This window comes from Zingiber officinale, chromosome 9A (genome assembly GCF_018446385.1).
Source record: "Zingiber officinale cultivar Zhangliang chromosome 9A, Zo_v1.1, whole genome shotgun sequence".
NCBI classification, from domain to species: domain Eukaryota; kingdom Viridiplantae; phylum Streptophyta; class Magnoliopsida; order Zingiberales; family Zingiberaceae; genus Zingiber; species Zingiber officinale.
Window position 1 is genome coordinate 94,615,811 of NC_056002.1, and position 72,089 is coordinate 94,687,899.

Genomic DNA, 72,089 nt, shown 5'->3' on the forward strand with positions numbered 1-72,089 from the left:
TCCGAATAATTCATAAATCGTTTGGTTCATTTTCATCCCTATCTATATATTTTTGATTTACATCCCTATCTATATGTTTTTGCTTTACGTGCTTGATTGACTTGCTCTAATCTCTACGTTCCTCTGACTCCGCTTACCGTTTTTTTCTTTCAATATTCAACCTTGGTGCACACATACAACAACCTTATCATAGCACAGAGGCTCTAGGGATCTTGCTGGTCCTCGTGTCTTTATTTTAAATTATTTTTCATATTTTAAATTATTTTTTAAAAATAATTTGTAGCATTAAATTTATAGCTCGATAGGCAGACCCAATCTGGCCCAAGCTCAAAGACTTTTATATTACTCAAATCGTGTTCGCAATCGATTTTAGCACAGTACTGTCCTGAATTATTATACAATGTAGTAATAATCAATTAGCATTGATATAATTAGAAGAAATAAATGAATATATAGGATTTAGTTCATAGTTACATAGTTTTAATGAATCAATTACTACATTAGAGTAATCAATTAAAAAGTTATAAATATGTTCAATACACTAGAGTAATCAATTAAAAAGTTATAAATATATTCAAAAAATCATAACTTTTAATATAGTATCTTAAATTAATATTTAAGAGTATGATATAATTAGAAGAACTAGATAAATACATAAAATATAATTTCATATCTTTTCAAATTTTCTAATTTAATCAGTAGATTTTAATTTTTAATTAATTGCTATAAGGTAAGAATTGATTTGATAAAGTTATGTGATCATAAATAGTAATTTAATGGATTGCTATGTTGTAGCATTTGTTTAATTTTTTTAAATAATTAAAATGTCCTTTGTGATAAAAAAATTACGATTCTTAATATAGTATATTAAATTAATATTTGAGGGTATAAATATTATAGAGGATATAATCAAGAGAATTATATGAATATATAAAGTTTAATTTCATATCATTTCGAACTTTCTAGATTCATCAATTGATTGATATATGTCAAAATCGTGGATAGATTTAAAGAGTTTGAATGCAAAATCCTATATATTCATTTAGTTTTACCGATTATCCTTACGTCATCAAATATTAATTGGATATATCATATAGAGCAATGAGTTTTTATCATAAAAATTTTTTTAATTATTTTTTATTTTTTTAATAAATTGCCAGCAAATAGACTAAAGTTACCCTTCATAGAACTTTATCGAATCGATTGGCGATTGGAGTATTTGCAAAGTTTACGCAATTAGGATAATATAAAAATTTACCAAGGTGGTTCGTTAATCTGCCGTTATTTTTTTTTTCCCATTAAGTGAAAAGATTTTCATTTTCATTTAAAAGAACCAACAATTTAACTCCTTGCCGCGCCAACTTGTGTCATTGCTTTTGGGCCGTCCAATTAACCTCGAGGCCGGCCCAGATTTACAGCCCTACTTAAAGCGACCTCCGAAGTACTTTTCGTTACTTTTGGATCGGGGGACCTTGGCCAACACTTCGACCGCGAGACAAGGTGCTTCTCGCTAGGGTTTCCAGTGCGGCTTCGTTCTAATCTTTCTCCTTCGATTAGGGTTCCTTCCTTTAGCTTGTTCGATCTGCATCCTCACGCGATGCTAACTCTTTCTCAGCTTTGCCTCCTGCTCGCCTGCGGATTTGCTTGGGATTTGGCTCGGGAGGATGAGGCCTGTGTTCTGTGGAAATCTCGACAACGATACTCGCCATACGGACCTTGACCGGCTCTTCTCTAAGTATGGAAAGGTAGATCGCATCGACATGAAGTCTGGTATGTTACTCTCCATTCCTTGCTATTTACATTTGTTTTCGTTTTCACTTGCTGGGGTGGCTTACTTGCCACCTTTGGAGGAATCGTAATGAGATAACTATTGAGAGTTATGGATGTTAACGCCTCCACGAAGACTGTTTTTAGTCAATGTTACGCCCATGTTTTTCTTTTTATATTCTCGTTCCTGATGTTCTCCTTTAGATCTTGTGAAAATTGTTGACTTACTAGTTTTTCTCCATATAGATATTTGTGGGCTAATCAAGGAGATGTGTGTGTTTATCTGGCTGAAATAACATTGAGTTGGATTTATAGGTTTTGGTAAATGATTGAGCCCAAGTTAGTGAGTTCGCAGTGGAGCTGGTTTAATCCCAAAGCATATTTTGTTTGTGCAATGTCACAGCGCTATATGAGTAAGAGATTTTAAACTGACATTCTAGTTTGGTATTACGTAGAGGATTATGGTTTCATGGAGATATATTGGTGAAGAACTCTATTAGCTTTAGTATAAGTAGCCGAGATCAGGGATTAATCTTAACAAAATTAAATATTCTTTTAATAATATAATTAAATTATATACATCAATATTATATTAGTATTTGAAGTGTATTTTTAAATGAGTAAGTTGTATTTATATCACATTTCTTATATTATATCTTAATACTCTATTTAATAACCAAGTTGCCATTGGTATCTTATGTGAAAAGCACAATGTGTTCACAATCTATGTTTTTGTTCATTATCTGTTCTCATGATGTCTCATTCTGAAGTAACACAATGCATCTTATTTTGTAAATAAGATTGTAGAACTTGACATTTCTCATGGTTAGGTATTTTTTTGTTACACAGAAACTAGGGTTGGGTCATGGGAAATTGTCCCTCTGTTTTTTCATTGGTAATGTTTTGTATGATGAGCTTCCCAAAATGTTGTTTTGGAGGAATTACTGTGTGCTGGACGCTTTTTAAATCCTAGATATGTAAGAGCATTCAAATATTGCTTTCATTGGAAATCTTGTTTTAAAATAAGTAATATTATGGGCCGTAAGATGAACAGTTAATACGTACAACTTTTAAGTTACACAATTACATCAGTTTGGTTTTAAAACCATTGGTGATTTAATCATGTCAGCATGACACTATAAATTAACTGGATCTCTTTAAGTTTGTAATTCTTTTTCCATAGCAAGTTATCTCAAAAAAATCCAGGCTTAAGATGTTTCATAAATTAACAAACAATTCTTAAGCATTATTGACTGGGAACATGATTTGCAATATTCATGTGTTCAATCATGATGAGAGTGAATTCTCTTGCAAGGATCAAGAATTGTAATAACTTGGTGAAGAATGCCTATTTTAAAAGTTTGCTTTTACGCAGGAACTACTAAGGAAGCAGAGCTTTTTCTAGGCTCTCCAGGTTCCATTTGAAAACCATCCATGTCAAAGGAAATCTTTCTCTCAGAACTCAGAACATCAACTCCATCAATAGGCAACTGACTTTCATCATATACATCAAACAAACACATGATAAGACTTGCATTGCCCAAAGTTGTTGCCCAAGCTTGATAGTTGAGGATCTGTACCATCATGCCATGCCATCAGATAATATCATCATTACCTGTCTACAGAATGTATCATCATCCCATGTTCTCAGATGTCATTATTTCATGCCAGCTGAACACTTGCTCTACTCACGGGGAAGCATGTTCAGTGATGACTTCTATCTGGGTTTGAATTGTATGACTTTATGTTTTATTTGGCAGTATAGAACTTTTTTTGTTTAGATTTATTATCTTCTTAAGGCCTACATATAATTTGCAGGTATAATTTTATGTTTCTATTTTGCACAAAATACTATCAAGAAGAAAAATTGGAAGTATCATACTATTCTTGGATCTTTCCTCATTGGATTTTATAATTTGTTGTGGCAGGATATGCATTTGTTTATTTTGATGATGAACGTGATGCAGAAGATGCCATACACAGAGTTGATGGTATACCTTTTGGTTATAGCCGACGCAGGCTGTCAGTTGAGTGGTCAAGGGTATGTAACTTTTCTTCTTATTTTACTATGGTAGAATTTGTTTTATGTACTGGTGGAAAATTTTATCTAACAAAACTGATCATGATTTTTTTGAGTGTTCAATCAGATCCTAGGTTTATGTCCTATATAAATATTTGTTGGATAATGAAAACGTGGAAGAAAAATTCAACTGTGTTTTTGTTTTAAAATTCTTAAATCCCACAAAGCAAATAAATGAAAGGTAATTTAACTTATGCAATATTTCTTTGGGTCTTTTATCACATACCTCGTCATCATACCTCTGCTATTGTTTACAAAAATCGCTAAGATTCAGCTGAGTTTCCATTTCTGCTTTGACTAAGACATACTTGAATAAATGCCATTATGAATCAATTTGTAGGGAGATGTTTCTGCTAAAATGTTTCTGATCCATAGGTGTAATATTAATCTAAAAAATGATCTTACTTAGTAAAAATTATTATATAATGTTTTTATGATGAGGATGCAACTTAAGAGTCCAAAGGGTTACAATGGTAACTACGAAGAATATATGCTGATAATATCACAAGGCAGTCTCTAAGGTAAACAAACAATAGATTTTTAGAGAGTGAAAATGTCTAGGATACAGATTGTAGAACCTTTTTTCAGAAAAATAAAATAAAAGCTACTCCAGCCAGTGTAAATCCGCCAGCAAAGGAAATTCTAAAATAATATTGCATCAATGACCTTGACTTTCTGCAATGATTTTAAAAATCAACAGTCCTCATCTGTCTGGTTGTTTGTCCTGCCTTGATAACGAAGACAAGGATCTTAAAGGTATCTCTTATTACCAGAAGATCTTAGGATCCCTCTGTCAAAAGTTTTGGATTAATCATCTCAACCCAACCCAATGACCCAAATTGGAGTCGTAGATATTGATTCAGAATGTGCAATTGATATAGTGATACTAACCGCATTAATTTGTAGATATTCAACTTCAGTTAACATTTTTGCATATTTTCTGCTATTCATGTTTCACTGGCATAATTTTTCAGCAAGGAGAACGGGGGCGTGATCGTGACAGTTCTAGACCAGCAGCAAATACAAAGCCTACTAGAACCTTGTTTGTTATCAATTTTGACCCAATTCGTACAAGAGTTAGAGATCTTGAAAGGCATTTTGAACCCTATGGGACAATTACTAATATTCGGATCAGAAGGAACTTTGCATTTATTCAGTTTAAGACCCAAGAGGAAGCAACCAAAGCCATTGATAACACCAACATGAGGTCAGTTGTTTCATCGTTGCTTGAAAATTTCTATTTTCTAAGTCTGTCATAATGTTTGTACTTGCATTTGCTTAGATAAGGTCTCGTTTGTATGCCACTTATTTTGAATGTGTTTCATGCCACTGCAGTTTATATGTTTGATCTTTGTAGTTCTAATTCCTTCTTTATAGTTGATAGTTTTATTTGTTTATTCTTAATGTTTCATAATTCATCTACAGCTGTTGTTGGTTGGTTGTGTACTAGACCATCTTATTAGTTGACTTATAATCTATGACACAATATTTATAGCATCAATATTGAGTCTTCGAACAATACAGCAACCTGGAACAAAAATTGATGAAGGGGTAACTATCTCAACATATATACGATGGATTATCAAAGCAAAGATTTCATTATCAATATTACACCAATTGAGAGACAAAATAATTCTAATAATATTTTACCAAATGACCCTATATCATCTAAAAGATGCTAAACTCTTAGCCAAATTAAAATTATATCTATTAAATTAACGAGTATTAATCCTTGACATCTTACTAGGATAACTATTAAAATTAATTTGCAAATTTCTTACAAATCTCAGAACAAGTATTTTTTTCAGTATGTTTATTTGCTCTGTTGCGGTTTCTAAACAAATCAGAATAGAAAATTTCAGTTCGATGTAATTCACTTAATACCCGTTTGCCTGAATTTTTCTATTGCAAAAATTGTTTTAAGCTAAAACCTACCTTTCCGACTGGCCATGCAGCAAGATATTGGACAGGATGGTGACAGTCGAGTACGCCTTCAGGGATGATGACGACGGTGCTGACCATGACCGTGATCCACGTGATAGCCCGAAAAGAGGTGGCGGTCACGGAAGGCATGATGATAGAGGCTATGGACGCTCAGACAGCCCTGCCTACCGAAGGGGTCGCCCAAGCCCAGACTACGGTCGAGCTAGGAGTCCTCTATACGACCGGTATGATGCCCCCTCGTATGGTAGGAGCAGGAGTCCCGAGTACAGTCGTAGTCGGAGGTGAGGACAGCAAAACTTTCTGGAATCAGGTGCTTGTGCGTCACATGCCCCTTCCAGTTTATGACTTCTTTTTAATTTTTAATTTTTTGCTTCTGTTACTTGCTCCTGATCTTTGGCGTCTGGTTTGCAGCCGTTCTCCTCAACGTCGGTAAAATAGACATGAAGCATTTTGCAACGCGGCGATCAAACGAATGTCAGGACGATATTTATCGATGGTATTTCAATTAACTAAGAACATCCTCAATATTAGTTGTAGTCGTAGTAGCAGCAGCAGCTTTTGGAAGACATGGACATGATCTTGTGGCTGGTTGATGGTATCTTCATTCCTCTGTAGACGGTCGTTTGCTTATCTTGGACTAAGTGTACTTCGTCTGTTAAAATATTTCGCTGAGCCCAATTAAAATACGGGTTTTTATCAAAATGCGTACGTAGAATATGGTAGTTACCAAAAAATGAATTGGAGTTCTATTTGTATCAAAGGGGTATCAAAAAACTATAATTTCTCTTTTACCTTTTCTGCCAGCCTCTTGTTTTTTATTCGTCATTTTTCAAGCATTTAAGTCATATGTTTAATTAAAAATGAATTTATAGTTTGGATGGATGTGGTTTTACCCTCTTTCTCCCTCCATCTCTCTTCCTATTCTTATAAACGTGAACATGAACCGTCTTTGCTTGTCATACAATTTTGTGCTGTTTGGTGGGATTGTGATAGAGTATTTAAGGTTTAAGGATATTGTCGTAAGGGTTTCAAGAGACGAATTCAAAGGATAATAATGATTAAAAATATCGGTGTTGCAAGATAAATTCTAGCCAAGTGATGTATGTATAAATAAGGTTGTTATGTAATTTTTTTTTTAAAGTTTGTAGCAAAGAACGATTAAAAAAATTATGTTTATGGTGTTATTGGATTTGTGGGAAATAAATATTGAACAACACATGTAATATGATATATTTCATTACTTAATTGATTTGCAAGGTGTTTCACTGTAATGTTATATTTTAGCTAGACTTTGCTCATGCGCATTAGGTTGATATAGTAGGTATCAGTATGTTGGACCTGATATGCGATCATATAAGGTCCACTTTCTTCCTTGATAAAAATTTTGGTTTGATACCATATTTACCATCTCGTCGCTCAACCCTTCGTAGTTATTTGATTTTACAGCATGTATATCTTTTCCTTTCTCAACTCTTCCTAATGGTTGAAATTATGCAACATTACTATTAGTCGGATTCTGTCACCATCACTGTTAAATTATGGAAATTTAATATGTACATCATATTTAATGTTACTTGGTCTTTGCTAAATTAGTATGTATAGCAGCACTTGATTATGTAGATGTAACTTTGCTAAATTAGTTTTTAATTTTTTTTATCAGGGATGATCATATTACTAAAAAAAATTCTCTCTGATGATTCATATATTTTAAATTCTAGATTGCTCCAAATGCCAATTAACAGATAAGTATGAATTTTGTGTTGGACAGATTTTTTTCATCTCGACAAGAGTTTAAGAATGCACTTGTGAAACATGACATGGTTAAACATATGAGATATAACCCAATTGACATTCAAAAAAATAAGTAAAAGCTATATGCTTCAATCAACCATGTATATGGAGAGTAGTTGTCCAGGGGATGTAGAGTTCACTGTTATGAAATATGTAAAGGAATACTAATGTGACACTATTAGGGAAAGTGTTGAACATCAAGCGCGCTCTTCCTCCTTTGTAGCGTCTTTTGTTGAAGAGCAATTTGTTGCTAATGAACAGTACAAACCAAGTATGATTATATCAGATATAAAAGTTAGGTTTGGAGTGACCATATCATACAGAAAAGCATATATTGCTCGGGAGAAAGCGTTGAAGAAGGTCGTTGAAGATTATGACCAAGTATATAGAGATCTTCTATTATATCTGTGTGATTTAAGAGTCAGGGATCCTGAAACCTATGTGACATTACACAGGAATGAGAATAATAAGTTCCAACGTTGTTTTTGGGGTTTTGGAGCTTGTAGAAGAGGATTCAGGTCTTATCTACGCAAATTGATCGGAATTGATGCCACACATCTAAGAGGAAAGTATCCGGGTGTGTTATTGATGGCTATAACAATTGATGTTAATGACAATGTCCTCCTAGTAGCCTTTGGAATCGCTGAAGTTGAATGTGGGTCTGCATGTGAGTGATTTTTGGATCATACGAAGAGATTCTTTACTGAATTGATCGGAATTGATGCCACACATCTAAAAGACAAGTATCCGGGTGTGTTGTTGATGGCTACAACAATTGATGCTAATGACAATGCTCTCCTAGTAACCTTTGGAATAGCTGAAATTGAATATGGGTCTGCATGTGACTGGATTTTGGATCATACGAAGAGATTCTTTGCTGTTGATGCACAGTCAATGAGTATAGTATCAGATAGATATTGTGAAATTATATCAGCAGTTAGGAAAGTCTACCCAACCACCCATCATGCTTTCTATTGCCACCACATGTCTTGCAATATGGTAACAGATACTGGCAGTAGGTCAGCTTTAGGCTTGTTTTGGGCAGCAGTACGAACAAACACAACACTCTAATATGATCTTATAATGTAGTCCATTCTTGAAAAACATTCAGATGCCCATAAGTAGCTTCAGGACATTGACCTTAAAAGATGGGCCGATGCACACTTTAGTGGGAGAAGACACACAATGCTAACCACCAATTGTGTAGAGAGTTTAAATATTTTGTTCAAGCATACATATGAACTTTCTATAAATAAGTTAATTGATAATACAAGAAGAAAGACAGCTCAATGGTTTTTTAACCGTAGGGAGGAAGTCTCGAAATGGTATGTTGCTTTGACACCTCATGCTACTAAAGAAATGGATTCAAGGAGAGAGAAAGCTAGACGATATAAAATCCACTCCTATTCTCAATCTGAAATGGAAGTAGAGACATGGGGTGCTTCATTCATTATTGATTTGGAAAGAAAATATTTTAACTATGGGGAGTTTCAAATTTTCGGACTGCCTTGCTCATATGCTATTGCCATCATCATTCATCAGAACATGGATACCCTCCCATATTGTGAGCATTATTTTTATTCACATAATTGGAATGCGACATACATGGATCGTATTTACCCCTGTTGAAGCAACGAATTTTAGCTTAGGGGCGTAAACAATATTATAGTTCCATGTCCCCATAGTCATGTACAGTTGGGTAGGCGAAAGAAGGCACAGATCAAGTCGAAACATAATGAAAAGGTAAAAATCAAATGCGGTCGGTGTAAACAACTGAACCATAATCGAAGGACTTGTAGAATGCCACCAACCCCTGGTTCTTAACTTACTTGTATATGTATATAGGAATATTTTGCTTGATTTATATATTTTGTAAGCAGGAGGAGTGGATCTATATATTTTGTATGCAGTACATCCATAGTGTTGTAAGAAAAATAGTTGTGCAAAGTCATGTTACTGTTATATCTTTGTTACTGTAAATTTGGTTTCAACTCTAACTAAGTCATGACTTAAACAAAATGGTTCGTATTTTTATTTTAAAATAAAATTTGATAGGGTTCGTTGTTCATTGAATACAAATTAGTGATGTTGTTTTGTGCCAACTGGCATGCCACAAGAACTTCATCGGTAGTAGTTAGAACTATGTTTTGACACCCTATCTAGCTTTTCCTCTCTCAAACCTTCCTAGGGAATGTAAATTTGAAGAAATCCAAATACCTTAGTATCATCAGTGGATTTCGGTCAAAATCCACTGATGGACCTAGACTTGTCCGATTGCACCCATTTTAAGTCTTGTGAGTTTGTGGTGTTTTGAGGACTCCAATGGTGCTATATATTACTGATTTAAATCTCTCTACAGGTACTCCAATGTGACGATAGATTTCAACATGATGTTGGGCCTGATATGAGATCATAATAGGCCTAATTTGGGCCTGATATGAATGATATCAAACCCACATTATGCCTGATATGGGAACATATCAGGCCCAACGTGGGCCGTATAAGATCCGTCCTTAGCCACTTTGCTTATTGATCACAATCAAGATTTTTATCCCAAGATTTAAAATTCCACAGCATAGCTTACGTCTGTAAACAAAAAAATTATTAGGAGTTGAGATATTTTTTTAGAAATTCAAATAGCCTAGCACTAACAGTTGGATTCAAGTATATAGAGTGCGCTCGGAAATATAAAATAGTCTTGTAATTTGATTTGAACTAAAATGAAATTATGACTTAAATAAAATGGTTCGTGTTGTTATTTTAAAATAAAATTCGGTAGGGTTCGCTGCTCATTGAATACAAATCAGGGGCATTGTTTTGTGCCAACTAGCACACCACAAGAATTTCATCGGTAGTAGTTAGAACTAAGTTTTGACACCCTATCTAGCTTCTCCTCTCTCAAACCTTCTTAGGGACTGTGAATTTGAAGAAATCCAAATGCCCTAGTGCCATCAGTGGATTTTGGTCAAAACCCACTGATGGACTTAGACATGTCCGATTGCACCCATTTTAAGTCTTGTGAGTTTGTAGTGTTGTGAGGACTCCAACGATGCTATATATTACTAATTTAAATCTCTCCACAGTTGCTCCAACGTGACGATATATTTCAACATGATGTTGGGCTTGATATGAATGATATTAGCTAGCCCACGTTGGGTTTGATATGAGAACATATCAGGCCCAACGTGGGTCGTATAAGATCCGTCCTTGGCCGCTTTGTTCATTGATTACAACTAAAATTTTGATCCCAAGATCTAAAATTCCACACCATAGCTTACGTTTGTAAACAAAAAAATTGCTAGGAGTTGAGATATTTATTAGAAATTCAAATAGCCTAGCACTTGGATTCAAGTCTATAGGATGTGCTTGGAAATATAAAATAATCTTGTAATTTGATTTAAACTAAAATGAAGTTATGACTCAAACAAAATGGTTCGTGTTGTTACTTTAAAATAAACTTTGGCAGATTTCGCTGTTCATTGAATACAAATTAGGGGCACTGTTCTGTGCCAATTGGCATGCCACAAGGACTTTATCGGCAATAGTTACAACTTAGTTTTGACACCCTATCTAGCTTATGCTCTCTCAAACCTTCCTAGGGTATGTGAATTTGAAGAAATCCAAATATCCTAGTGCCATCAGTGGATTTCGGTCAAAATCTACTGATGGACCTAAACATGTTCGATTGCATCCATTTTAAGTCTTGTGAGTTTGTAGTGTTGTGAGGACTCCAACGGTACTATATATTACTAATTTAAATCTCTCCACAGTTGCTCCAACGTGATGATAGATTTCAACATGATGTTGGGCCTTATATGAATGATAGCAGGCCTACATTGAGCCTAATATGGGAACATATCAGGCCCAACGTGGGCTGTATAAGATCCGTCCTTGGCCGCTTTGTTCATTGATCACAATCAAGATTTTGATCTTGAGATCTAAAATTCCACACCATAGCTTATGTTTGTAAACAAAAAAATTACTAGGAGTTGAGATATTTTTTAGAAATTCAAATAGCCTAACACCAACAGTTAGATTCAAATATATAAGGCGTGCTTGGAAATATAAAATAGTCTTGTAATTTGATTTGAACTAAAATAAAGTTATGACTTAAACAAAATGGTTCGTATTGTTATTTTAAAATAAAATTTGGCAGGGTTCACTGTTCATTGAATATAAATCAGGGGCACTGTTCTGTGTCAACTGGCACACCACAAGAACTTCATCGGTAATAGTTAGAACTAAGTTTTTACACTCTATCTAGCTTCTCTTCTCTCAAACATTCCTAGGGAATGTGAATTTTAAGATATCTAAATACTCTAGTGCCATCAATATGTTTTGGTCAAAATCCACTGATGGATCTAGATAGATTGCACCTTATTTTTTAGAAGTTGAAATATTTTTTAGAAATTCAAATAGCATATATATATAGAGTATATGTACCGTAAAAAATATAAATAAAGTAAATTACTAATGTGTGTGTATATATATATATATTAAAAATAAATTTAAAGAAAAAAAAGAGTATTTAGATAATTTTTTTATAATATAAAAAAGTAATATATAGAATAGCTTTTATATATTAAATAGAAAATAAATAATTTTAAAGTTAATAAAATTATTAAAACTAAAAAAATAAATTATATATATATATATATATATATATATATATATATATATATATATATATATATATATATTAATATTAAAAATAAATTTAAAGAAAAAAATTGAGTATATAGATTACAAAATCATATACTATTATAATTTTAATTTAAAAAGAGTAAGAATCAAATAAATGGATTAAATAGAAAATAAAATAATTAAAAATATTAAAAATTTAAAAATAAAAATAAAATAAAATAAAATAAAAATATAAATATATATTAAAATTAAACTAAAATTAAAGAAAACAAAGTAGAGTATATAGATTAAAAAAAATCATATAATGAAATTAAATATATCTATAAAATATAATTTAATAATATAAAAAAGTAATATGTAGTATAAAATAACTAGATTAAATAGGAAATAAATAAATTTAAATTAATAAAAATGGAAATAGAAATAATATATATATATATATATATATATATATATATATATATATATATATATATATATAATATAATATAAATAAATAAATAAATATAAAGAAAAATAATATAAAAATTAGAGTATACAGATTTAAAATATATATAATAAATTATGGAGATTAAATAGAAAATAAGCAACTAGAAGTTAACAAATTAAAATAAATTATTTTTCAACGTTGGGCCTGATATTGAGGGATATCAGGCCAACGTTTGAATCACATCACAATCTCCTAGTCTCCTATTTCGGCCGTAGTTATCTTTTCAAAGGCAACTACGTAGCTCCATTCAAGATGTGCTTCTAGCATCATCGACATCCAACTATTGATTTTGTATGTAGCTTCGTTGCTTATTTAGTGGTAATATCTATAATGATTTCACTTAAGGTTTGTGTTATTGTTAGAGGGCATTGTTAGAATAAGAGCATAGCCGTTATTACAGAATCTAAGAGTTTTTTTTTCTGTGTGTGATTGTTGATTTATGGTTGCTAAGTTCGGAATGGTTACAAAAGAAGCGTTGATAAGTAGAGGTGATGCTTGACCCAGTTATCCAAGTTATGTCAACAGAGGAAGAACTAAAATAATGAACTAGAAAAGTACCCTTTGCCATTTCAAGAAATTTATTTCTTCTGTTCAACCATCTGTAGAACAAGAACAGATGATTCGAAAGGCACTCTTTTTGTAAATCCTCGACCTCCCTATTAATTCCTTTGTAAGAGCTCAAGTCTAGAATATGTTTGATAATTGGGATAAGGAGGAACACAACTTCATCTTCCACTGGGGAAAAAAAATTAAAATTTATCAAGGTAGATGTTGCACCGATTTTAGGCCTACAAAACAATGGAGAGATAGTTCGTCTCGATTTAAATGATGTCTCCAATCAACTATACATGGAGTTTTCCCAAGAGTTTGATTGTTGTAACGACCACCCTTCTTACTACTACTACATTCTAAGGATGATCGTTACTTAACTACTAACTCTACTTAACCGGTATGATTAAAAATCACAAGGAAACCCTACCGAAAAATTTCGGCAAAATCTCCCTTGTACCGGTGACCATAAACCAAGATACAAGCATAGTATACATCAGCCACAGGCGGCTGGAACATTTATCAAACACCCACGCAGTTAAATAAGTATCAAACACACAAATATCTACTTACTAAACTGGACTCATCCTACATGCAATCTAAACAGAATAATCTCAAATGACATGAACTTAAAATACAACTCAAATGTTTACAATAACTAAAATGCGGAAACTAAAATTAAAACTTCTTTCCTAGTCCCAAGGCTTCCATAGTCCTGACATCACACATCCATCCGCACCTCCTTGTCGCCTTCCTTTCTATATCTTTTCCTTTCCTGTATCTGTAGTAAGAGGAAATGCAATCTATAAGCAAAATGCTTAGTCTAACTCACAAAATCTCGATATGCATGAGAATATACTGAAATCTAAAACTGAATGCTCAAAAGGAAATCTACTCATGCTCATCTACTAGTGAAAGAAACATACTGAAAGGCTAAATATGTAAAGCTACTCATGCTCAGAAATTAGCAAAGAACAGTAAGCTAATCTAAATAGCATGCTAGCATAAAAGAAAACTCAACTTGCTGATTCTAAAAATAAAGTGAAACTTAATTCATCTATTCTAAACTTATTCTTTAATTCACTTGTTTAAAACTTATTCTTTAATACTTTATACTTATGTAAAACTTGCTTTACTTGTTCAAAAACTTATACTTATAATACTTCAAAATAGTAATTAACTTTTCTTGGGCCCGACAACTGTACTTGCTTTTACTTTTGTAACGACCCGACCCATTTGGCGGCCCATTTGGCGACCCTCGGGTCGTCGACCGTCGACCGTCGGCCGTGCCGTTACTACTAGGTTATCTAAACCTAGGGACGACTATGGGAGCCCAACCCAAGGACAACTGAGAGTCCAGTACAGTGCCACTGATAAAAGTAAAATACTTGTTATCTTTTAATACTTCTAATATATAATGCCTTGGCATTTTAATAAGCACCTTGTGTGCCAAAATCCCTAAAGTCTTGACTTTGGGATCTACTTGAGGCCTTGGCCTTTTTCTTTCTTTCCTTTATCTTTCTTATACTGTTCTTTATCTTTCTTATACTTTTCTTATAAAAGAATGTCTCTTACAAAACTGAAATGTTTAAACAAATTCTAACACTGAAATGCTTAAACAAAAATCTGTATACAAAGCATAACATAAATCTGCATGCAAAGCGTAACAAAAATCTGCATATTAGGCTTATCTAAAATTTGCATACTAAGCTTAACAAAATCTGCATACTAAGCTTATCTAAAATCTGCAAGCAATACCTATGAAAGTCTGCATATCATACAAGCTTAAACTAAATCTAAAACTTGTTGGAATTAAAACTTAAATCTTGCTACAACAGAGATAAAGAAAGAGAGCAAAGAATGCATGCTACTCAATAATCTCTAGCTATTCCAATGCTAAACCAACAAAACTGAATCTGTTTAAGGTCACAAGCAACCTAAAAGCATAAAACTATCTCATACTAAAAAGAACTAAAAACAATTGAAACATTGCATACTATACTTATAAAAATCTGCTCATGTTATTCCAATAGCAAGGAATCTAAAAAAATCCGCACATGTTCAGCTAAGGGTAAATGAATTCTGCACACTAAAATGCTGCATATTAAGCTAACACAATTCTGCATACTAACTTAATTAGATTCTGCATTATAACTTAATAAAATCTGCATGCCATACTAAACTGAAATGCCTAAAAATAACATGGTACAACGCTTAAAACCTCATGATCAAGAACTCCGAACACTTTAAACAGAAATTAAACATAATAAGAGCTTCTGTAACATTCATCTAGCATTCATCTAGCATGGAAAACCATTCTTCTGTTATTAAATCTATTAGTAATAGAAACCATTAGGGTAACAACATGAAGGAAAATACATGCTCAATACTCTATTCTTCATGCTCAATGCCGCAATAAGGGAAACAAGGTATAACTGTTCTTCATGCTCAATACCACGGCAGGGAAAAACAAAACAAAAACTCTTTCCTAACTATTTTGCAAGAATTCACAAAAAACCCAAACCTACATGCTCATTCTATACTAACCATCATCTTTTCTTCTTTAGGGTTCACGACAGAAGGTTTCAAGACAACATAACTTGAAGTCAAGAAGGAACAAAATCCAAAACTACTACTACATGCTTCAGAAATCTAACTCACGACAGTAAGCATAAAACCAAAAATCTCTACAACCTAAAATCTGAAAGCCATAAAAACAAATCAAAACTCGGAACTACTCCTACTGCAGGTGAGTAGCAACTCACCTCGGTTTCTTGGACTTACAACCGAAGGAGAGAGATCTAGGGTTTGCGGCGAAGCTTGAGTTTCCCGGCCGCTTCCTCATGCCTACGGGCCCTCCTGCCGAGGTGGTCTCGATTGGTGAAGATCCGCCGGAAGGGAACCTTTGCCGGCCACCGGAGTTGAGCCCTAGCTCCGTCGGCTTCGTCTTCCTCGAGCCGAAACACCGTCGCGCGCAGAAGGGAGGAGGAGAGGGGAAAGGTTAGGTCACGGGAGAGGAAAATAATCTCTTCTTATAACTTAGGTATTTTCTAATTCAGTTATGGCTTAAGACCAATTCCTTATAAATTTGTTTACGAAATACTTGCTTGGTCTTTTGGCTAGCTCGTTTCGCTTAAGACTTGGATCGGGTTGGGGCTTTGCGGGTTCGAACCTCAGCCGAAACCCCTTTTTTTTTCTTCTAATTATTTTCTGTTACCAACTATTCTTTAAATACTATTTGTTCCATATATAATTAACAAAACGTTTTCAGACCAGTTGGTTGGCTAAGCCCGGATTCGGGTCCGGGGTCTTGGGTTCAAAACCCGGTTTCAACAAATTTTTTTATATATATACATTTTAAACTTCTTCCTCTTGGTAAAAATACCAAATGAACTCCAAAAATTGCATAAAAATACTCTAAAAATTTCTAAAAATCTCTAGAATATTTCTATAGCATTTCTAAATATTTTTAAGAACTTTTAAAACTCCTAATGAGGAAAATTGGGTCGTTACAATTGTTCTACCAAACATTTGGAGAAACTTATAAGGAAGTCAAGATCAAATGACAAGCTGTACTGTCTGCTATGTATCCTATATTTTTTTACAATTGTTCTATTTTATGGTAGTAGTAGCGCTCTTAGAATACTTATGCTATCCCTAATTGACTATGTAGATGATTTTGATAACTTAGCTAGGGTTAATTGGTGCAATGTGGTATACAATTTTATGGCTCTTCAATTAGAAGTCATTGGCTTGGAGCTTACATTGAGACCAAAACTACTTGTTGATTCAATGCCCATGGCCCCCTAGCTCAAGAGATTTCCAAATATTTTGGCTGTAAGTTAGATTATATTTATCTCACGATATTTGCTATGAATATTATTTATTTTTCATATTGTAGGTATGAGTGTGTGACCATATCAACATCATTGATCTAAACCATCCTGAACAATTTTCTAGAATCCTACGGTGGAGTTGGCCTAACTATTATGTTGACACAGTAAAAAATTTGATAGACCATGTGACTACAGGTAAAATTGTTGTAGATTTAATTTCGGTAGAGTCAGAGTTAGATTTACTACCAAACTAGGCTCCACTAACTCAATCCCTTGAGTTGGTTGGCTAAGGATCTTCACATCAAGGGTAAGAAGGTATATTGCAGTGGCCAGAGATGGTAGACTGTAGTCAGTGTAAGGAAAAGGGAGAACAAATTGAAAATTTAAAGCAACAATTACAGAAAGCTGTTAAAAGTTTGGAGAATGCTAATAGCAACATGGCAACTGTCATAGATGAAAAGAATAGTCTCTTAACATCAAAGGATATTTTAATTGCTGAGATGGAGAGTATGCTTAAAGAAAAAGATCTTCAAATAAGTCAACTTCATGACTTACGAGATAGGAGTGGAAAAATTGCTAACACTAGCAATGTTCTTGTGGACAACATAATTTTAATTGTAAAAGACAAAATCATAGATGATGCCAAAAATAAAATCAAAGATCTCCAAAAACTCTTGCAAAGCAAGGTCTCAGAAGAACCACGAACATCCCCTACCACAGATAAAGAGGGCTTAGAACATAATCCATCAAGACTACCAACTAATTTTGAACTAGGCCCCAAAATAAAGAGAACTCAGGGAAAACAAATAGCTGAGTGTAAAAAAAAGCAAATAGATTATTAGGATGTAGAACCAGAAGCTCTTGCCCCATCAAAGACTGGAAACATATGTTCATCAAATATAAAAAATAAAATGTGTTGAACTTAAAATGTCCAAGACAAAATATTGAAGGTAGGGTAGATTTATTTTGTAATCCTTATTGACATGTTAGAATCTGAATTTTTTCAACAAGCGAAGATATTTTTTAAGAAGAATAAAGATGGTGTGATAGTAGATGCATTATTGAAGTTGAATCAGTTAAAGTAAGTAAGTTGTTAGTGTAATTGCATAATCATGTTAACCAGTGATGATTATTGGAGTTGAATAATAATTAATAGTGCTAACTTATTTATTTTATTTTTTGACTGATTATGTAGGGTTACAGTGCATCCAATATGGTGTAATGATACTTTCTCTTTAGATATGTAATCTTTTATGACAATATTTGATTGGACTCAATACACTAATGGGGATTGCATAAATGTTTATTGGACTATTCTAGCTAATAAAGTCAAAACTTCTAACTCACAATACTATCCATCCATATTTTGTGGGGTTGAATTTCAAGTAAGTATTTAAGCACCTGATCTTGTTTTTATATATAACGGATGTAGTCAACTAAAAATTTATCTTGTTAACTTAGGAAATATTTGGAATGATGCACGTGAATTCATTAAAACAGAGTGCTAAAATTGATGAAGCCAAGACTATTATATATATTTTCTATCCACTAAATAATGAAAATGATCATTGGCATCTAATGGTCATAGCCTGGAGGAAGGTTATATAATTTATTATAACTCTCTTGGCATCACAGAAAATTATACTACTATTTTTGATAAAGCTGTAAGTATTATACACACACACACATAATAAGCGTTGGATATGTATTAAATACTATTGTCATTTATCTATAGGTGTCATTTTTTAAGGAGCTAAACTGGTCATACTATGACATATGACCAGGAGCGGATCTAGAGATAAATTTTAACGAGGGCTAACAGAATATCTTTTGTAACATAATAAATATATTTAATAACAAAATGTTCAATTTGACATCATAAAAAGATAAAATACTAAATTAATAAATTACAATTAGACTATTTCTTATTGAAGTATTGGTTAACACTTGGTGACATATTAGGTGGTCATTGGATAAGAAAGAGGAGGCAACTGCATCCTGCGGCTTTTCATCTTTTGAAAATGTTGCAATATTTGCTCATTTTCAATTGTTGAAAAGATATCTTTCTCAATGTATACGACAAGACTTTCATTCATCCACTCGTCTCCCATTCTGTTACGTAAATCAGTCTTTATCGTCTTCATCGCAAAAAATACTCTTTCAACAGAAGTAGTCGCAATTGGTAAAACTAATGCCATATCAATCAGATGATAAACCAATGGATAAGCTTGTTTTTTTAGAGTTTCAACAATTTTCTGAGCAAAACTTCCCAAATCTTCAATTCCAGAAACATATGGATCCTGTCGTATATTATGAATGAAATTTTGAAGTTGTTGTTCAATAACTATACAATCATTTGTTGAGAAGTCCTCAGGATATAAATTACAAGGTTGAACGAGTTTCTGAACATTGAATTCAGAAAAAGAATTCCTTGGATGAACACATGCTGTACAACTAAGCAATTCCGTGCCAACTTTTGAAAAACGAGTATTCATCTCTTGTATAACTAAATCAACAACCTAACATTGTAATTTGCAAGAATAATAATTAATAAGTAAAGAAAATCTTATTGATGAATATAATAATAATAATTTTTTTTAGAAATAATACCTGATAGAAAATCTCCACACGATAATAATGTAAATTGGTGAGTACTTGCCTTCTACGCCTACAATGACCACCAATCAAACAATTGTCTTTCATCTCCGGCACTGGGGTCTCATTCAACTCACAAAATGTGTTGACTTTATCTGTAATTGTATGTCATCCTTCTTCCCTAAATATTTGAAATTAATCTTTCACACTCTCAATCAAACTTATGGCTTGGACAATATTTTGATCTTTTTGTTGTAACACAAGTGACAACTCATGTGTCATTCCCAATATCATCTTCATCAAGTGCAACATAAAAACAAATTCATAATTCTCCATTTTCTGAATCAAACTTTCGGCAACCCCTCTACCATCAAAAGAACTAGAATCATCATAAATATTCTCCAACACTTGTATCACTGAAGGCCACATAGATAATAGACGACCCAATGTCAAGTAGTGTGATCCCCAATGAGTGTCTCCTGGCCTTACTAAATTAGTTTCTTGATTTTGCCACTGTTCATACTAATGTCTCCACCCTCCAACATTGCAACAATCCTATCATGTTCAATTTGCCTAAGTTGATCTCTCTTTTTATATGATGCTCCCGTCGTATTGACAATCATAGTGATAGTTAAAAAAAATCACTCACATTGAGATTACTCTTGACAACAGCAACAATAACTAACTATAATTGGTGAGAAAAACAATTAATATACCCTGCATATGGATTTTCTTGTAAAATGAGAGATTTTAACCCATTGAATTCACCTCGCATATTTGAAGCTCCATCGTATCCTTGACCTCTCAATCTAGATAATGATGATCCATGTTTCACAAATAAAGCATCGATAGCATCCTTCAAAGAACAAGAGCTAGTGTCAGATACATGTACAATTACAAGGAATCGTTCAATCACCTGTCCTCTTTTGTTCACATATCTCAAAACAACTCCTATTTGCTCCTTCACTGAAATGTCTCGAGATTCAACAACCATTAAGGAGAAAACATTATTTCCAATATCTTCAATTATGGAAAGTGTGATCTCAAAGTTACAAGCATGTGTAAGGTCTTTTTGAATTGTTGGAGAAATCATTTGATTATTTTCGAGAGCATTTTGATTAACAACCTTTGAAACTTCCTCATTTCGTTGACTGTACCATTGAAGCAATTCAAGAAAGTTTCCTCTATTTAAAGAATTACTTGACTCATCATGCCCACGGAAAGACAGTCCCTGCTTCAAAAGAAATCGCGTAACATCCAATATTGATGTTAAACGAGTGCGATAAGAAACCTCTATATCTTGCCCATGTGCTCGTAATATATTTGAAACACTATGTCTTTGATCTTGAAAAGATTCAAATTGTACTCTAGCATGATTGTGACAACTATCTACGACACCATTATGCAAATTAAATCTTTCTAAAGCATTTTTCCAATTAATGAATCCCGTTTTTACAAAGGCATCTTCTTTATATCGACCTCCTTTATTTGATGGTTTAAAAAGATAACACCATAAGTAAAACACCACATCTTTGGATATGCTATATTCTAGTCATGCATATATTTTATACCAACTATCTTGGAAACTCTTTTCTTGATTACCAAAAGATCTTTTTGGATACATATGCCCAATTGGTTGGCAGTACCCCCTATCAAGTACTCTCTTCGGACTGGATCTCGAATAGAAATATCAAACTCTTCAATTGATTTTTGTAATCCAGGATCACTAACAATATCATTTAAATCTAATTCCACATGAGATTGAATTTCCACAACTTACTAATATTAGGATCATTGGAAGAACCCTCACGAAAACATTTAGGTTTAAAAAACCTCTCCATAATCTACATAAATAAATAATTAAAAATAAAGTCATGTACATGATGTAATTAAATTAATATTCACAAATCACAATTAATTTAAACCCTAAACCCCTAATTTAAATTGAAATAAAAAAAGTAAAAAAAAAATAAAAATAGTAAAAAAAATTAACCTTGACTTATGTGAATGACTTGAGCAGTGGTGACCTAGTGGCTGGGGGCTTCCTAATAAGACAATGACTTTGCAAAACAAATGAGAAAACAATACAATGAGTTTACTATTTACCTTGCATAATACTGTACCATTGAATAATATTAATTTTCATACTTGGTAATGATAGTTGATAGTCAATAGAATAATTTAAAATAGAAGAGATCAAGAGAACAAAATCACATACAATCCAATCAATGAATCAACACAAGAAAAAAAATAATAGAGAAAAAAAATAAGAGAGGGAGGCAGCGGACCTAGTGGGTGGCTGTTGCAGTCGACCGACAGTGGATAGGTGGGCGGTGAACTGGTGGGCGGTGGACCGGCGCCGACAGGTGGTAGACTGGTCGGCGGCGGACTGGCAGACAGCGAAATCAACACAAGAAAAAAAAACAAAACTAGAGAAAAAACAGAGAGGGAGGTGGCAGACCTAGTAGGTTCCTGCTGCAATTGGCGGGCAGCGGACCGACGGGCCCAGGACCGGTCGGCGGTGGACTGGTGGATGGCGGACCGGCAGATAGTGGAATCAACACCAGAAAAAAACAAAAGTATAGAAAAAACAGGGAGGTGGCGGACCTAGTGGGCGGCTGGTAGCTGCTGCAGTCGATGGGCTGTGGATCGGCGGGCTGTAGATTGGTCTGTGGCAGATCGACAGACAGCGAATAAGCAGAATCAACACAAGAAAACAAAATAAAAGAGAAAAAACCATACAGGGAGTCAGCGGACTGATTAAGGCCCAATTTTATCGCGAATTGAGCATCAAATGATGAAATACCAAACCCCTCCTATGTTAATGTAGCATAGGAATGACTCGGGTCATCCACCAACGAAAGTAACGATAGGATGGTAAATTTAGGGTCGTATGTTATTTCTATTTTTTGGGGGTTTCAATATGGAAATGGGGTTTTGGATTTTGATTCTAAATCTAACAAATTAAAAGCACAAGTAGAAAACTAATCTAATGCTGAAATGAAATCTAACTAAGTGTCAACAATTAATCCACAACGAATTGTCACTCTACGTTATGATTTAACTATCAACACAATTAACCTACGGAATGAAATGATAAAGCATTAAATGAAACTTAATCTAATAAATGAAAGATAATGCAAGTAAAGAAAACTATGTCTATCTTAACTAACCATTGAAGATTTTCCTACATCGCATTGCTACACTACGATACAAGATTATCTATCAATGGACATAACATGAAATAAAGCATTAACGAAACTAAGAATGTAATGAAGCCTAAAGCATGTAATGAAAGTCTAAACTAATCTATCCTAATTACATTCAATCAAAACTAGAACTTATCGAAATTTAAAGAACAAGACAAAACAAGAATTAAACAAACTAAAATGCATCAAATTAAACCTAACTATTGGTTGAAGCAATTCATCGAACACATTGTAGGCTTGAAGCTAATTAAGCATGGTACATGCAGTTTAAACATGAAAATTAAGTTAATACAAACATTCAACCACAAAACATCAACACAAGTAAACATAAACAATGAATAGAATTAAACTAAGTTATGAATATGAAATAAACTAAGAATTCCAACCACAATTCACACTTCATCTACCGATTCCAACAACTACCCTCGTCGTCACACGAAAGACCCGGCTCGGAACCCTCAAAACTGGTGGACAGTAGCTCACTTTGCTGGTTGCTGCTAGCTTCAACAACGGTGAAGCCAATCTTCCAACGGAGAACCCCTCTGTTGGAAGTTGGCTGGAAATGAAGATGGAGGTGCTGGAATGAACTGCCGCCGGGAGCTATGCTCTGCCGCCTGAACCCCAGTAGGTAGAGCCTTGGAAAAGTGCCGGAGTGTGAAGGTCTCACCGGAGAACCCCTCCGGTGAGGTGGAGTTGGTCGGAAATTGCTGCCGTCGCCTGCTGCTCCCGCCACTGTGCTGCTACCGTCGCTGCTGGAAATCGAGAAGGAGAAGGAGTGATGGGCTGTGGTTGGCCGGCCGGCGGCAAGGGAAGAGAAGAAACGGGGCCACCGGCCGGAGAGAAGGAAGAAGAGAGGAAGAGGGGCTGTGGTGTCGCGTGAACCCTAGCCCGCGAGCACAGAAGAATCGCGCGAACAGAGGATGGAATCGACACTGTGCATCGCGTGAAGAGGTAAGGTTCTTAATGGTTGAATGGGTTTCGGGTTTGGTAAGGAAAGATTTGAGTGAGTTTCGGATCCGGATCCAATAAGAAGATGAAATTGAGCTTTTATAATCGGGCTTAAGAATGAGTTTGAAGATTGGGTTTGAAGAGTAAGTTTTTGGATCAAATCTGAATTGGAGCTCCACTTCTTAAATCAATCCTTGGATATCTTGATCTTGATCAACGGTCCAGATCATTTTAAATCATGATGAAGGGTTGGATCACTTGATCTTACTGAAGGGGCAGGATCTCACTGGATCTTGATCAACGGTCCACACTGATTCTACTTGATCTACCCCATTTGACCTCCAAATCAGGCTAAATTCGATCCGATTTGACCCTAATCCATGGTTCTTTGAATTTTCTACAAAAATACATAAAAATATGGAATTAAATTCTATAAATTGTAAGAAATTTATAATTAAGTCCAAAATAAATCATACTCACAAAACATAACATAAATACAATATTAAGAATGCGAGAAGGTAAAAATCCTAAGTCTAAGAGCCAAAATAACCAATAAAATGCTCATTATCAACTCCCCCACACTTATTCTTGCTCATCTCGAGCAAATCAACAAAAGAAGAAAATAATTAACGTGCATTCCCCTAACAATTCTCAATCATACATAGAAAATAGTGAAAAGAAAGTTATTTAGGATTGCCAAATTCAAATGACCAGAGCACTCATGAATTCAATTCATACATTAATTAACAAGTATGATAACTTCAATCCACAATTAATAAATTGAGAATGATAACCAAATATCCTCACAAGGTAAGTGATGGTGACTCTTCTTTCAAATACATACAATAGTGGAGCTCACTCAAGCTACTCATGGATTCATGCACTACCATACGCTTGCTTTACTTCTAATCTCCACCACTATATACACAAGAGTGCACAATAAAATAATGAAGACATTATTTGAAATATAAGGGAAACATAATCAATACAAATGATAGTGGTAAGAAAAGAAATGAAGGAAATAAAGCAAGATAATGGTGAAAGACATGAATATATTGGAATGTTGCATAGATGAGTACAAGAAAATAATACCCAAAAACGTATCTCATCCAACTTCCAAGCTAGCTCTAAAAACTCAATAAAAATGTGAACAATCTCTACAATAACTTTTCAATAAACATTCACTCATGATCTACAATAAAATCCAAATTTTGTTACTATAAAGATTGTTACTCACAAAAAATTCTATCACCTTTCACCAAGACAATAAAAATGTGAACAACTCCTACTCTAGCATTTCACACTAAAAATCTACACATGGTATACAATAATATCTCAATATCGCTAAAATAAAAATTGTCACTTACAATAATTCTACCATAAATGAATACAAAATATCACATGCCAAAGTTTTTCACAAATCCAATAAACATATAGACAACCCCTACTATAGTTTTTCAATGAAAATATAGTAATGATATGCAATAAAATTTCAATGCTCCTATAATAAAGATTATCACTAACAAAAAGTTCTACCACATATGAATAAAAAATAGCACAACATGTTAGTTTTTTTTTATCACTAACAAACTTTACCTATTCGGATAATTTTTCATTCGATTTTAACTTGAAGTTGGTGCAACACCTCTCAAGTTCTTTTATATATATTTTTTTATCTCAAACTCTGCTAATCCAAGACCAAGTCTTGGCACCTCTTTTTAATTTTCTATCTGCAACTGTGAAATGGCACAAAACGAAGGATACAACACCATTTGTCCTCCCCTCTTCAATGGTGATGACTTTTCATACTGGAAGAAATGGATGGAGGTGTACTTAAAAACAGACTTTGACTAGTGGTTCAGCATCATCAAAGGGTACAAGGCACCAATGGACAGCGCCAGAATTCCAATGGACCCAGAAAATTAGAATCCAGAAATAAAGAAAAAACATAAATTGACTTCAAGGCCCTCAACACAATCCAATGCGGGCTAACAAAAGAAGAGCTGAATCACGTTGGCCCTCACGAAAATGCCAAAGAGTTATGAGAGAAACTCAGAGAACTACACGAGGGGACCAATGACGCAAAGGTAATGAAAAGAGACTTATATCTAAATAAATTGTTTAATATAAATTAGAGCTACACGAATAGACTAACGCCAAAACTGAGAAAGGTATTGCTCTTGTTGTAGGAATGTCGAAAGAAAAATCCAGGACCAAGCCGGAACCTGAAGTTGAGTCTAACCCAGATAGAGTCAGACGATGAAGAATACCTGGTGAACTTGATAAGGAAAATGTTCACCAGGAGAAAGAAGTGTTGGTTGCTATACCTGGAGACCGCTCTAGTTCCCCTGTACAAAAATTTTGTACAAGTATAGAACTTTCCTAACTACCCTTGTGCTCTACTGAAGTTCAACTTGGATTGAAAACAGAATTTAACATTATTAATCCAAGTTGTCCTTCAGAAGTTAAATTTGGATTGTGAACGATGCTTAACATTCTTACTCCAAATTTAACCGATGTATTCTTCTTAAGTTAAACCATATTACAGAAGTTGATCAAATATCCATTTCAAGGATCGACTTCCAGGTTAAACGTGGCGAGGCACATGACCTTCTTGGGTATGGGAGCACCCACCACTGCCTAGACAAAGTCTTTCAAAAAAATCGGATATTTAAACTTCTTAAGTAACCTAGGTTTAACTACGAAGACCTCAATAGAAGTACAATATCGAAACATGAAATCGAAACGAAAAATTGATTACAAAAATGATAACTAAAAAACCGATAGCCTCTTGTGTTTGGTTTTTCAAGATCTATACAAAAGATGAACTAGTTATGATACGGAATTAAATAACTAGTTATACCTTTTATAGCTTATAGACCTCACGATCTTCTATTGTATTCCTCTTCTTATCTCAGACGTCGTGTGGTCGATGATTTACCAAGATGAGACTCCACCAAAACCTTCTTCTTCCTTCCAAGTTTCGGCCACCAACAATCTTCTAGAGATGAATAACTTCGGCCGCCAACCAAGCTCCAAGGGATGCTAAGAAACAATGCCTCCTATCTCTTCTTCTTCCTCTAACAAGATCCGACCACCAACAACTCCTTGAGATGCGATGCCGCCGGCCACCAAGGAAGAAGAATAGGGGAAGAAGAGGGCCGGCCACCACCAAGGAAGAGAGGAGAGGAATAATAGATGTGTTGTTGTGAGGTGAGACACCTCTACCCTCTCTTTTATATTCCTTGGTCTTGACAAATAAGGAAAGTTTTAAACATAATTAAAACTTCCTTATATTCTTTGCCAATGTCTAAGAAGGAAAATTTAATAAAAACTTTCTTATAAACCTTTAATGGTCGGCCCCTAGCTTGTTCTCCAAACAAGGAAAGTTTTAAACAAAAAATTAAAACTTCCTTAATTGTTTCCGATAAGAAATTTTAATTAAAAAATTTCTTTCTTTAAATCCCTTCATGGTTGGTTATAAAAGAAAAGTTTTATAAATTAAAATTTCTCTTATAAAACATGTGGATGGTTACAAAAAGAAAATTTTTATCAAAAATTAAAATCTTCCTTTAAACTACAAATAAGGAAAGATATCAAACCTTTCTCTTAATCCTTTGTAGAAATCTATAAAAGGAAAGATTTATAATTTTAAAACTCTATTTTAAAACCATGGCTTCCACATAAGGAAAATTTTAAAATTTATCAAAAAAATAATCTTCCTTTTAACTACAAATAAGGAAAGATATCAAACCTTTCTCTTAATCCTTTGTAGAAAGTTACAAAAGGAAAGATTTATAATTTTAAAACTCTCTTTCAATGTGAATGTGGTCGGCCACCCTTGCTTGGGCTCCAAGCTAGGGGCGGCCACAATTGAACCCATCTAACCTTGGTTTGGCCGACCCTAGCTTGGGCTCCAAGCTTGGATTGACCGACCACCTTAAGGTGGGTAAGAAGTTGGGTTTGGTGGATATAAGACTTTATAAATAAGAGGCTACAATAGAGACCGAGAGGAGAAATTGGTTTTGGTCTCCCGATGAGCTTGAGCTTCTCGTGTTTGCCCCGAACACCCAACTCAAGTTCATCAATAATATCTCATTCTACTAAAGAATTATTATTGCACTACCACACCAATCCCATATTACAATATGGGCTCCTTCATATCATGAGTGTGTTAGTCTCCCTGTGTTTAAGATATCGAATGTCCATTAATTAAATGAGTTACTGACAACTCACTTAATTAATATCTAGCTCCAAGAGTAGTACCACTCAACTTCATTGTCATGCCGGACTAGGTCCACCTGCAGAGTTTACATGACAATCCTTATGAGCTCCTCAAGGGGGAATCATCAACTTAGATTACTATGACACAATTTCATTCTATAATCAACAACACACCATATAAATAATATCATTTCCTAACTTATCGGGCCTATTGATTTAACGATCTAAATCGCACCCTTTGATAAATCAAAGAAATAAATATTAAGTATACGTGCTTGTTATTATATCATGATTAAGAGTACACACTTCCATAATAACAGAGGTATTGTTCTTTTATATAGTTAGTATAAAAAGATACTACCTCAAATGGTCCTGCTCAATACACTCATAGTGTACTAGTGTAATTTATTAGTCAAGATAAACTAATACCTAATTACACTACAACTACTCCAATGGTTTGTCCCATTCCATCTTGATTGTGAACAACTGTTTATAATTCATAAGGAACTGATAACATGAACTTCTATATGTTTCCTCACACCATGTTATCTTCAATATAAATTCAATGGACAACTACACTTCGCATAAATGTAGACATTTAACCAATGTGATTCTTAAATATTTATACAAAAGCTAGACTTTTAGTATACACTCTATCAATCTCCCACTTATACTAAAAGATTATGTTGCCATATACCCTGCCATATATATGATTCCCAACCCTTCAACATGCCCAACAAAAGCTCTTGCCTTAAGGGTCTTAGTGAAAGGATCTCCCAGGTTATCATCTGATGCAATCTAGGCGGCAACAACTTCTCCTTGTTATACGATGTCTCATATTGGGTGGTACTTGAGCTTTATGTGTTTACTTGCCTTATGGTCTCGTGGTTCCTTCGATTTTGCTACTGCACTACTTATTATCACAATACACTGTAATAATTTTTGGACAAACCAAGAATCACATCTAAGTCCATCATGAAGTTTCTAAGCCATATAGCTTCTATGGCTGCCTCAAAGGCTGCCACATACTCAGCTTCTATGGTGGAGTCCAAAAAGTATCTATGCTTAACACTCCTCCATTGTTATAGCTTCACCTCCTAAAGTAAACACAAAACCCCGAGGTTGACTTACTATTGTCCCTTTCAGATTGGAAGTTGGAATCTGTGTAACCCACAGGGAGTATATCATCTGCCTTGTAAGTTAGCATATAATCTCTAGTTCCTCTAAGGTACTTTAATATATGCTTTACGATAGTTCAGCGTCTCAGTCCTGAGTTACTTTGATATCTACTAACCATGTCCATGGTAAAACAGATATCCGGTCTCGTTCACAACATACATTAGGCTCCCTACAGCTGAAGCATAAGGCACTGCCTTCATTTTTTTTAAATCTCTTTTGATGTCTTCGGAGACATCTCTTTAGATAAAGATACTCCATGCCCAAAAGGTAGAAAAACCTTTTATGGAGTCTTGCATGCTAAAACGAGCTAGGATAGTATCGATATATAAAGCTTGGGATAAGCACAACATTTTTTTTTCTTATGATCCCTTATTGCTTTGATCCCGAGAATATGCGCGCATTCTCCCAAGTCCTTCATATCGAATTGCTTGGACAACCATACCCTTACTTCCAACAACACTTTGATATTGTTTCCAACTAACAAAAATGTCATTTACGTATAGTACAAGAAATACCACCACATTTCCATCACACTTCTTGTATACACAAGACTCATTCGGACATTGAATAAATCCATAGGTCTGGATTACTTCATTAAACTGGATGTTCCAAGACCTTGAAACTTTGCTTCAGTCCATAAATAGACCGATTGAGCATATATACTAGATGCTCTTTGCCCTTTGCCCTTTGCCCTTTGCAATGAACCCCTCTGATTGCTTCTTATGGATGCTTTCTTCAAGACTTCCATTAAGGAAAGCTGTCTTGACATCCACTTGCCAAATTTCATAATCCATATGAGCAGCAAAAGATAAAAGAATTTGGATAGATTTAAGCATAGCTACCGGTGAAAAGGTTTCCTCATAATTGATACCCTTTTTCAACAAGCCTTGCTTTGAAAGTTTCCACCTTTCCGTCTATCCCTCTTTTTCTATTGTAGACCTATTTACACTCAATGACTTTTACACCATTTGGTGGTTCTATAAGCTCCCATACTTTATTAGAATATATAGATTCTATTTCTGTATTCATTGCTTTTTGCCAAGATGCTGTATCTTTATCTTGGATCGCTTCGTCATATGTCCGGGGATCAGGTTCATGTTCACTAGGGATCAAGTCCAAAGACTATCCCAAAACATGAATCTTTCAGGTTGCCTAACAACCCTCCCACTATGACGAGGCACTGTCTGCAATTGTGCATCATTTGTGACACGTGTTGCAGTTTCTTGTCGTATCACATCTTGTACAGTTGGTACTAGTTTAAACTTGTCTTCTCTAATTTCTTTAAGAATAATTTTACTCATAAGCTTGTGGTTTATAACATAGTCCTCTTCTAAATATTGGGCATTGGTGTCAATAATGACCTTCTGATTTTTAGGACTATAAACATTTCTTTCGTTTCTCTAGGATAACCCACAAACAAGTGAACTCCTGTCCAACTTAACAATGTCTCCCATCAACACATGTGCTGGACTACCCCAAATCTGAATATGCTTTAGACTAGGCTTACGCTCATTCTACAATTCTATGGGAGTAGAGGGTTCTGACTTTAGAAGGTACTATGTTCATTGTCATTTCCAGAGTATATCCCCAAAATGAATTTGGTAATTCCGAATAACTCATCATCATAGATCTAATCATTTCCATAAGAGTTCTATACCTTCGTTCTGCCACACCATTCTGTTGGGGTGTACCAGGTACAGTTAGTTGGGATTGAATCCCGACTTCTGATAAGTGACTCCTAAACTCTCCTAAGAGGTACTCGCTACTACTATCTAACTGTAGTGTCTTGATACTTTTACCTTGACGTTTCTCCATATCAGCCTTGTACTCTTTGAACTTATCAAAGCACTTAGACTTGCGGTGCATCAAGTAAATGTACCCTTATCTCGAATAGTCGTCTATAAAAGAGATGAAATATTCAAAACCACCTCTTGCTTAGATAGTTATAGGTCCACATAAATCAGAATGAACTAATTCCAACACATCTTTGGCTCTATACCCCTTAGACTTAAAATGCCTCTTGGTCATTTTTCCTTCCAAGTAAGACTCGTAGGTTGGAAAGTTTTCCACCACCAATGAACCCAAAAGTTCATTGGCTATTATCCTTTGAATCCTGCTCAAGTTATATGACCTAGCCTTAGATGCCAAAAATATGATTGGTTCATTTCTGAAGGTTGTTTTATCTTATTAGAGTTAGAAAATATGTTATTAATTTCCATTTGTTGCATCGTGAGAGTTTTTAGATTTAGAATATATAAATTTCCAACTAACGTACTAGAACAGATAACTTTCCTATTTTTCTTGATAACAACTTTGCTATCAAAAGAGACAGAATATCAAGTTCTTTGAATAGCTTAGAAACTGAAATGAAGTTCTTTCTAAACTTGGTACATAAAGAAAATTTCTCAAAATCCATGTTTTATTCTATCAGAGGATAAACATTTTCCACTGCAACAGCTGCTACTTTTGTAGTAGTGTCCATGTAGACGGTGATTTCCCCTTAATATAGTTGTTGGGTTTCCTGGAACCCCTGCAATGAATTACAGACATGATCAGTGTCTCTCGTATCTACACACCAGGTACTGGTAGATAATACCACTAGACATGTTTCAACAACTAATGAATAAAATACACCTTTATTGTTCTCTGAGAGGACAGTCCACCTTAGTGTCCAAGTTTTGTTTCTAATCATTATAATTGGGACTACTAAGTCTATTCTATAGTATAACAGCTAGGGGATTGAAAAACATTTGAAATCCCAAGAATCACAAAAATATTTGGTCAAGACCAACACCTCAAAATCCCCATGAATTTTGTTTGCCACGTTAGTGTGGACGTATACAAATTCAAACATTTGTAAGAGGAGATTTTATCCATTAATTTTATTATCTTGTCAACCTATCTTTATGATAAATAAAATTAATAGTTAGTTTATCTTCGATCAAATATTTGGTCAAAACTTTAGAATTTAAAATAATATTGATTCCTCAAAACAATATCATTTAAATTCACCAATACCTCAAACAATGTGAATTTTGTATGCTACGTTAGTGTGGACGTATACAAATTCAGACATTTGTAAGAGGATGGTCTTATCCATTAATTATCTTGTCAACCTTAAATTACCTCAAACACCATGAATTTTGTATGCCACGTTAGTGTGGATGTATACATATGTAATTGTTTGTAAGAGGAGGTTTTACCCATTTTATTTTGTCAACCTAACTTTATGACAAATAAAATTACCTCAAATACCGTGAATTTTGTATGCCACGTTAGTGTGGACGTATACAAATTCAAACATTTGTAAGAGGGGGTTTTACCTAGCTTTATGACAAATTAATAGTTGGTATTCTTTTGGTCACACAAATAATAATAGTGCCTATGTTGGGAAGGATACTATTAAATGCACCTAAGTGTGTACCATTACTTGATACTTAGTCCATTAAATAGGATTGTGTCCCTTCAGTTGGAGAAGATCACACACTCCTAAATAATTTACTATAATCATCCATTTAGGAAGTTTGATCTAGTGATATGCAAACAAACTCATCCGTTGTGGAGGGAGGCACTCAGAGCCAACATGTAAGTTTGTTTGCATCACTTACAAACCAGTAATGGAGACCATGGAATTTATTTACTAATCCCTCTCCCACTTAGTTTTTTAAGATGAGGATTTTATCATGCAAGCACACATCACATGCACAACACATCACAGTAAATAAAAAGCAATAAATATGGAAAAATAATTTTTCAACTATTATGGCCTCTTCCATCACTGCCCTCCGTGTGCTACCAGCCCTAGCAGTCGTCAAAACTAGCCGCCAACCCTAGGGCTCGTGTTGTAACGCCCATCAAACTTCCTTTTCCGCTGCGCCTCTGGTCCTCAAATAACACCACACCTCACAAGGATACGATCCGTGACAAAATAGAATTTTACATATATCGATCCTATATTCCTCAAAGGAATGTATATAAAGTCTAGATCGAACAAAAATGTAAAATCCTAAAACTAATACAGCTCCTGCTGTATTTAATAAGTACAATCATGCACACACATAAAATGCCCTCGACATGTCCGAGGGTCCAATCACACACAATCACAATAGGCTATAATAGTTGGAGCCTGCGACCACAGAGTTAATCTATTTGCACATCCTACTATTATCCTGCCTAAAATATGTATAACATGTGCATAATTAAACAAAAACCAAACACACAGAGGCTAACCCTAGCTCTAATACCAATTGTTGGTTGCTATACCTGGAGACCGCTCTAGTTCCCCTGTACAAAAATTTTGTACAAGCATAGAACTTTCCTAGCTACCCTCGTGCTCAACTGAAGTTCAACTTGGATTGCAAGCAGAACTTAACATTATTAATCCAAGTTGTCCTTCAAAAGTTAAATTTGGAATGGGAACGATGTTTAACATTCTTACTCCAAATTTAACCGATGTGTTCTTCTTAAGTTAAACCATATTACAGAAGTTGATCAAATATCCATTTCAAGGATCGACTTCCAGGTCAAAGTGGTGAGACACATGACCTTCTTGGGTATGAGAGCATCCACCATTGCCTAGAAAAAGTCTTTCAAAGAAATCGGATATCTAAACTTCTTAAGTAACCTAGGTTTAACTACGAAGACCTCAATAGAAGCACAATATCGAAACATGAAATCGAAACAAAAAATTGATTACAAAAATGATAACTAAAAAACCGATAGCCTCTTGTGTTTGGTTTTTCAAGATCTATACAAAAGATGAACTAGTTATGATGCGGAATTAAATAACTAGTTATACCTTTTGTAGCTTATAGACCTCACGATCTTCTATTATATTCCTCTTCTTATCTCAGACGTCGTGTGGGCGACGATCTACCAAGACGAGACTCCACCAAAACCTTCTTCTTCCTTCCAAGTTCACCAACAATCTCCTAGAGATGAAGAATTTCGGCCACCAACCAAGCTCCAAGGGATGCTAAGAAACAATGCCTCCTATCTCTCCTTCTTCCTCTAACAAGATCCGACCACCAACAACTCCTTGAGATGAGATGCCGCCGGCCACCAAGGAAGAAGAATAGGGGAAGAAGAGGGCCGACCACCACCAAGGAAGAGAGGAGAGGAATAATAAATGTGTTGTTGTGAGATGAGGCACCTCTACCATCTTTTTTATATTCCTTGGTCTTGAAAAATAAGAAAAATTTTAAACATAATTAAAATTTCCTTATATTCTTTGCCAATATCTAAGAGGGAAAATTTAATTAAAACTTCCTTATAAACCTTTAATGGCCAGCCCTTAGCTTGTTCTCCAAACAAGCAAAGTTTTAAACAAAAAATTAAAACTTCCTTAATTGTTTCCGGTAAGAAATTTTAATTAAAAAATTTCTTTCTTTAAATCCCTTCATGGTTGGTTATAAAAGGAAAGTTTTATAAATTAAAATTTCTCTTTTAAAATATGTGAATGGTTACAAAAAGAAAAGTTTTATCAAAAATTAAAATCTTCCTTTAAACTACAAATAAGGAAAGATATTAAACCTTTCTCTTAATCCTTTGTAGAAAGCTATAAAAGGAAAGATTTATAATTTTAAAACTATGGCTTCTACATAAAGAAAGATTTAAAATTTATCAAAAAATTAAAATCTTCCTTTTAACTACAAATAAGGAAAGATATCAAACCTTTTTCTTAATCCTTTGTAGAAAGCTATAAAAGGAAAGATTTATAATTTTAAAACTCTCTTTCAATGTGAATGTGGCCGACCACCCTTGCTTGGGCTCCAAGCTAGGGTTGGCCACAACTTGAACCCATCTAACCTTGGTTTGGCCGGCTCTAGCTTGGACTCCAAGCTTGGATTGGCCGACCACCTTAAGGTGGGTAAAAAGTTGTGTTTGGTGGATATAAGACTTTAGAAATAAGAGGCTACAATAGGGACCGAGAGGAGGAATTGGTTTTGGTCTCCCAATGAGCTTGAGCTTCTTGTGTTCGCCTCGAACACTCAACTCAAGTTCATCAATAATATCTCATTCCATTAAAGAATTGTTATTGCACTACCACACCAATCCCATATTACTATATGGGCTCTCTCATATCATGAGTGTGTTAGTCTCTCTGTGTTTAAGATGTCGAATGCCTATTAATTAAATGAGTTACTGACAACTCACTTAATTAATATCTAGCTCCAAGAGTAGTACCACTGAACTTCATTATCATGTCGGACTAGGTCCACCTGCAGGGTTTACATGACAATCCTTATGAGCTCCTCAAGGGGACATCATCAACCTAGATTACTAGGACACAGTTTCATTCTATAATCAACAACACACCATGTAAATAATATCATTTCCCAATTTATCGGGCCTATTGATTTAACGAGCTAAATCACACCCTTTGATAAATTAAAGAAATAAATATTAAGTATACGTGCTTGTTATTATATCATGATTAAGAGTACACACTTCCATAATAGCAGAGGTATTATTCTTTTACATAGTCAGTATAAAAAGATACTACCTCAAATGGTCCTGCTCAATATACTCATAGTGTACTAGTGTAATATATTAGTCAAGATAAACTAATACCTAATTACACTACAACCACTCTAATGGTTTGTCTCATTCCATCTTAGTTGTGAACAACTGTTTATAATTTATAAGGAACTGATAACATGAACTTCTGTGTGTCTTCTCACACTATATTATTTTCAATATAAATTCAATGGACAACTACACTTCGCATAAATGTAGATATTTGACGAATGCGATTCTTAAATATTTATACAAAAATCTAGACTTTTAGTATACACTCTAACAAGAAGAACTTCACCAACAAGGATTTGTAGAAGATCAACTCCACCTCCAACTCGAACAACAAGAATGTGGCATGCTTTGGATGCAACAAGAAGGGGCGCTACAAGACCGACTGCCCAAGTCTCAAGAAGAAGAAAGCTCTAAAAGCGACTTGGGACGAATTTTCCTCAGAGGAATCAGATAATGATGAGCCAAGACACAACAACTACCTCACACTGATGGCGTACGGACTAAAATCGGAGAGTGAATCGGAAGATGGGTTTGAACCCGAGTCAAGCCACGAGTCCGCACTTGTTCCCGAAGGTTCTGATGAGGTATATTTTGATTTAAGTAAAAAGTTTTTTAAAAATCATTTCATGTTTAAATAAGAAATTAACTACTTCTGAAACTCAAATAATTGAACTAACCCAAGAAAATAGAATACTTTAAGAACAAATAAAATCAAGTTCAACAACTAAACCAATTCAAGCTGAAATCCCAACTCAAGTTGCAAAACTTGAGAAGGATAATTTCAGACTGAAAAATAAAATAATTAAACTAAAAGAATTACTTGAGACTATAAATCACAAAATTAAATTAGAGAACCACATAATTTTCTAAATTAGAGAACCATATAATTATCTTGACTTATCACTTAATTATGTCAACTATGTATTTAACATACTTTAAGTTTTCCAATTGTTTTAATACGTAGGCCACATCTTCGTCTTGTTTTTTTCTTCAAAGTTTTAAATTGCTTTTTCATAAACTATGCCCATAAACATAAAACACATTTAATTACTGAATTAGATCAAACATAATACTATTTTATATGCAAATATGAACTTACAACGATAACTTATTTTCTCTTTTTGTTAAGTTGGCCAATCCTAGCTGCATCCTTCTCTGCCTCTTCTTTAGAATTGCCTTCCATTATTGTGACAATGTCTCTTTTTTCTTCCATATCATCCACATCAAATTTTCCTTTCCCCTTGTCCACAACATCAGGTTCTTTTACAAATTTTTTACCCTCTACTTATGGTAAAACGTTCTCCATAGACTTACATATTTGTATATTTCTCTACTTCCTCTTATGTAAAATCTGGAGCCATAATGGGCTATCAATTAGAGTATCTCTATAATCATAACGACTTCTGTCACGCCTTCTCATACTTCTTGTTCCAAAAGCTACTGGTTCACATTGAGGATCGACTATAGGATTGCTTGATTAAGGTTGCATGTCTTTATTTTCTATTATTTTCAGTAATTCTTTCACCCTTTTATTCAAATGCATATTCTCCATTGTTAGTTCCTTAATTCGGTTTACTTGAATAATGCAGCTACAATATCCCTTATTAATTTCACTTCCTACTTCATCGTCTTCAAATTGTAATGTCTCCATTGGATGTTGAATGCTATCAACTAAATCAAGATTCTCAACTAATGATTTTTCATATTGGGTAGGGATTATGTCAGTCATAACCTGTCATATTATTAAAACAAATGTTAAAAAAATTATATTAACCTAACTTAAGTTACAGTTTTTAAACTTTACCTCTTCAGATGAGACTCGATCAAACAAATCCCTCACCTTACTAATATGTGAAGGAATATTCCTCCACTCATTTATTCATGCTCCTTCAATTTTGTATGGTTTTTGGATTGGAACTGTTGGTGTAGTTTACACTAACAGTCTAATTCAGGTTTTGATGAATGACAAATAAGTTAAGTTAGGTATAATTGTGATCTAACCACTTTACCAGGTATGCAGGAGTTAACCAGATAAGTCGACAGACCGACCAGATATATGGTGAGAAGTCCAGATAAGTCGACGGGTCGACTGGATATCTGGCGGGAAGTTTAGCTAGGACAACGGGCCGACCGGATAGCTGGTGTGAAGTCCAGCTAGGTCAACAGGCTGATCGGATAGCTGGTACAAAGTCCAGATAGGTCGACAGGCCGACCGGATATTTGGAAGGAAATCTAGTTGTGTCTGCAGACCAGACAACTGGCAAACTGGTAAGTAAAGGTAAGTCACTAGAGGAGAGTGACTAAGTGAGGACGTGTTCCGGTTGAGGGGATAGTAGGCGTCGGTCCAGTTTAGGTCCATTTTGGATCCCTAAACTGAGACCTTGACTAGTTCCTAGTCCTGGGAGGACAGGAACTAATTACTACCACTTATTATAATTATGCTAACTTTATTTTGTAGGATAAATATTTTAGTTATTAGACTAACACATTTTGTAGGGCCAAAAGGGGCAAAAGCCTTTATATGAATAGTGTCCGAAGACGCCTTCAGGCAGTGAAAATAGGACATAAGGGGGGACCTTATATGTACTAAAGAAAATAAGACACAAATAAATATATACAAAATGTAGAATTTATAAAATAATAAAACATCTTCTTCTTCTTCAACACGATTGACATAAAATTTAAGTAACTTCTCAATTCTTGATATGTCAGCTTCTTTTTTATTTGAGAAGTTAGAAAGAGGTCATCCAATGCTTTAGTTGAATTTATCGAAATCGAAGCACCATGGTTTGCAATACCAAGCAATAATGAAACATCTCTTCTTGTGAAGGCAACCAGTATACCTAAAAAACTTGAATAATTAGTAAGCTTCTGCGACAAGATCAATATTATATATGATAATATATGACAAAAGAGGGTCTGAAATGATTCCATATTAGGCCTAATGTTAGGCCTGATATTCAATCATGCTAGACCCACGTTGGGCATAATATGAGATCATTTCAAGCCCTTATTTGCTGTGATTTACCAATAACTAGAGCTATAAGCGGATCAACATAAATAAATATTAAGATTTTAAAACTATTTTATTTTAATAAACTACTACCTCATGATTAAAATTCATAATTATAAGTTATACTTGAGAATCTAAAGGTTTGAGAAGTTGAATCCTAATTTTAAAATATATTGACCAATATACTATGGATATGCTGCATAACTTGTATGTCCAAGAAAATACTAAAGGGAGATTGTTTTATCATTGCTACGTGTCGATCATGTAAAATAACATATCCATGATGCCTTCCTTTCTTTATGGGTTTTTCAAAAAAACTGTTAAAGTGACCTAACACCATGTTCCAATATAGTTTCTATCCAAACTAGCTGAGCCTTTGCAAATCCGATGGTTTTGAAGGTGATACCTTTGTAGATAATTTAACAGCAGAGGATGAAACACCCAACCCACTTCCTTCCGCCATTTTGAAAGGAGAGTATTGCCAGAAACCCTAAACTTCACTGCAGAGACAGAACCAGTGTGGATTTTCACCGAAAACCCTTGATGTCGCCTGACTGACACACGAAGACACTCATGTAGTATTTCAGTGGAGGGACAGTCTCGCAAGTAAAAAATGTGTGAAAGTTTTTCGCAATCGAAGAGTTAAGAAAAGCATGAGGCTTGCACGCGTTGAGAGAGGGAGGGTGAAGATGTTGACACCATCAACATCTGAATCATTAATAAAATTTTTAAATCTAAATAATTCAAATGTGATTCATACGCCTTAAAAAATGGGATGGGAAAAGGTGATATTAGTTGGAAGGATATAAAAAGACTTTCACATTTATTAATGTGCCTTTTGATAATTATAAAATCATAATATACCTTTTAATAAATATCATATTCTATCTATGGCTTTTGGTAAAAAGCCGATTAAAATATATAACTTTGGTAAATGAAATACCTCTTTCAGTTTTTAAATTACAGGCTTATTTCTCAACCCTCTTTAAAATGGTTGCCGGAGACATCATATTGATTGCGGAGAGATGAAATGAGCTCGTTAGGCCATGGAATCTAGCACTGTAATTATTACCTATTATTACTTGGATACTTTTGTGATGCGCTTGTTTTCTGCCGTGTAAACCCTTTTGTAAGAAAAAAAAATTGGGGGAAAGACTTTCAACGCCTATTTCGAAGTGTTTTTTAGATTGATCTTTACGAAGAAATGAATGTAGGCATCAAAATTCCGATTTTTTCTGGAAAATAAAAATCCGAAAAGTTTGTTTTTTGACAGAGGTTATTTGTGACATGGTATTTAATTAAATTTATTTTGTTCGTCAAAATTTTCTATAGCCAATTTTATTTTATTTTTTAATCATATTACTTGTTTATGCAAATGCAAAAAAACAAAAAAAAAAGGAAAACATTAGAAAAACTCACAATTCAAAACCAATGGGTCATAGTATAATGCGACCTTCAATTAAATAGACAATCAAGAAAAGAAATCAAGCATCCACCGTGATCCCATATCTGAAAAAGAGCATGCTAAAATCTTTCATTCAATGCAAAGGCGAATAATCATTTTTTTTAACCTAAATGATTATATCAAGTATAAAGCACGACATGCTGCCTTCTTTGAAGCGTGAAGCAACAATTCAATTCGAGCCTCTGATGGTCAATAGACGACGTGGAGTTAATAATCGATAGAAAAGAAATAGAACCGACTAAAACTACGTAGATAGTACAAGTCAGCATGAAGGAATGATGACGTAGCATTCATTCGATCTTATCGTGAAGGCTCACCACCAAGTCATGTGCATCACCTAAAAGCTTCCAGATATCGAGTTGCCCCGCCATGCTGTTGCACTCTCTGAGAATCTCATCCATACTACTGTACTTCTCTATGATCAGCTTCCTCCTCTGCAAGACTGATGCTGCAATGGCATAAAGCAACAAATCATCCGTGGGCGGAGCTCGTAGTCTGATTCTCCCCCATATGGATTTCCCAATCCCTGCTCGAATTGCCGCCTGATCTGCCCACATAACCTCCCACAAGCAGAGAGTCTGCTCAAAGGTTAGCTCTCTGCGGAAGATGATAACGACCATTCGATACACGAAGAAGCAATCCTCAGCTTGGAGCTTCTCCAGGTGCCTATAGAGGTGAGCATCCTTTGACTTGATGATCTTAGAGACAATGCTTAGTTGTCTCCTGATGCCTACCTCATCGAGTCGGAAGTTATGCCTAGCTTTCCGCATGAATCCAACAAAACACCAAAAAGCCTCATGATCTTCCTCTACAACAGCGAGTACGGGAGATAGAAGGTCGCTCATTCCCTGGCAATAGCCAATTTCAGGGTCGTAGAGCGCATAGGCTTCCAGTATCGCAACTAGACGTGCAGCATGGTAAATTCGGCATGGCTCCAAGTGTTCGTAGTCTTTCAAGCCAATGCAGGTAGCAAACTTAATAGCCTTGCCTCTGGATACATTGACCTGGGATGGGTTATAAATTTTCCACTCATCATTGGCTCGAACAGCATCCAGTCGCATGATGCGTTGCCATGTTGTGAAATTCTCAGCTCTTTGGCTATCTTTGGGGATTTCTCCGATTGATGAAGCAATCTTGGCAAGTTTAGGATCAGCTTCACTGAGTCGTAAAGCAGGGGACATTAGAGTGCTGCTAGGTTCTTCATCACTGGAGGATTCACTGTAAGAAGATTCTGTATCATCTGCATCGGCATCTACATCTGCACAAGTAATCCCGCTATTTTCATTTTCTTCCACGATAACATGGCCGGGTGTACCTGTTTCCTCATGGCCCACGTGATCCAAAGTGCCACTGAATGAGCTTTCTTGTCCAATTGAAAGGGATTCCCTGACACTCGAGCAAACAGATTCACACACTCTCGGACTGTCCATTTCATTTAGTTTATCATCGCCTGGATTTAACAATTGCCAACATCGTCTTCTAAGTTTTTCATATACCTTCCTGTAATAAGAACATAGCAATTATATCCGGTAAGAAGCATAATCAAGGAACTTCTTTCATCGACGATAACCATATTCATAAACTGTAACAAGAAGAAAACCCAAGTGAAGACAGATATTTGCTTAGCAGACTGGAACATGTACCTCCTATGTGCTCGAACGACATTTCTTTCGGCCTTTGAACTCCTCAGGTCATAGCTACACGTCAAAGGAACATAGATCACTACTTGTCCATGTAATTCTTTAAATGTTCAAATAAATTCACATAATGAATTACTGAAAAGAGCATATATGCTATTTTTTTCTACTTCCTGAAACAGAGGCCAAGGTTGTACTAATAGCAGACTCATAGTGACAATAACTTTGTGGGAGGGATTCTATAGATGAGTTATTTCACAATAAGAGTCCCACAAACAATGTAAAGTATATATATTCTACCTTTGCATATTTAATTAAATCTGTTTCAGTAAGAATAAAACTGTTTTTTTTTGTTTCTGGAAGCAAATTAGGCCTTATAGAATTGAACAAACGGATTTGAGGATATCGCAGGTTGGAAAACACAAGCATATTGTTGGCAATTTGTATTCAGAGGTCAACACAAAATAGTCCAAATCTTAACAAGTATTGGAACAGCATTCAAAATGCCATAACCTATTTTGTGCAAAACCTGAATTATCTTTCTGAGAATTCAAGATAAAGTTTACCAAGGTCTATAAAATTTACAGGACGAGGTTTCTTATATGAATTTTATTCTACCATTGAGCTCTAATCAATATCATGTAGTTAGTAATGCCTGAACCGTGTAAATCTTGTAATCATATTCCTTTTTGTCTCCCTCTGGCCTCTTTGCACACCTTAAGCTTTATCTTGTTCCAACTCTAATCGTAGGCCCTAAAATTAGTATGCCCATTATGAAGAGGCTAAGTTGTATTACGATCAGCTTTGGCAGATCATAAATCTATTTGGGAAATCAGACATCTGTCATGAACCTATGAAAAAGAATTTTTTATTGTTTGTCCTCGAATCAAGAGTAAGAATGAGAAATCAGCATATAGATGAAGAAAGATTTCTTTTCTAAGTTCTTTTTTCTCTAAAAACATTTATATAAAAATACCATCTATATTCTTCCACTCTTGAACTTTCTTAGGCTTTTGTTTAAGCAATTCTGAAACGGAAAGATGCATGACAAAGTGTAAAATTATGTTCACAAAACACTGAAGTAGCAGCATCAGATCAGTGCTAGATAGATCATGTCCCACAGATAAACTTTATATAATCCTATGTTGCAACTTGGAAGTACCCTTCACATCTTTTAAATTATCTTTATGTTAACTATATTCATTTTTGTCTACCTCCACCGCTCACATCTTTAGCTTTATTTATTGAACCTAAAGCAATGGTATTTTTCAATACAAACATACAAGATTTGTCAACATAACGCTTAGGTAAAACATTAATAACAATTTAAAAATTGGTAGTGTATGTTGCAAGGACGAGAACAAACATGTAACATATATGAGCAGATAATAGAATAGGGCAGCAACCATGAAAATAAAGGCCTTTCTGGCAAAAAAGAGTATTGACTTATTGGATGAAGAAAAGAAGCGAGAAGGAAGAAGACAGATGTATAACATACAGTTAGTATGTAGAGGTAAAGTAATTAGTAAGATATTAAGATATAGTATGCAATTGACAATATCTACTATACTAGTGTATTATTGATCATAAATTTACATCTGCTTGAATAAGTTTCTTCGGCAGGTTAAAAGCATGAAATCTAAATTTAGAGAACAATACATAGAACATCAGAAAAAATATATAAAGGAGAAACTAAATTTATAGCAGTGTTCTAAATTTCGCCCTAGGCGGCCGCCTAGGCGCCGCCTAGGCGTTGTACGGCTGCAGGCCGCGCCGGAAACCAGCCAGGCGGAAGACCTAGGCGGTTGGGCCGCCTAGGCGGCCCTCGGCGGTCCTCGGCGGGCTTCGGCGGCGAACGCGGGCTTCGGCGGCCAACGCGGGCTTCGGCGGGCTTAGGTATTTTAGGTACGTTTTTAATCACTAAATCAGATTTGCGGAGAGGCTGGCGCTTCGTCTTCTTTCTTTCATCGCCGACTTGTGTCTTCTCTCATCGCCGCCTGCAACTTCCGGTGAGTTTTTATTATTTTCTTGTTCTGTTCATTGTTTTTTTTTGTTTCTTCGTCGTCGCGACGTCGCGGCAACTCTCCGGCAACACCGGACGAGTCGCAGGGCATCAGACGCCACCAGAAGCGTCGCCGGACGCGTCCGGCGCGTCCGGTGAAGTCTGCCGTTGCTTCCAGCAGCGCCGGTAGCATCACGATGCGCCAAAAGCTTTCCGCGACGCTACCGGCGCCGCTGGAAGCAACGCCGGACTTCGCCGGACCACCGGACTCGTCCGGCGACGCTTCCGGCGGCGCCGGAGGCCTCCCGCGAGGCGCCGGTGGCGTCCAGTGGCGGCCGGTGGCGTTCGACGTCGCGGCATCGCGGCGTTTTTTTCTTCGAGATTTAGTATTTTGTATTTATTTTATTTAATAATTAATAAATTAAAACAATTCCTAACGGGATAATTTCAATAATAGGGTAGACTTTAGGGTTCGGTTCATAAAGCCTAATAGAAATATAGAATTCAATAATAATAGTATTATTATAATACTAATAGATTTAATTTTTTTAATAAATATTATTAAATATTAATTTATATAACAGATTTAAAAAAAATAAAAATCATTATAAATATTTTCAATTATCATTTATCAGATTTAAAAATATAAAAATAAATAAAATTTAAAAAATCATAATACATATTATTAATTTATGTAAATCGTATTTATAAATTTTATATATTATTAATTTATATTAATCAGATTTATAAATATTAAAATTTTAAAATTCTAATAAATATTATTAATTTATATAAATCAGTTTTAAAAATATGAAAATTAAATTAAACTTTTAAAAATTTCAATAAATATTATTAATTTATATATAAAAGTATAAAACAGATTTAAAAATATAAAAAAAAAATTTAAAAATCATAATACATATTAATATATTATTAATTTATATAAATCGTATTTATAAATTTTATATATTATTAATTTATATTAATCAGATTTATAAATATTAAAATTATATTAAAATTTTAAAAATTCTAATAAATATTATTAATTTATATAAATCAGTTTTAAAAATATGAAAATTAAATTATATTTTTTAAAATTCCAATAAATATTATTAATTTATATATAAAAGTATAAAACAGATTTAAAAATATAAAAAATATATTTTAAATTTAAGTTTTTTAAACAAATATCTATTATCTAATAAATGTTATTAGTTAGATAACTTAGATACTTAGATTAAGATATAATGATATATAAAAAATATTCTTAGACTTGTTAATGTTATATTTCATTATTTTGTATCGTTTGGTATAGTAAAAAGGTATAATTAAATTTTATTATCATGTTATGTTATTAACTTGTTAAATTGTTATATATAATTTTTTCAGATTATCTGTTAACATAATGGCAAGCAATCCATCTTCGACAGCATCTGTCACTCAACCCGAATCTGGAATGCTTAGAAGAAAGTCAAACGATATCGGATGGGAGTTTGGGATATTGATAGATCCTAAAAATCTCGACAAAATTAAATGCAAGCTATGTGGAAAAACCATGTCAGGAGGAGTGTATAGGATAAAGGAGCACATTGGAAATATACCTGGAAATGTATCTGGTTGTCGAAAAGCATCTGAAGAAGATAAAAATAAGTGCAAACAGGCTATTTTAGAAGGGAGGAACAGAAAGAAGAACAAAATAATGGAAGAACAAAGTTGTAGAGCAGAGGTGACTATTTCTCAAGATGAAGAAGAAGGTCTTGAAATTGAAGGGATGGATGGAATTAAGAAACCTCTTTCACTTGGCCCCATGGATAGATATGCATCGGCAATTGCTCCAGAAAATGCAGGCTCTAGTGGAAGTAAAGTGCTTCGCCAAAAAAATATAAATGAGGCACTTTTCAAAGAGAGAACTCAACAAGTTCAACAATATGTTGGGAGATGGGTTTATGAAAATGGAATCTCATTCAATGCTGTTGATAATGATAGCTTCAAGCAACTAATGGAGGTAGTGGGTCAATTTGGACCAGGATTCAAGCCTCCAACTCAATATCAACTTAGGGAGCCACTATTGAAAGCCGAAGTTGAAAGAACAAAACAATTGTTGAAGAAACATGAAGAAGAATGGGCAAAGAATGGGTGCTCAATCATGACAGATGCATGGAGTGATAGAAAAAGAAGAAGCATCTTAAATTTGTGTGTTAATTGCAAGGAGGGTACTACATTTTTAGAGTCTAAGGAGTCTTCAGAGGAGGCGCATACAGCTGAACTTATTTTTGAGTATGTTGACAAGTGTGTTGAACAAGTAGGAGCTCAGAATATTGTTCAGATTGTAACAGACAATGCCACCAACAATATGGCTGCAGCTAAATTGATGAGAGAAAAACGACCCGGGATCTTTTGGAGTTCATGTGCAACTCACACTATTAATCTCATGCTTGAAAGTATTGGCAAACTTCCACGATATAAAAAGGTAATTGAGCAATCCAAGGCTTTTACCATTTTCATCTATGCTCACCATAAGACTTTATCATTGATGAGAAGTTTCACAAAGAAGAGAGACATAGTCCGACCAGGAGTTACCAGGTTTGCATCAAATTTCCTCACATTGCAAAGTTTGATTGAAAAAAAAGCTAGTTTAAGGGCCATGTTTACAAGTGATATGTGGGAGAAATGTAAATGGTCAAAAACAAACAAAGGAAAATTGGCTTACTCTACAATGATGAGCATGAGTTTTTGGAATGGTGTGACACTTTGTTTGAAAATATTTGCTCCTTTGGTAAGAGTTCTTCGATTGGTAGATGGAGATAGAAAGCCATCGATGGGGTTTCTATATGGGGAGCTTCTTCAAGCTAAAGAAGATATCAAGGTGGCTCTGAATAACGTGGAATCAAATTATCAGCCTATCATAGTCATTATTGAGTCAAAAATGAAGGATAGACTTGATACATCATTGCATACCACTGCATTTTTGTTGAATCCTTATTTTTACTACAAAGATAGTTCTATTGCTCTTTATGAGGAGGTCGCGATGGGGATTTTTGAATGCATGGAAACTTTGCATGCCAATGAGTTAGATCTACAAGATACAATTATTAACAAGGAATTTCCAAAATATAGAAATAAGACTGGGTTATTTGGAAAAACATTGGCAGCAAAAGCATGTGAAAAAAATGATGATACATTTGATCCATGTGCATGGTGGAGTACATACGGTGCTCACACACCTAACTTGCTAAGGGTGGCATTGAGGATACTTTCATTAACTACAAGTTCATCTGGGTGTGAAAGAAATTGAAGTACATTTGAAGGAGTAAGTTTTAAACTTTCAGTCTACTCTTTAATTAAATTAGTTATAATTTTTAAATTCTATACTCTATATTCAGATACTAACTGTAGTATTTACTTTCTCTGTTTTTTTTAGATTCATACAAAGAAAAGAAATAGGTTGGATGCCAACAGGTTGAACAATCTAGTATTTGTCCAATTTAATGCTAGATTGTTGAACAAACAAAAAAGAGAAAAAGAAAGAAATGTTGATGTCCTTCTTGCAAAAGATGCTTCAAATGCACAAGGTTGGATTGTAGATGGTGGGGAAGATGATGAAGTTGAACTAGGTTCCGGGCTCACTTGGCAAATGGTTGATGAAGCAAGTGGAGCAGATGAAAATCTACAACCCCGAAGAAGCTCTAGAGTGAGAGAACTTCATGAAGATGATTTTGAATCCGAAGAAGAAGACGAGGATCATAATAATGATATTGAGTTTGTGTCCGATGAAGAACAAGTTATTGAAAATTATGGAGAAGAAGAAGCAGAATAAATACGAGTCTATTAGTTGTGTAATTTTGAACTCATTTTGTTAAGACATGATTTATGTTATTTAACAATTATATTTTGCTTAGTGGTTACTAGTTCACAATGCATTGTAATTTTGAATTGAACTATTGCTACTATTTTCCAATGTTCTACTGTTTACTATATGATTATGATAACTTACTGCATGTTCTATTGTTTAACTATTTCTTTTATAGTTTTTTATTTTTTGGTATTGGAAAGTATGTATTTATTTTAGCATACATAGTTAGATCTTCATTGCTATGAAATTGTTTAAGAAAACATTTAGATTTGCATATGACATTGTCCACAGTCCACATGAAACAAGGGATACCGAGGAATCCGCCTAGCGACGCCTAGTCCCCGCCTAGGCGGCCTAGGCGCTAGGCGTTGGTCTGCCGCCCGACTAGCGCTTAGCGAATTTTAGAACCTTGATTTATAGACAAAAAAAAAATTATGATCAAATCCCTAGACAAGTATTCAGTGATTATATTGATATGATAAGGATAATATGATAATGTAGTTACTAGTGTTTGGACTTCAGACCACATACAGTCCAACAAATGATATAACCGTAGATTAACATTTAAGGGAGGGTAGGCCAGTTTTTTACCTATCTTTCCATATTATTGCTAGATCAACTTATGAATTATCTTAAAGAAAAAATTATTTATTGCATACAATTTAAAAATGATATTAGCTAATGGATGAGTGCCTAAAGGAAATAAACACGAAGCTTGTATTGCAGAAAAGAGTCTTTAGAAACTGAGAACTATAATTGATTATTTAAATCTGGTTTCAAGAAAAAGAAAGATAATAATTAACATATGTGAACCAAACGTTCAAGTTAATAGAAGCTTTACATATGTTAGAACTACTTAGACAGCAATAATTATTTTTTTTACTTTTTGTTACATTCCATTTTGTTCCTTATAAGCATATTCTGTTAATTCATGCAGTCATCACATCCACTAATTTTACTCATTTCACTAAAAGTGATTCCATATTATTTATAACTACAAACTACAGACTAGCTTCTTTATTTGCATTGATGATCAACTTATAATAATATAAAAATCCTTAACTATTTTGCATCAAATCCGAGCAATGATGTAACTGACTGCTTTTTTCCTTGCACCCTAACGCAACCTCCCAACCTTTTTGATTCAAACTTGGGTTCGGCATTTGTGGTTTTGCTGGCCTTTTACTCAAGACCAAATAAACCAATGGTGAATTCAACAAAATGATTTTTCTCTCAAACAAACAACAAGCACTCATTACTATATAGCCAAATTACAAGCAATGCTAACAAAGTAAGCATTAAAGCTTGTTGTGTGCGTGTGACTAGGTTATAATCCATTCTACAAATAATGGACATGCTAACAAGCAAGCAATGGTTTAAATATGGTCCATCCTACTGCATATCGATATGCAGTGGTTGACCAAATATCCTAAATTGCATCATCATATATGATAGTGTACCCAATACCCAATACACATCAAAATGAGGGATTACACGAACAAAATGCATAAGAGGAAAAGATAATATTTTTCTTCAATATGCTTGCCATAATTAATTTATTGGTTTTGATATCACTGATATATATATCATGTTTAAGCATACAACTATAAGTCAAGTCCTACTTCCTGTAGAGATCAACCAAAGGTTATTCCTATGTTCTCATCTCATGTTGCAGAAGAAGAATGTAAAGAATTTTGTGACGGTGTCATTTTATCATGTAACTTTGTTCCTAAGGACCAACAATTTGTATAGCTCTTGGAAATCCACTATGTGCTAATATATTGGTTAACTCTTAGAAACTTATTTGCATTTCGTTATTTGTCATTGAGGTAAGCTACGTTTTACAGATGGATTTGATTATATACTCAAGAAATATTAAAACTATTGTTTTACTGATATTAAAAGTCAACTATTAATGGTGAGGGCATACTTTGTATTTGCACCTATCAGCATAGCGTACATGTCCTAAGTGATGCAAATGCTTTGTAGAACAAGATACAAGCTTAGAATAAGAACTAGATGCAAAAGAAGAATGAATTAGATAATTAACATGAAATAAGGCCCTAAAAAAGCTAGTAGTCAGAGAAGAGAATGCCCCGAATTAAGAAGAAAAAAATTTATTAAACTTAAGCAAAACAAGGTATAAAACTGATCAGAAAATATGGTTTAGAGTCTCACACTCCAAGAAGGAAAGGCCAGACTTCAGGCCTGATGCTTGGGTCAATTCCCTGAATCACAAGTAATTGCTTCAATTTTTGTTTTTGTCAAAATAGATCATACAACTAATATGAGTATTGGAAAGTGACATTATAGTAGAGGAGATTCTTACTACAATACGAGCTTTCTTTAAGAACTTAATCCCACCATCACGAAGCTTTCCATCAGAGGTGAAGAAATTGCTCCACTGGTGCCTAGCAAGGGGATGCTTCCTTTTTCTTCGAGACCATGGTGACCTAAGGCTGCCTCTGAAAAACTAAAGTGATGTTATGAAAGGACTAAATGGTGAAGAGGGTAAACAAGTTAATATTTTAAAAAGGATGATACACTCATTCCCAAACAATAAAAGTTGAATAAATGAACTTGCAAAAACATCCAACATTTTTTTCTTACATGCAATTTTAGCCAATTAATTCTCAGATTGGCTACTACCTATAGGCCTTCTTTTTTTAACATATCTGCCATGCGCAGGAAATGCGTTCCAGGTTTATCTCCCACTGATAACAAATATTTATTCTGTATATTCAAATGCCATTGTCAATTTCAGCTAGTAACTATAGTCTGGTGAAAGGAGCACCCATGATGCCATACATGAAAAATGCTACCAGCTAGAGGGGTGATTACTAGATAAAGCATGTACTTGAATGAAAATTCTAAGATTTGTTTAGTGGGTATGAGGAACGTCAACAATGATACAAGTGAAAACCTCGGTAAACATACTGGTCTTAAATTAACACAATAGTTACAAAGACATTCAGTCATACCAATCCTATTTTTTTATTATAATCATTAGCACATAGTGCAGGATTTTAGACTATAGATCTACTGCATGGAACCATACAGCATCAATCAAATCTGTAAGCAAGAATATCTCAATAAGATTGCACAGGCTAAAGCTGGGGTACAAAAGCTGTAACTGTTTTGAGAGGAAATTTCACTCTTAAATTCAATCTGATGTTCACTTGCCAAAAATTTTGCATCCTACTACACAGGCAGATACTAAAATTTTTTCCACATCCAAAGAGCGGGTAAAATAAGGCACAATCACTAAAGGGGCAGCTCGGTGCTTGAAGCTCCTGCTAATGAAGGGTAAAGGGTCTATTGTACGCAGTCTTACTCTGCTATGCAAGAGGTTGTTTCCGAGACTCGAACCCTTGACCTCTAGGTCACACAGCAACAACTTTAGTGTTGTGCCAAGACTCCCCTTCACTAACTTGAAGATGCAATCACTAACTCAAAGAAATTGATTATGAGTACTTGCATCTACCATGTATCTCTATACACAAGAAGCACATATGATACGAGGGAAGACAAAAAGTTGCTCTTTAGCTGAAAGTTATAATATTCATTTCAAGCATAGTATATCCCTTTCCTCCTATCTAACTTGTTCAGTGCTTTCATTATGCAATCCAAGTTTACAAATGGAAAAGAGAAGCTTTGTCTCAAACTCTTGACAAATATAATAACATCAAGGCCTGGCTATGCTATGAAATTGGGACTGCTGATAATTTGTTGGTTAAATTTTAGAGACTTAAGTTTGAGTAATATGAACTTGTGTAGAAAGATCAAAGAAATATGTGACAAGGAATAGTTGAAACTAAAAGGATTAATACTATTTGATAACGGTTGATGACATCATCACAGAGTTATGAGCAAACAAGTTATTCAAGCTGTTTTCCATACACTATACTACTTGAATTCAATAGTACTTAGCACAATGATTCTATTCAGAGAACAGAAAAAGAAAAAGTGTCAGTATCTGAAGGGACAACATGGACAAGTATATAAGAGCTCAAAGAGAACAGAAAGAAAATTTGATGGTGGCTGAGGGAACCAAATAGACAAGTGAACAAGAGTTTTAATATGGACCAAAGTGACCAGAAGTTTGTATTATGTTACATTCAATCAAGTCAGTAATATTTGCTCTTAGAAGATTAATATGTGCCGAGAACAATAGAAAAAGAAAGAACCTTTCTGCAAATATCTGATATAATATCGTTTTAGCATTTCAACACTCAAAATTATGGTATTGTGTAGGTAATCTAACAATAAACAGGTCAAAATTCCAAACTCAAAATTGGCATAGCACGGGCATAATATAACAAGATCCATTATAGAGGTAGAGAAGACATAGTAGAATGTTTAATTTAATTGACATCTGGGTTCTATCTGATAAATTCAGGAAGCACTAGTTGTAATGAACTCCTTGAAGAAGTTAACAGTTATTATCCCGAAGAGAAATCTACTGTCCATCTCAATCTCTCATATATACATAGTCTGCCCTAAATATCTCGTTAAACGAGGATAGCGTCACTTTCCTACTATTTTTAAGAACAATAACAGCCATCAATCATAATCAATTTCTAGCAAACCCTAGAGGAAGAACATGACAGTGAGAAGATAATGAAGGAACGAAAGACATTTAGCTATTATCTTCTGGTTTTCTCTAGGTGTATGCGGAGAATGAAGATTTATATTGGAATCCAATCGATGCTTCAGAGAAAAATAAGAAGGAACTGAAAAAGGCATTGAAGAGAAGGGGAGAAGGGGACTCACCGATCAGGAACAGGTGAGGAGGCAACAATGAGGAGCGATCTCAAATGGATCCAGGACGACTTAGGCGACGGCGAAGATGGCGAATACGAAGAAGCATGGGTTCGTCGGAGGGCGCTCATCTACGGCATCCCTCTCTCTATCCCTCTCAAATAATCGATTTCTTTCTAACCTGCTACTTGTAGGTACGCTAAGGAACGAAAAAGTAAGCGCCTTCTGGCTTTGTTTCTTCTCTTTTACCTCCGCGTCGAGATGACGAGTGTGGCGGCCAGGGCGAGTCCGGCCATGGCCGTCACACCGACGACGACTACGCCCTCATGCCACCGCCCGGCTACCCCCTCTGCGCTGATCCAGATCCACCCCCCACCGTCTCCCGCTGCACTGCCGATGAAGCTCCCGATCCCACGTCCCACCCAATTCCAAACCCACATCGATCGATCGATCGATCGCCCGCCTGCCCCGCCGTTTCTCCCCGAGGACCACCACTCCCACCTCCTCCGCCTCCCGATTTCACTCCGGAATCAAGAACAGGGCAGGTCGTGTGATGATGATCAGGGCAGCGCCGTGGCATCAGGAGTGGAGTCTTTAGAGATTCCAGAGCCTTTCCATATTTTCATTTCAGCCCCCGTAAATCATCTTATTAGCAAAACACTTTTCCCGAATAATTAAAAAAATGTTCAAAAATTAAAATTTTGAAAAGAGACAAAATATCAAAACATAAGAAATTATTTGAAGAGGGGATTATTATTTTTATAGGGGTTTTGAAATTAATAAAATATTAAAAGATATTTTTAAAACTATTTATTCCTTAAAAAAATGAGAAGAGTTGACCAACCAATAACACATGCCCTCTCTCCGCCTGGACATTTTGCATTATGCCACTTGGGACGAGTAGAGAGCTGAACATTCACAGTAAGTTTGAACCGGTTTGGCGGATTAAATTTGAACCGGACGATCGATCGGGTCTAATCAAATTCTTTGACCAGATCAAAATTTGAGATTTGAATTCAACTGTGTGGATTGGTCAATTTTGTCCCATCCGTTATTTTAATGCACCAACTTGAAGCATTATTGTCCATGTCTCTTTGAAATCAAATAATTAGAATTTTAGGAAATACAACACGTTTTAAGCATTTTACAATTACATTAGGTATTTCTTGAAAATAAATAAATAAATTGCTAGGGTGAAACAAACTTTTCCCCTAAGGAGAAAGTGAGGAAATGGTAAATAAAAGGATAATCTAGTTTGGGAAGTTTGGGAAGGAAATGAGTGAAGGGGTAAGGGGAGGGAAATGGAATTTTTACCCACTTTTACCTTTAAATGGTATATTATTAATCCGAGAGGAAGAAAATTATCCTCTCTTTTCTTTCTTTCCATTAATAAATTTTCTTTCATCCCATCCAAACTGGGGATAAAAACGTAAGATAAAAATAAAATATTTAACCAACTTAAAAAAAATTGAATTAATCATTTTTAATAAGAAAACTTTTCTAATATAACAGTAAATCTTTTATTAAAGATGATTATATTTATTCTAAATATTTTTCATAGTCTGTTTCAAATTATATAAAGGAGATAAATCATAAGATCAATTTATAGCCGACCGTCAAGTAGTTAAAAAGTGGGAGGAATTTTTTTCTGACAACATACTGATACGACGTGTTGTGGATGACCCCGAAGGTAGTGTGAAGTCGATAGTTAAGATGATATGACAGTCAAAGTCAAGGAGAGGTGAGTTAAATTCAAAGTGAGATGACAATCAAAGTCTAGGAGGCACTAACCTTTGGGGCTTAGCTCCTCACTCTCATATGCAAGTCTTTCAGCATACAGCCGGTCAGACACATAGCCGGTCGAACCTTCAAGAATTAACTCCTCACTTCTCATGGACAAGTCTCTCAACATACAGTCGGTCAGACACATAGTCGGCCGGACATTCGAGACTTAGCTCCCCACTCTCATGGGTAAGTCTCTCAGTATATAGCTGGTTGGACACAGCCAACCGGACATACAGGACTCAACTACTCACTCTCCTGTTGTAACGTCCCAGATTTTTTTTTTCAATTTATAAATATGACTATAGACATCACCTACTCATACTTTCATGGCAGTTATTTAGTTTAAATAAAATTACATAGACCGTTCAGAAGAAAACATAGCTAAATGCAGAATTTAAATTAGAAAGTATTCGGGTTGTACTGCCATTGTCCCGAGTTAGTTCACTTGTGAACACCTCTCGTCTCATCTGTCCCATTATCTAAAAAAGAACAATGTCTATGAGTCGAAAGTCTCAGCATGTTCAAAACTGTGTCATGCAATAGTTAGCGTCTATAATCTAGTTTACTAAAGGAAATACATGCTAGGTAACTTAGGACCTTCCTACTAATATACCATGAACATAAGCATTGATATCGACATAAGCAAGAGAGAATAAACATAAACATGCATATGAACAAACATAATCACAAGCATGTACATAAGCATAACATGAGCATACGAATAGACTTAATCATGAGCATGAACATAACATATCATGAATTTAACATATTTATAACATATTATGAACTTAACATATTCATAACATGTCATGGACTTAACGTATTCATAGCATAACATGAATCTGAACTTAGCATATTCAGAACCTAACTTATTCATAACATATCATGGAAACTGATATTAGGCTCCCTCGGGAGCCTTGTCCCATAAACGAGATCCCTTTGGGGTCTTTTCCCTCCCAGTATTTTTATAAAATCCTCATCATTTTATCATATTCGACTTACCGGATATTGGACTCCTTCTGAGGCCTTTTCCCATAAACGGGCTCCTTTTTGAGCCTTCTCCCATAAATGGGCTCCCTCTGGGATCTTTTCTCTCACGATATCTTTATTAAAAACTTTATTATTATTAGTATTGTTATCATTTTGTTATATTCAAATTACCCGATATTGGGCTCCCTCTGGGGGCTTTTCCCGTAAACGGGTTCTCTCCGGGGTCTTTTCCCGTAAACAGGCTCCCACTGGAGCCTTTTCTTATAAATGGGCTTCCTTTGGGGTCTTTTCTCATAAATGTGCTCCCTTTGGGGCATTTTCTCTCACGATATCCTTATTAAAACTTTATTATTACTAGTATCATTATCATTTTGTTATATTCAAATTACTTGATATTGGACTCTCTATGGTATCTTTTCCCATAAACGGGTTCTCTGGGGTCTTTTCCCGTAAACGGGCTTCCTCTGGAGTCTTTTCCAATAAACGGGCTCCCTTTAAGACATTTTCCCTCACGATATCCTTATTAAAGCTTTATTATTATTAGTACTGTTATCATTTTGTTATATTCAAATTACTCAATATTGGGCTCCCTCTAGGGTCTTTTCCAATAAACGAGCTCTTTTCCCCCAAACGGGCTCCCTCTGGAGCCTTTTTCCATAAACGAGCTCCCTTTGGGGTCTTTTCCCACAAACGGGCTCTTTCTGGGGCCCTTTTCCACAAACAGACTCCCTCTGAGTCTTTTCCCTCACGATATTCTCATTAAATTATTATTATTTTCAGGAACATGTTTAGGGTTACAGCTTATCAAATTTACTAAGTAGGCTAAGTAACATCAATTACTAATTAATTTAACTGATTAATTATTTCTTTAGACAGATCAACAACCTTACTTAACGTTCATTACTCATTAATCAATTAAATGTAATTATTACCTATCAACTTATTAATTAATTGTTTACTTCAATCAAATAACCAAATAAATATCATTAACCACTTGTTAATTAATATGTTAATCCTATTTTACTAAAACTGAAATTACAGTTCAGATTATCAATTAATCCGTTATGAAATTGCTTAACCAATTCTTTCAACTAAATCCTAGATTAATTAACTAACCTTAATTAATTACTTAATTAATCTCTCAATCATCCTTATTAATTAATTAATCTATTAAACTAATTTAATCAATTAAGTTGATTAAATTACTCAACCATTTATTTAATTAATAATCTTAATTATACAAAACCCCTCTAATTAATTTCCCGAAAATATTAATTAATCATGTTAATCAAATGACTTAATTAATTGACTATTGCTCCAATAATCAAACTACACTGATAAATCGGTTAATATTTCTTGGTTGACCTATTACATCTTTATTCAATCAGATTAATAGCTAATGTAGTTAATTATATACTAATAAGTCTCAATCAATTAATGAATACTTATTAGATCACAACCATTTAATCCATCTATGAATAATAAATTATAAATAATTTAATTCATTAAATCTCTAATCAAGATTAGATTATCATACCATAAATAAATTACATAGTAGACCTATTCATCTATTCGTTAATATATATTTAAACTTAACTAACAATTGGATTCAAATAAATAGAATAAACCTTACGATTAATTAAAGAAATAAATCTTAATTTTAATTAATTAGACAACATGGTACCTACCGAAAAGTCATTAGAACTTCGTTGAATTATCGCATGAACAAGAAAAGAAAAGTATATTCATTACCAATAAAACATGTGTTGAATGTGTGGCATACGAAAGCATAGAACTAAAACTAACATAACATACTAAATTATCTTCAAACATGGTTGAATTTACTATTCCTAAACATCATTATATGAACTGAATATTGCATAAATTAGTTTAGAATATGCACAATTTATATAGGCCAAAACATGATACCATTAGCAAGAAAAATAAGCCAAACACTACAAGCTATAAAGTCCGAAATCCACCATTTAAACAAACCTTTAAGAGCTTAAGGAAAGAACTTAAACTAAAGCATCGCCACTCAAACTATGATACCCGAAAGTTCACAAGACATAGAAGCTAATTTAAAGTATTAACAAAGTTGAGAACATGCCTTAAGTGCTTAGCTATTACTCCTTGTCTACCCTTAAAACTCTAGCACTAGTGGAGAAACAAAAGGGTGGGGAAATCTCCTTAGGGCCGGGGCAACTAGAAGAACAAGTGGTGTTCTAGGTGAGGGTTTATATAAGGTGGAGGCTTTAGGACTTGGTCTAGATTTTTATCTACTAAACCTTTATCCCTTTACTTTATCCATATTCATAATTATCTGAATTTTATATATACATATATAATTTGTATGTGATAATATTGTAGTTCTTAGTTATATATACGTGAGTCACATATAAGTTCGTATACTTTTATTTAATACTAGATATATTTTATAAATGCTAAGTCCCATATATTATTTTTATAAAACTTAATGCTAAGTCTAAATAGAAACCTATATCCATGATTATATAATTCCATATATATCCACATATATAAAATTCATAAGTTATAGATTTATAAATGCTAAGTCATTTATATTATTTTTATAAAACTTAATACTAAGTCTAAAATAAAAACCTATATCCATGATTATATAATTCCATATATATCCACGTATATAAAATTCATAAGTTATAGATTTATAAATGCTAAGTCATTTATATTATTTTTATAAAACTTAATACTAAGTCTAAAATAGAAACATATACCTATGATTATATAAAATTTTATATGCATACTAAGTCATCAATTTGATATCGAATTAAATTTCATATATATATATCACATATACATAATAATATATAATTCAAATAATATAATAGTTTCTTAGTTATTATATATATTTTTTACATGTTACACATTATGTATATAATATATTAATCTTATATTTTTTTTCTTATTTTTATTCAATTATATATTTAATATTATTATATAGATCAATCAAGTTAGGTTAGGTCCTATTTGGTTTTGATCCCTGTGTCTAAGTGTGCAGGAGCTTAGGAGCGTAGGAAGTCGAGCGTAAGATGCAGCTAGCGAGAAGGATGACACGAGAAGGGAGCGGACGAGTTCAGTGCTTCCGAAGGACGAAAGAGCTGTGGAAGAGTACATCGGTGGACGAGAAGAACATGCACGACGTTCGAGGGATGAGAAGTCAGGGTGGAAGCTTGCTCGAGGAGAAGGCCGAAAATTGGGTTCGGGTGAGCCCTATTTCGGTTGGCCGCAATCACTCAAGCAATCGAAACTTCGGAAGCTAAAAAAGAGAGGAAGAGAAGCTGGAAAAAGAGCTGGAGGCACCCTCAACAGTCGTTGGATGCGCCTCCAACATCAGCATGTTGAAGGTGCCCTCAATGGCATTGAGGGCGCCCTCAACAGCTTTGGAGGCACCCTCAATGCCCTTGAGGGCGCCCTCAACTGGGTCAAACAGATCATTTGCAAGCAGATAAAGTTTCATCCACTTATCCCCTTGGAGGCACCCTCAACCCCTTTGGAGGCGCCCTCAAGACTCGAGATAGGATTTTCAGGAGCTATATAAAGGCCCCTGAAGGTTGGAATTATTCATTCAACTTTGTATTCAATTCCTAGCAACGCTTAAGAGCTTTTAGTGTGTAAAAGGCTTCTCCGCCTTCAACGAAGGAGATTCTAACTGATCTGTTCAACCACCTTGGATTAACAACCAGCTAGGTTGTAACCAAGTCAAATCCTTGAGTCTTCTTTCTTTCTTTTCTGCTATTTTGTTTTTATTTTACTATTGCAATTTTAAGAGTTGAAAGAATGAGGAGGGTATATTTTATTTTGCAGGCAATTCACCCTTCCCCTCTTGCCGGCCCCGCTGCACCAACAAGTGATATCAGAACTAGACCGCCTCAGAAGGACTGACTGCCGACTGAAGCATCAAGATCAAGACGATGGCCAGTGCAAGCATTCATCCCCCGAAATTCGACGGAGACTTCACAACATGGAAACGCCGAATGGAGGTATTCTTCAAAACAGAATTTGATGTTCTTTTAATTATGAAATATGATTTTGCAGCCCCTAAAGACAAGGAAGAATACAACTAGACGAAAAAGGAGCAAGCGGATTTCGTAGCCAACGGAAAGGTAGAGTTCCATCTGCTCAGCATCCTGCTACCCTAGGAGGTAAGTTGGATTGGAAGCTACGACTTCTCCAAAGACATCTGGGAAAAATTCCTGGAGATCCACGAAGGCACCTCAAAAGAGAAGTTAGCAAAGCGCGACATCCTCTAGACTCAGCTGACAAATCTCTGGATGAACAACGGTGAAAAGGTAGCACAACTCCAAGAGAGAATTAAGGAGCTGATAACTCAACTAAGCAATATCGGAGAAACGGTAACAAAGCGAGACTCGATATGGTATGCGCTCAACGCCTTCCCAAGAACTTCAGAATGGGCGTCCTTAGTAGATGCATACTACATCTCTAAGGACTTTGAGGTAAGTATGCTAGAAAATTTATTTTCTACATTTGAACTTCACGAATCTCGAATTATAGAACCTAAACAAATAGAGAAGTTAAATCACAATGTCGCCCTATAAGCCGAGATGGGCGATCCCGACTCTGAAGCGTTAATCGACGAAACTGAAGCGACGTTATTGGTAAGAAAGTTAAATAAGTTTATTAAGAGTAATAAATTTAGATTGCAGATGAGAAAATATCAACACAATAAAAGGACGGTCCGATGCTACGACTGGAATGAAGAAGGACACATCAAAGATGACTACCCGAAACTGAAGAACAAAGGCAAAGAAAAGAATAAGAAGCCAACTCGATCCAAACATAGCCTCAAAGCAACGTGGGACGAGTCAACATCCTCCGAATCTGAAGTCGAAGCATACACCGGACTAGCTCTAACGACATTTCATCAAGAAGAAGATGAGACCAGCTTAGAAATGAGCATAGATGAAGGGGGAGGATCAGAAGAAGAAAGCTACGATAAAGGGGGAGCATCAGAAATAAAGGTAAGTCAGGTACGTGCGCTATCCCCTAAATAGTCTTTTCGTTTTATCAAAGTACTTACTAAAGACTTAGTCAAATCAGAAAAAGAAATTGTTGATTTAAAAATACTGTTAGATAATTTGAACTCAGAAAATGAAAAGTTAAAATTAGAAATTGAAAAATGATTATGCATGCTTAAATAAATTTCAAAAATGAAAACTTAGAATTTATGGTAAATTAAATTGGTATATTAAAAAACATCAGGACAACTTAGAAAAGTTCTCAGAATTTATGTACCCCTAAGTTTTTGATTAATCCAGTAGGAAGGATCTATACTGGGTTCCAAAATCTTTTCTAGATTAAAATTTTTGTAAGTTAACACTTTCAGCAAGAAAAATTAAACAGTTAATTTCTTTATGAGACTTTGTCTAAGAAAGTGGTTGTTGCTCCAATAACCAAGAAGACCTAGTACCTCGCCACAGCCTGGAAGCCAAAATATTGAAATAAAATGTTTAATTAACTTACTGATAAAGCATGAAAATAGAAATTAGATAATGCTTTAACAAGTTTTTTTAGAAATTTTTTAAAAATATTTTGTTTAAATTGCCTAAAGGTTAGAGTTTTTTGTTAACTTAGAATTTATTTTAAAAAATTCCTACCCCATTTTTGCTATGATCAAAGGGGGAGAAATAGGAACAAGTTTAGGGGAAGTTAATATTTTTTTTAAAAAAATTTGGATAGGAACAAGTTAATATTTTTTCTTAGAAAATTACAAATTCTATTATTGCAATTTTTTATGCTTAAAATGTTAGTTTAGTAATTTCTTTAAATTACTACTTGTCTATTTTTTTACCCTAACTTGAACTTGGGTTGATTCACATCAAAATGGGAGAGATTATTGGTCCCCTTGATTATTTTTATGTGATCAACCAATTAGGTTAGGTCCTGTTTGGTTTGATCCCTGTGTCTAAGTGTGTAGGAGTTTAGGAGCGTAGAAAGTCGACCGGAAGACGCAGCTAGCGAGAAGGACGACACGGGAAGGGAGCCGACGGGCTCAGTGCATTCGAAGGACGAAAGAGCTGCGGAAGAGTACACCGGTAGACAAGAAGAACGTGCGCGACGTTCGAGGGACGAGAAGCCGGGGTGGAAGCCTGCTCGAGGAGAAGGCCGAAAATTGGGTTCAGGTGAGCCTTATTTCGGTTGGCCGCAATCACCCAAGCAATCGAAACTTTGGAAGCTGAAAAAGAGAGGAAGAGAAGCCGGAAAAAGACCAGGAGGCACCCTCAATAATCGTTGGAGGCGCCTCCGACATCAACATATTGAAGGAGCCCTCTATGACATTGAGGGCACCCTTAACTAGGTCAAACAAACTGTTTGCGAGCGGATAAAGTTTTATCTAGTTATCCCTTTGGAGGCACCCTCAACCCCTTTGGAGGGACCATTAAGACTCGAGATTGGATTTCCAGGAGCTATATAAAGGCCCCTGGAGCTAGGAAGTATTCATTGAACTCTGTATTCAATTCCTAGTAACGCTTAAGAACTTTTAGTGTGTAAAAGGCTTCTCTGTCTTCAATGAAGGAGATTCTGACTGAGCTGTTCAATAGTCTTGAATTTCAAACCAACTAGGTTGTAACCAAGTCAAATCCCGAGTCTTCTTTCTTTCTTTTCTGCTATTTTGTTTTTATTTTACTGTTGCTATTTTAAGAGTTGAAAGAACGAGGAGGGTATATTTTATTTTGCAGGCAATTCACCCCTCCCCTCTTGTCGGCCCCGCTGCACCAACAAGTGGTATTAGAGCCAGACTGCCTTAGAAGGGCTGACCGCCGACTGAAGCATCAAGATCAAGATGAAGGCCAGCACAAGCATTCATCCCCTTAAATTCGACGGCGACTTCGCAACATGGAAACGCCGAATGGAGGTATTCTTCAAAATAGAATTTGATATTCTTTTAATTATGAAATACGGTTTTGCAGCCTCTAAAGACAAGGAAGAATACAACTGGACGAAAACGGAGCAAGCTGATTTCGTGGACAACGGAAAGGCAGAGTTCCATCTGCTCAGCATCTTGCCACCCCAGGAGGTAAGTCGGATCGGAAGCTACGACTTCGCCAAAGATCTCTAGGAAAAATTCCTGGAGATCCACGAAGGCACCTCAGAAGCGAAGTTAGCAAAGCGCGACTTCCTCTAGACTCAACTGACAAATCTCCGGATGAACAATGGTGAAAAGGTAGTGCAACTCCAAGCGAGAATTAAGGAGCTGATAACTCAACTAAGCAATCTCGGAGAATCGGTAACAAACCGAGACTCGATACGTTATGCGCTCAATGCCTTCCCAAGAACTTCAGAATGGGTGTCCTTAGTAGATGCATACTACATCTCTAAGGACTTTGAGATAAGTACGCTAAAAAATTTATTTTCTACATTTGAACTTCATGAATCTCGAATTGCAGAACCTAAACAAATAGAGAATTCGAATCACAATGTTACCCTACAAGCCGAGATGGACGATCCTGACTCTGAAGCGTTAATCGACGAAACTGAAGCGACGCTATTGGTAAGAAAGTTAAATAAGTTTATTAAGACTAATAAATTTAGATCACAGACGAGAAAGCATCAACACAATAAAAGGACGGTTCGATGCTACAACTACAATGAAGAAGGGCACATCAAAGATGACTACCCGAAACTGAAGAACAAAGGTAAAGAAAAGAATAAGAAGCCAACTCGATCCAAACATAGCCTCAAAGCAACGAGGGACAAGTCGTCATCCTCCGAATCTGAAGTTGATGCATACGCTGGACTAGCTCTATCGACAATTCATCAAGAAGAAGATGAGACCAGCTCAGAAATGAGCATAGATAAAGGGAGAGGATCAAAAGAAGAAAGCTACGATGAAGGGAGAGCATCAGAAATAGAGGTAAGTTAGGTACGTGCGCTAACCCCTAAACAGTCTTTTCACTTTATAAAAGTACTTACTAAAGACTTAGTCAAATCAGAAAAAGAAATTACTGATTTAAAAATACTGTTAGATAATCTGAACTCAGGAAATGAAAACTTAAAATTGGAAATTGAAAAATGATCATGCATGCTTAAAAAAATTTCAAAAAATTAAAACTTAGAATTTATAGTAAATTAAATTGTTATATTAAAAAACATCAGGGACAACTTAGAAAAATTCTCAGAATTTATGTACCCCCTTAGTTTTTGATTAATCCAGTAGGAAGGAACATATACTGGGTTCCAAAATATTTTCTAGATTAAAATTTTTGTAAGTTAGCACTTTCAGCAAGAAAAATTAAACAGTTAATTTCTTGATGAGGCTTTGTCTAAGAAAGTGGTTATTGCTCCAATAACTAAGAAAGCTTAGTGCCTTGCTAATGCCTGGAAGCCAAAATATTGAAATAAAATATTTTATTAACTTACTAATAAAGCATGAAAATAGAAATTAGATAATGCTTTAACAAGTTTTTTTGGAAATTTCTCAAAAATATTTTGTTTAAATTGCCTAAAGGTTAGAGTTTGTTAACATAGAATTTATTTTGAAAAATTTCTACCTCATTTTTGCTTTGATTAAAGGGGGAGAAATAGGGACAAGTTTAGGGGAAGTTAATATTTTTTTAAATTTTTTTTTGGATAGGAACAAGTTAATATTTTTCTTAGAAAACTATAAATTCTATTATTGCAATTTTTTATGCTTAAAATGTTAGTTTAGTAATTTCTTTAAATTACTACTTATCTGTTTTTTAATCCTAACTTGAACTTGGGTTGATGTACATCAAAAAGGGGAAGATTGTTGGTCCCCATGGTTGTTTTGATATGATCAACCAACTTAGGTTAGGTCATGTTTGGTTTTGATCCATGTGTTTAAGTGTGCAGGAGCTTAGAAGCGCAGGAAGTCGAGCGGAAGACGCAGCTAGCGAGATGGATGACAAGGGAAGTGAGTCGACGGGCTTGGTGCGGCCAAAGGACGAAAGAGCTGCAGAAGAGTACACCGGTGGACGAGAAAAATGTGCACGACGTTCGAGGGATGAGAAGCCGGGGTGGAAGCCTGCTCGAGGAGAAGGCCGGAAATTGAGTTTGGGTGAGCCCTATTTCAATTGGCTGCAATCACCCAAGCAATCGGAATTTCGGAAGCTGAAAAAGAGAGGAAGAGAAGCTGGAGGCACCCTCAATAGTCGTTGGAGGCGCCTCCAACATCAGCATGTTGAAGGAGCCCTCAATAGCTTTGGAGGTGCCCCCAATGCCCTTGAGGGCACCCTCAACTGGGTCAAATAGACCGTTTGCGAGCGGATAAAGTTTTATCCGCTTATCCCTTTGGAGGTACCCTCAACCCCTTTAGAGGCACCCTCAAGACTCGAGATAGTATTTCCAGGAGTTATATAAAGGCCCCTGGAGTTAGGAATTATTCACTCAACTCTGTATTCAATTCCTAGCAACACTTAAGAGCTTTCAGTGTGTAAAAGATTTCTCCGCCTTCAACGAAGGAGATTTTGACTGAGCTGTTCAACCACTTTGGATTAACAACCACCTAGGTTATGACCAAGTCAAATCCCTCAGTCTTCTATCTTTCTTTTATGCTATTTTGTTTTTATTTTACTGTTGCTATTTTAAGAGTTGAAAGAACGAGGAGGGTATATTTTATTTTGCAGGCAATTCACCACTCCCCTCTTGTCGACCCCGCTGCACCAACAAGTGGTATCAGAGCCAGACTGCCTCAGAAGGACTGATCGCCGACTAAAGCATCAAGATCAAGATGATGACCAGTGCAAGCATTTATCCTCCGAAATTCGACGGCGACTTCGCAACATGGAAACACCGAATTGAGGTATTCTTCAAAACAGAATTTGATATTCTTTTAATTATGAAATACGGTTTTGCAACCTCTAAAGACAAGGAAGAATACAACTGGACGAAAAAGGAGCAAGCTGATTTCATGGACAATGGAAAGGCAGAGTTCCATCTGCTCAGCATCCTGCCACCCCAGGAGGTAAGTCAGATCGGAAGCTACGACTTCGCCAAAGACCTCTAGGAAAAATTCCTGGAGATCCACGAAGGCACCTCAGAAGCGAAGTTAGCAAAGCACGACATCCTCTAGACTCAACTAACAAATCTCCGGATGAACAATGGCGAAAAGGTAGCGCAACTCCAAGTGAGAATTATGGAGCTGATAACTCAACTAAGCAATCTGGGAGAAACGGTAACAAACCGAGACTCGATACAGTATGCGCTCAATGCCTTCCCATGAACTTCTGAATGGGCATCCTTAGTAGATGCATACTACATCTCTAAGGACTTTGAGGTAAGTACGCTAGAAAATTTATTTTCTACATTTGAACTTCATGAATCTCAAATTGTAGAACCTAAACAAATAAAGAAGTCAAATCACAATGTTGCCCTACAAGCCGAGATGGACGATCCTGACTCTGAAGTGTTAATCGACGAAACTAAAGCGGCGCTATTGATAAGAAAGTTAAATAAGTTTATTAAGACTAATAAATTTAGATTGCAGACGAGAAAGCATCAACATAATAAAAGGACAGTCCGATGCTACAACTACAATGAAGAAGGGCACATCAAAGATGACTACCCGAAACTGAAGAACAAAGGTAAAGAAAAGAATAAGAAGCCAACTCGATCCAAACATAGCCTCAAAGCAACGAGGGACGAGTCGTCATCCTTCGAATCTGAAGTTGAAGCATACGCTGGACTAGCTCTATCGACAATTCATCAAGAAGAAGATGAGACCAGCTCAGAAATGAGCATAGATAAAGGGAGAGGATCAGAAGAAGAAAGCTACGAAGTGTTGGTGCAATATTCTCTAGGTCAAGGTTGACCTAATTGACTGAGCTTGAATTGGTTCAAACTCGAGTCTTGATGTTTGAGTTTCGATGTTTGACAATACATGGAGATAAGATATGGAGATTGCAGGTGCAATTATTCATGTGGTGAGATCATGAAGGAGAGTCAAGTAGGTCAAGGTTGACTAGATACTTGACTGGAAAATCCTAGTGAGTGAAACTAGGTGGAAAGTCCTAGTGAGTGAAGCTAGGTAAAAGTCCTGGTGAGTGAAGCCAGGCAGAAGGAAAATCCTAGTGAGTGAAGCTAGGTGAAAGTCCCGGTGAGTGAAGCCGGGCAGCTGGAAAATCCTGGTGAGTGAAGCCAGGTGAAAGACCTAGTGAGTGAAGCTAGGCAGTATGGAAAATCCTGGTGAGTGAAGCCAGGAAAATGAGAAGTTCTAGTGAGTGAAGCTAGGCAGAAGGAAAGTCCTAGTGATTGAAGCTAGATACAGGAAATCCAGATGGATCAAGTTTGATCAGACATCTGGTGTTGGGAAGCCCAAGTAGGTCAAAGGGGTTGACCAGATACTTGGCACGGGAAATCCAGGTGGATCAAGGTTGATCGAACACCTGGTGGAGATAAGTCCAAGTGGGTCAAGGATGACCGGACACTTGACACGAGGAGAAAAGTCTAATGGGTCAAAGGGATTGACCAGACACTTGGTGAGGGAGTCCTAGCAGGTCAAGGGTGACCGGATGCTAGGCAGGATGTACCAACAGGTCATGGTTGACCGGATGTTGGTTTAGGGGACTTTGGACTTATTTTTGGGCAAAAACAAGGGCTGGATCTATCAACCGATCGATTGGCTCATACCCAATCGATCGGCCGATTGATTGAGAGAGTCCCCACGATAAGCCTTCTCCCAATCGATCGGTGGATCGATTGGGGAGAAGTGTCGCGCGAACAGAAAGCGTCCCAATCGATCAGCCGATCGATTGGAAGCCTCCGATCAATCAGTCGATCGATTGGGAGGTGTGATTCTCACAATAAGCCCTGGATCGATCAACCAATCGATCCAGGCAATTCCCGAGAGCACAGAGGTGCTCTGGATCGATCGACTGATCGATCTAAAGCCTCCCCAATCGATTGAGTTCAATCCAATCGATTGGGATTCAACCGTTGGTGCGGATAAAGTCGTTGGCGAGCGTTTTTCTGTGCACTTCTTCCTCTCTTCTCTACAGGCGATCACGACAGGTTCTACACAACATTCTTCCACTCTCACCACCAGTTCTTGAAGGATCTTGGAGAGACTTCCAAGTCAAGAGGCGTGTGTACAACAAGAAGAAGAAGCTAGGGTTAGGGTTTCATTGTACAAATCTTGTAAGCTTTCCCTTGTATTTGCTTCTCTTTGTTTCTTATTGTAGTGAGAGTATTGTAGGGCTTCTCTGCCTTCGGTAGTTACCAAAAAGGAGTGTTTTATTAGTGGAGGGTGCGTGAGTGTGTGGATCCTTGGATTAGTCACATCTTGTGAGGTGGATACCAAGTAAATCCTCTTGTTAGCGTTGTGTGTGTGTTTCTTCTTATTTTCCGCTGCATATCTTTGAAGAAACAAGCAACGACGAGCACGAGATCATGCCAAGCTATTCACCCCCCTCTAGCTACATATTTGGTCCCAGCAAGTGGTATCAGAGCAAGGCTGCGCTTCACCGGAATCATTGCCGGAAGGGGCAACAAAGCTAGAGGGTGTAGAAGTTGGAGCAAATTCTATCAAGTCAAAGACTTCATCATCAAGCTCAACTTCAAATGGAATTCCAAGATGGTTTTGGATTCGACACAAGGGTGCCTCCACCATTCACAATGATGAGCTTCGATCTTTGGAGATCAAGGATCGAGAATTTCTTAATGGTGGAAATAGAGCAATGGTTTGTTCTAATGGAAGGCTTTGAAGCTCTAAAGAATTCAAGGGGCAAAATTCTCAACAGGAGCAAGTGGAGCCAAGACCAAATCCAAAGATGTGAGGCCAATGACAAAGTGACCAAGCTTTTGGTCAATTTATTGCCGAGCAACATCTTAGAGCAAATTGGAGATTTTGAAGATGCCAAAGAGCTATGGAGCAAATTGGCCAAGATTCATGAGATCCCCTCCATTGTACCAATCCAAGAAAAATCCAAAGAGGGTGACTCATTGGAGCAAGACCAAGAGGAGGAGAATTCTGAAGGTGAGAGATGCTCATCTTCCGAAGAAGAAGTCCAAGAAGCTTCATCTTCAAAGGAATGCAATGAAGAGGGCAAGGAGAGGGCATACTCCTTGTTCCATATACAAGACGAAGATGAAGAAGCCTCCACCTCTAGGATTGAGGGGGAGTGTAGATCATTGACACCGGAGCAAGAAGAAGCCTCCACATTCGGGTCAAGAGAAGAAGATGATGAAGAAGCTTCCACCTCCACAAGTCAAGCTAAATCAAATGGAGGATCAAGTGTCATCCCTACACATGAAGGTATAAATGTTCCAATTAACAATAAAAATCATATTATATGTTTTGAGTGTAGGGAACATGAGCACTACAAGAGCAAGTGCCCCAAATTGGCCAAGAAGAAGGGCCAAGTGACACTAAAGGGCAAGGTGAAGCCCAAAGAGACCGCTCCCGGAACAAAGAAGAGCAAGGGGCACATTGTGTGCTTCTCTTGCAATCAAAAAAGACATTATTGGAGCCAATGTCTTAAGGGGAAGAAAGCGATCAAGGCTCAAGGAGGAGGCATGAGTCAAGGGGGAGCCTCCAAGGTAAAACGAAAGGTATCATTTGTTGAGCCTACTCCTTTAAATAATGGTAAAAAACATGTTAATTTTAATTTTTATCATTTTAATGCTATTTACTACAAAAATAGGGAGCATAATAGTATTAAAGAAAAACATATGGCTCTCCATGCTAAGACTACCACATCTAGGGCTAAGAAGGTAGATAACTAACTAGGAAGTTATCCTAAGGATTTTAGGTATTTACCTAAGAAAAAGAAAAATCAAGGTTTTAGTGAAAAATCCAAGGTTGAGGGATTATGGAGAGAAAATCAAATCTTAAGGTCAAGACTTGATAAATTAGAAAAGACCCTAAAAAGGATGGAAAATATCTAAAAAGGGCAAAATGAGCATAATCTAGGTTTAGGACAACAAAAGTCATCCAATGGCCATAGAGGTTTGGGATACAAACCAAAGGCTAAGAAGGATGTAATTTCTTACCATAGGGTTCCATATAGCTATGGAACTGAGTTTAGGTCAAATGGTCAAGTCAAAAATACTAGGAAGGTTAGTCCTAAGAGTATTTTTGCAACAAAAGTGACTAAGACTTCTAAAAAGTCCAAGAAAGTCACAAAGAAGGTCACAAGGGAAGAAATTCCCAGAGTTGACCTAGAAAATGTGACCAAGGCTTTTAAGAAGCCTAACAAGGTCACTAGGAAGGTATCTAGGGAAGTTATCCCTAGTGAATACCTAGAGCATCCTGTAGGACTGTTAGATTCGATAGAGGGGGGGGGGGGTGAATATCGATTCGAAAAAGACGAGTATAAACGCAGCGGAAAAATAAAGTAGACACAGATGTTTTTACTTCGTTCGGAGCCTGTGACGACTCCTACTCGAAGGCCCGTGGTCCTTGACCACTTTCGTTGGGCAATCACTAACAAGTCGAAATATGATTACAGAATAAGTACAGGAAATACTAGTAATAATAAAGCAATACCGACAAAGAAAAATTAAATAAACACCGGAGAAGCACTTTTGTCGGAGTGTTGTTGACGTCGCACTTGAACGTCGAGCAGCAAGACCAGCAGTAGAAGAGTTCTCAGTAAAAATTGATTTCTGAAGCTCCTGCCTGGGGCTTCTTTTATATGCTGTTCCGGGCGCCTGGATCCCTTCGCCTGGAGTGTGACGTAACTGCTCAAACCAAGATGCTCCACGTGGCGACGACTTGGCTGGATAAAATTCGCCTTCCGGGCGCCCGGACCACCTTGTTCCAGAAAGACTCCTTTTTCCTGCAAAACAAAGTTAGTCCGAGGCAAATATACATCCTGTAAAACAAATTGTTAGCACAGTTAAAGTTCAACAGATGGATAAAGAGAGTATGACTTAGATTCCGTCTTTCCGAGACCGGAATCTAGTCACGATCTCGACTTAGACATCCGAAATGGATCTAAGCCGGATCGACGCCTTCCCGGAACGCATCCTCACAGTCACTCCCTTCCAGTGACTTACCTCACTTACCTGCCAGACGTCCGGTCAGCCCGTCGACCCGTCTGGACTTCTCGCCAAGCGTCCGGTCAGCCCGTCGACCCGCTTGGACTTCTCGCCAGCTATCCGGTCAGCCCGTCGACCTAGCTGGACTTCTCGCCAAGCGTCCGGTCAGCCCGTCGACCCGCTTGGACTTCTCGCCAGCTATCCGGTCAGCCCGTCGACCTAGCTGGACTTCTCCTGCACACTCGATCAAAGTGTCAGACAACAACAAGACTAACTTAACCTATTTGTCATTCATCAAAACCTAGGTTAAATCGTTAGTGCTAGCCGCACCAACAATCTCCCCCTTTTTGATGGAATGTTAAGTTAGTGAAAGCATATACAAGAAACAACATGCATTTGTGTGGTTTTAAAGTTATTTTGTGTTTTCAAATTGGTTTAGCTAACTTAACCACCTAACCCTCCTCCCCCTTTGGCATTCATCAAAAAATGAACAAAGGTAAATAATCATAGTGAAGAGTTACTGTAACAGGTAATCAAATTTTGAAAGATATCTAAGTTTGGTTCAAAATTTGAAAGATAAAAGTGCAATTTTTAACACCAAGTCAAAAAATAGTCAAGTTGACTTGGGGGAGACAAGTTGAGTTTTGAAAAGTATAAATTTAAGGTTAATCAAGTTTAACTCTCAAGCGTGTGGAAATTTTCAAAATAGGTTTTTCAAATTTACTTTTTATGTTTAAGTGACATCTACTTTTCAAAAAGGTAAATTTTTCAACTTCGATTTTTCAAAACAAAGCAAAAATTAAATAATTTTTCAAGAAATAAAATTTTGCCAAAATTAATTTTTAAGGCTAATTTGATAAAGGCTAAATTTGGAAATAGTTAATTTTTCAAATCAGGTTTGAAAATTGGGTGAGATTAAACTTTCACATTTTTCAAATACTTAGTTAAATTTAAATTTTGTAAATCAATGTTCAAACATAGGTTAGGTTTTAAAAGGCATTTTTCAAACACACAAAATTTGAGTTAATTCTCCCCCTGAACTTGATATTTAACTTTAACCAGCTGTCTAACCAATTAGGTACTAACTAGCTATCAGAAGATAGTAGCTTTCACATGGTTAGTCAGATTAAGTTGATTACAAGCAGTCAGTTTTTTGACTTGACTGATTAACTTTAATCTGATTAATATCTGAGTTGTATTTAACGTCCAGACTTATGTTGATGCACTGAAATAAGCATCTTAAGTCCAGACAGTTGGCCTATGCATCTCACCCCTTTCTATGTTTATCAAACACAAGCAAGGTAAACCTAGGGTGTTGGTGAGATGCTCAAAAACTAGTCCTATGGGTACATGCTTTCTAAGGATTCAAAACTAGTCTAAGGCAAAAACTTGTTTTGAAAATCTAAAAATGGAAAGTTTGAAAACAAATAAATTTGACTTATAATTTGGTAAAGTCATTTTTGAAAGTATTTTTGAAAGATCCTAGTCTATTAAGCACATCCCTAATTTTCGTCGTAAGTTGCTAAATTCACTTTCAGGGACAGGTTTTATAAAAATGTCAGCTAAATTTGATTTGGACTCAATGTACTTGAGTTCAATATCGCCTTTAGTAATATGATCCCTGATGAAGTGGTGTCTAATTTCAATATGTTTGGTTCTTGAATGATGCACAGGATTCTTGGTTAAGTTAATTGAACTTATATTGTCAATTAATACTTTTACATTTGTGATATTTAAGTTGAAATCTTTTAGAGTATACATCATCCATAATATTTGTGCAACACATTCGCCTATAGCTA

General features: G+C 35.6%; 3 protein-coding genes across 7 annotated transcripts; 1 reads left to right on the forward strand and 2 right to left on the reverse strand.

The window, feature by feature from the left end:
- Positions 1 to 1,453: 1,453 nt before the first annotated feature.
- LOC122019995 (serine/arginine-rich splicing factor RS31-like) lies at positions 1,454 to 6,546 on the forward strand. 4 transcript variants are annotated; one of them, XM_042577677.1, is made up of 6 exons: positions 1,454 to 1,522; positions 1,616 to 1,770; positions 3,696 to 3,808; positions 4,822 to 5,054; positions 5,803 to 6,107; positions 6,203 to 6,546. In XM_042577677.1, exons 2-5 carry the CDS (start codon positions 1,665 to 1,667, stop codon positions 6,074 to 6,076), a joined length of 726 nt encoding a protein of 241 aa, XP_042433611.1. In that variant the 5' UTR covers positions 1,454 to 1,522; positions 1,616 to 1,664; the 3' UTR covers positions 6,077 to 6,107; positions 6,203 to 6,546. The 4 variants fall into 4 exon arrangements, with proteins under 4 accessions (XP_042433611.1, XP_042433610.1, XP_042433607.1 ...); XM_042577676.1 differs by having other exon boundaries at positions 5,803 to 6,101; XM_042577673.1 differs by having other exon boundaries at positions 5,803 to 6,072.
- A 7,441-nt stretch (positions 6,547 to 13,987) lies between these two features.
- Positions 13,988 to 39,263, reverse strand: LOC122019343. The gene is made up of 4 exons (XM_042576819.1): positions 39,207 to 39,263; positions 37,364 to 37,519; positions 23,329 to 23,788; positions 13,988 to 14,046 (listed from the first exon to the last, which is right to left on the reverse strand). Exons 1-4 carry the CDS (start codon positions 39,261 to 39,263, stop codon positions 14,024 to 14,026), a joined length of 696 nt encoding a protein of 231 aa, XP_042432753.1. The 3' UTR covers positions 13,988 to 14,023.
- Positions 39,264 to 40,310: 1,047 nt separating this feature from the next.
- On the reverse strand, positions 40,311 to 53,049 carry LOC122019737 (rab GTPase-activating protein 22-like). 2 transcript variants are annotated; one of them, XM_042577232.1, is made up of 5 exons: positions 52,768 to 53,049; positions 50,087 to 50,222; positions 49,936 to 49,985; positions 41,909 to 41,962; positions 40,311 to 41,765 (listed from the first exon to the last, which is right to left on the reverse strand). In XM_042577232.1, the coding sequence occupies exons 1-5, from the start codon at positions 52,956 to 52,958 to the stop codon at positions 40,556 to 40,558; spliced, it is 1,641 nt and encodes a 546-aa protein (XP_042433166.1). In that variant the 5' UTR covers positions 52,959 to 53,049; the 3' UTR covers positions 40,311 to 40,555. The 2 variants fall into 2 exon arrangements, with proteins under 2 accessions (XP_042433166.1, XP_042433167.1); XM_042577233.1 differs by having other exon boundaries at positions 52,531 to 53,049.
- Between the last annotated feature and the right edge of the window lie 19,040 nt (positions 53,050 to 72,089).

Bases quoted from the DNA above. Each gene is read 5' to 3' on its own strand.
- LOC122019995 (XM_042577673.1), top strand. From the start codon at position 1,665: ATGAGGCCTGTGTTCTGTGGAAATCTCGACAACGATACTCGCCATACG. The intron at 1,771-3,695 runs GTATGTTACTCT...TTGTTGTGGCAG, and splicing joins TCGCATCGACATGAAGTCTG to GATATGCATTTGTTTATTTT. The intron at 6,073-6,202 runs GTGAGGACAGCA...TCTGGTTTGCAG, and splicing joins GAGTACAGTCGTAGTCGGAG to CCGTTCTCCTCAACGTCGGT.
- LOC122019343 (XM_042576819.1), bottom strand. From the start codon at position 39,263: ATGGCGGAAGGAAGTGGGTTGGGTGTTTCATCCTCTGCTGTTAAATTA. The intron at 37,520-39,206 runs GTATCACCTTCA...ATAATATGACAG, and splicing joins CTGTTAAATTATCTACAAAG to GTTATGACTGACATAATCCC. The intron at 23,789-37,363 runs GTAAACCGAATT...CTCGCGGGCTAG, and splicing joins ATTGTAGCTGCATTATTCAA to GGTTCACGCGACACCACAGC.
- LOC122019737 (XM_042577232.1), bottom strand. From the start codon at position 52,958: ATGTGGGTTTGGAATTGGGTGGGACGTGGGATCGGGAGCTTCATCGGC. The intron at 41,963-49,935 runs GTGAGACTCTAA...TTTGACGTGTAG, and splicing joins TGGCCTTTCCTTCTTGGAGT to CTATGACCTGAGGAGTTCAA. The intron at 41,766-41,908 runs GTACATGTTCCA...TTCTTATTACAG, and splicing joins GTCGTTCGAGCACATAGGAG to GAAGGTATATGAAAAACTTA.